Source organism: Ricinus communis, chromosome 4 (genome assembly GCF_019578655.1).
Source record: "Ricinus communis isolate WT05 ecotype wild-type chromosome 4, ASM1957865v1, whole genome shotgun sequence".
NCBI classification, from domain to species: domain Eukaryota; kingdom Viridiplantae; phylum Streptophyta; class Magnoliopsida; order Malpighiales; family Euphorbiaceae; genus Ricinus; species Ricinus communis.
This window is the reverse complement of record NC_063259.1, coordinates 6,791,071-6,863,159: the sequence shown is the minus strand read 5'-3', so window position 1 is coordinate 6,863,159 and position 72,089 is coordinate 6,791,071. Positions and strand designations below refer to the sequence as shown.

The 72,089-nt window shown below is 37.0% G+C and overlaps 1 protein-coding gene and 2 non-coding genes across 3 annotated transcripts; 1 reads left to right on the top strand and 2 right to left on the bottom strand.

Annotated features, from left to right (window-relative positions):
- Positions 1–4,612: 4,612 nt before the first annotated feature.
- LOC125369970 lies at positions 4,613–4,719 on the bottom strand. Its single transcript, XR_007215689.1, has one exon. It is a non-coding gene; the product is annotated as a small nucleolar RNA R71 (small nucleolar RNA).
- Positions 4,720–28,100: 23,381 nt separating this feature from the next.
- LOC125369954 lies at positions 28,101–28,207 on the top strand. The gene has a single exon (XR_007215678.1). It is a non-coding gene; the product is annotated as a small nucleolar RNA R71 (small nucleolar RNA).
- Positions 28,208–45,468: 17,261 nt separating this feature from the next.
- LOC125369827 lies at positions 45,469–46,954 on the bottom strand. The gene is made up of 3 exons (XM_048373099.1): positions 46,793–46,954; positions 46,312–46,549; positions 45,469–45,872 (listed from the first exon to the last, which is right to left on the bottom strand). The coding sequence occupies exons 1-3, from the start codon at positions 46,952–46,954 to the stop codon at positions 45,469–45,471; spliced, it is 804 nt and encodes a 267-aa protein (XP_048229056.1).
- Positions 46,955–72,089: the final 25,135 nt, after the last annotated feature.

Here is a 72,089-nt window from a genome sequence, read left to right as displayed (position 1 = left end):
GATTCAATTATTCTCAACACTAACTTGGATTCTCCCGTCCTCAATCTCCCGGAATTCAAAAAAGGGAGTAGCTTTCATCATTGGATTTTTCGTAATTCCCTCAATATATAGATCTAGAAAATGGGTGCTGACAGTTGCTCCCAGTTTCTCAAGATTCATGCAAATCAACTTTAAATAAATTGAGACAAAGCATAAATATCAACAACATGGGTGCTATAAAAGCCACGCTTTATAGGCTTGTGTTGGTGCAGACTTTCTATCTGGCTTTGATTTAGGGACCACGCCTGTTACATCTTGAAGACCTCCCATCAAGATAATTGTAGTTGAAGGAGCTGTATACGCTACGCTTCATAAGCTCTTGCTGGTGTAGACTTTCTATCTGGCTTTAATTTAGGGACCACGCCTATTTATCTTGAAAACCTCCCCTCAAGATAATTATAGTTTTGTAAGTTGTAGAAGCCATGCTTTGTAGGCTCGTGCTAGTGTAGACTTTCTATTTGGCTTTGATTTAGGGACCATGCTTGATGATTTATACTTGTAGAAACTTCCTTTTGGCCTCTTGATCACTTTCCACTTTAGTATGCAATTATGTTGTAATTTTTGCTTCAGGTTGATTTGGTAAATTCTCCCACGTCTTAGCGTCAAACTGAAAACTTCCTTATTTTCTTAGATAATTTCCACTTTGGGATAAAAATTATGATTTTTCCATTTTAGGATCTGCTACTTTGAGGAGTAAATTGGTCATCCACTTCGGAATCTTTTGCTTCAAGAAGTACACTTGTTCTTTATAACTTGAACTGGTTCTCCATTTCTAGGAATAGGCTTCTGATCTTCCACTTCGGGATGTATGCTGATATTCCGCTTCAGGAAGTAAGCTAATTTTCCACTTCGGGGAATGAGCTAATCATCTTCTGCATCGAGATGTAAACTTGTGAGCTTTGCTTTGGAAAGTACATTGAGTGTAGATCAATAACCCCACACTTAGCTCATTACTTGTCCTCAAGCAATCAAAAGTAAAATAAGGAAAATAAACCACTAAGGAACAATACTTAAACTGACAGACAAGCTAAAGAGCTCATGCACATATCCTTAACAAGCGTAAGTCAAAAAAAAAGAAAAGAAGCAATCAATTCAAGTATCACAACCAAGATGCCAATAATTCACACAATACTGTCTCAACGAAATTGTTTAGAACCAACTCCTCACCAGATTCACTCTAAATCACTCAAAGTGTTTAAAGGGTAGTGTCTAATCGCTCAATGCATCAACTACTGCCTTACTTACTATATGCTTGCTCTTAAATCCTACTCCTACCACTTATGGAGAGTCAACAACCATGTCAAAAGGTCTTTATAAGGGTTGTAATGGGGATTAGGTAGGCGTAGGTAAATTTGGTAAGAGTTGAACCTATGGTGTTCTGCAATGAAATATATGACATGCACACAAGTCATAAAAATCACAAGGGGTAAACGATGGATAGTAGTCCAAGGTGGGAAATAGGAATCAAGTCAAAATGTTTAGCTCACTTACTTTCTTTCTTTTCATCACCTTTCCCTCTTATTCTTCTTTTTATATATTTTTCTTCTTTATTTTTTGTTTCTTTTCTTTTCCTTTTTCATAAGGGAAGAACATTCACATAATAGAGTGAATTTCTTTTTGGATTGAAGTAAGCTGCTACAAGAATCCAAAGCTATTCCCAAGATAAAAATTTCCAATAAAAACAACTCATGTGCAAAATCATAACCCAAAGCAGAATAAAACTAAGTGGTAATGGAATATGATAAAAAATGGTGAAAGAAAGGGTTATCTACAGAATCAATAAACGAATGAAGGCTATTTGGCTAGAATGAAAAACCTAAGTACCTCTATCATACCAAAGTGTTAAACTCTCCTTGTGGCCCTCATAAGCATTACCGAGCAAGTTCTAAAAGTAAAGACAGTAATTGGCACTCTCAACAAGAAATATATACAAGCATATAAAGTGTATGCTTACAATTTAGGCTCAATTTCTCACAAATGTGCTTTTTGAGTAGGTTCCAAACAAAAATCATCAAAACAGAATTAAATAAACCAAAGCAACTTAGTGCAGAACTCAAACTAATTATCTTACATTCTTCTGCAAGACTCAACGCTATCGGTTTTACCCGATCATATGGACATAAACAGGATTTCAAAAGCAAGTCAACAGTAAGAGGATCGAAACAAAGTGAAAAATTTTCAAAATTTTACAAAAAATTGCACAAAGAATAAACAAATAATTAAGATGGAATAAATATCACCCACCCCACACTTGAAGGACACACTGTCCTCAGTGTACAAAATATAAGAAATGCAAAAGGGAAAAGAACTAATACTACCCTGTGATAAGCATCATAATACACATGTTTTCATGCCCGATTATTTACATTTTTATGCATGATTATCCCGTTTTATGCTAGAATCACTTGTCTTTTGTTTCCTTTCTCGTTTCAGGTCATTTTTGAAGGACACCATCAGTAATCGAGGGAAATATGTGTGATTACGGAGCAAAATCCATCAAAATTGGGCGAGAACAAGCACCCCGAGGGTTGAGCACGGCCTGGACTCCCGTGGTCTTTGAATTACCAAGAGGCTATCCCCAATTGTGCCATTTCGGCGACTTGGTAGCCACCACGGCCTCCACCACGCCTGTGGTGGATCAGCACCGGCTTGGGCACGGCCTGTGGTGGCTCAGCACCGGCTTGGGCACGGCCTGGAAGGAGTCAACACAACAGACTCCACAGATTCAGCACAACCTAGACTCTGGCCGTGCTGAATCATCACAGCCTGGACTCCGGCCATGCTGAATCAACTATATAGGCATTTTTGAATTCTAATTGAAAAGGGGGATGATTTTTGGACTCAATTCCAAGACACACACTTAATTAATTGTTTCCTATACCTCAATTGTAGACCTTGAGAGATCAATTTCATCAATTGAAGGAGGGATTCCACTTGTTCCAACATCGAATTGGAGATCAAGACAAACTTTGGGAGCATTCAAGAGGCAATTAGGGTTTGAGATTTCGAATTTGCAATTTTAAGGTTTCTCATTCAGCTTGAAAGAGAAGGGTGTACATGCCTTTAATTTGTTTTTCCTTATTTTGTTCCTTAATTGCTTTGACTATGAACATGAGTAGCTAGATCTTTTGAATCCATTAGGGTTCACCTTTGTTGATGGATTATGCTTAATTGTTAGTTTTTGTAATTGTCATTCTTGCAATCTCCTTGCTATTCAGTAATAAAAGTTTGATTCAGTTAATTTGAGACGTTGGATTAATTGTTCATTAGGTTATTTCTTGACATTGAGAAATGCTTGTTACAACTGGACATTGAATAGTAAGGACTGGTAGTTAACACTTAGAGATAAGGTTGATTTACTCGCCGGATTAAGAACTAATAACTCTTAATAGTTTTAAATCATACTTAATGCTAATCTGTAGTAATCTGATAGGAAGAGATTCCATTAGGTTAGTGCAGGTTTAGGAATCCAGTAAGCTCGAGAGAGGAACCGGGATTCAATTCAGGATTTAGGCACGGGTAAGCAAGATCGGCAATCCATAAAATCCATCTTTAGAATTCCATCACTTAGGCTCCCTTTTGGGTTTGTTTCTCTCTTTGCAATTGTCTTTTGATTATCCATTGTTCTTCATTTACTTATTTGCACTCATATCCATTAGCTGGTACGTTAGAACTTTCACACCCTATTTCAGACTAGATAACATAGTAAACAGTAGTAACTCTATGTTCACCCGATCTCCAGGGATACGACCTTGATACTCACTAGTGCTAGGCTGCATCGGTAGGTTCACTGCCTTAGGTGTAGGTTGCATAAAGAGCCCATCAAGTTTTTGGCGCCGTTGCCAGGGAACAAAACAGTAACGGTGAACTAGAGTGAATTGTTTTTATGTTAATTCAGTCATTATTTGTTTATTCATTTATTCTTTATTTATTTTTTATTTTTTATTTTTTTAATTTTTTTATTACTATTTATTATTTATTATTATATTGTTTTTGTTGATTGGTTGTTGTGTGGACTTTCGGTTTCAGGTAGTTTATGACCAGGAGCTCAAACTCGAATCTTATAGAGCCTCTATCTGATCCAGAACGATCCCTCAGACTCTTAAGGAAGAGGTTGCAATTAGAAGAGGAGGAGATTGAGGTTGAGGTACCTGTGGATAGACTAGACACGATAGAAAACCATGACCCCCAAGCCAATGACGATCGGAGGACGATGTACGAGTTTGCTCGACCATCTTTAGATGGGACGAAAATGAGTATAGTCAGACCTGCTGTAGCAGCCAATAATTTTGAGATAAAGGCCAATGTTATCCAGATGATCTAGCAAAGCGTGCAATTTGGAGGATTGCCCAGCGAGGATCCCAATGCATATATCTCTAACTTTTTGGAGATTTGTGACACATTCAAGATAAATGGAACAATTGATGATGCCATTCGGTTGAGATTGTTTCCATTTTCCTTGAGGGACAGAGCAAAGAGATGGCTGCAATCTCTTCCACAACAAACAATTACTACCTGGAGGGCGTTGGCCGAAAAATTTTTATATAAGTATTTTCCTCCCGCTAAAACTGCTAAACTTAGAAATGACATATCTTCTTTTGTGCAGTTTGATGATGAAAGCATGTACGATGCATGGGAGAGATTTAAAGATCTTTTGAGATGCTACCCACATCACGGATTGCCGGTGGATGCAGGGTTCGGACCTTCTACGGGTTGAACCTTGCAACGAGGCGATGGTGGATGCGCGAGATGGGTGGCTAAACAATAAGACGCCCGAGCTCGGAACTTGATAGAGGAAATGGCCATGAACAACTATCGTTGGCAATCCTTTAGGAGCCGACCAGGAAGACAGGGAGTGGTCAACCAAGTGGACTCTACACCAGCCTTGGCGAGCTCAAGTGGAGCTTCTAGCCAAGAAGATCGACCAACTCAGATGGTTCATGCGGTGACGTTGGTCTGCGAAGTTTGGTGGCCCGCATTACGGTCTGCGAATGTCTTGCGGGAGGTATGTTTGCTTCATCTTCTACTAGTTTTCCATCTAATTCGCTATGTCTTCCGATGTTGAACAGTTGATTATATGGGAATGCCCCAAGGCGATAGAATAACCCTTACAAAGAATACATACAACCCTGGATGGCGCAATCATCCCAATTTCAGTTGGAGGAACAATAATGCCCAGGGTCCGCCAGGTTTTCAAAGACTTCATCAACAGCCACAGCAACAACCAGCTGGGCCCGCACAAGCTCCTCCTCCACAAGAAAAGAAGTCAAATTTAGAGGAGCTTATGATGAAGTTTGTAGCGTCTGAGCGAGATTCAAGTGATAGTGCACTTAGGAATCAACAGGCCTCGATTCAGAACTTGGAGACTCAAATTGGCCAAATTTCTAAGATGCTTTTAGAGAGACCTCCAGGATCGCTCCCTAGCACTACAGAGTCAAACCCGAGGGAGCATTGCAAGGCTATCACCTTGCGTTCGGGTAAGAAATTGGTGGTTCTTCACCTTTAGGTGATAAGGATAATACAATCGTGCGGTGTCGAGCTAAGGAAGGACCGGACCTTGAGGTGGTAGAGAATGAGAGAATGAAGAATCACGCGGCAAAGAGATTCTGCGTATGGAGCATCACCCCCGGTTCCATATCACTGCAAGGTTGAGGTAGGATAAGGTGGACAAGCAATATGATAAGTTTCTTGACTTATTTAAGCGGTTTGAAAATTAACTTACCTTTTGTTGAGGCAATTTCACGGTCAGAAATCACACGCCAAGTTTTTAAAGGAGATTTTGAGCAACAAGAGGAAGTTGGAGGATCTTGGTCGGGGTGGTGCTTAATGAGGAGTGTTCAGTATTCTCCAGAACAAACTGCCACTCAAGCGACGAGATCCAAGGAGTTTTACTATCCCTTGTATGATTGGTGATTTATCAATTAGTGGTGCATTGGCTGATTTATGAGCTAGCATTAACTTAATGCCCACTAGTTTATTTGCCAAATTAGGGTTGCATGAACCTAAGCCTACTTGGATGAGTGTTCAGTTAGCAGATAGAACTGTTAAAATTCCTAGAGGTATTGTTGAAGATGTACTTGTAAAGGTAGATAAATTTTATCTTTCCTGTGGATTTTGTGGTAATGGATGTGGAGGGTGAGAGCACTGTGCCTCTTATCCTGGGTAGGCCTTTCCTAGCTACATCGAGGGGTCACATTATCGATGTAAGCGATGGAAAGCTTAAACAGAGTTGATGATGAGACCATTACCTTTGACCTAGCCACTTCCATGGGGCGATCCTTTGGACTATGATAATACTGTATATTCTATTGATGTGATTGATGATGTGGTTGAGTCCCATTTGCAAGAAATTTTATGTTCTGACCCTTTGCAAGTAGCAATAGCTGAGGATGAGGAGGAGTTGTCCAATGAGCAAGTGTTGGAGCAACTCACTGTTTTATTAAGCCCAGAGCGAGCTTGTCAACTGATCCCTATCTTTTTCTTGATAGGTCCGGGGTGCAGAAAGTAAAGACTTCATTCGAGGACCCACCTGGTCTTAGGAACCGGAAGGAGTTACCGAGCCACTTGGTTTATGCCTTCTGGATGAAGAGAAGCGCTTACCGGTAATCATAGCGGTACCGATCTAACTCCTCAAGAAAAAGCCATGTCACTTTGGAAGTTCTAAGGAAGTACAAGAAGGCCTTTGCTTTCAATATAGCGGATATCCCGGGCATAAATCCAAGTTTCGCTCTCATAAGATTTCATTGGAGGACAAGCCAGTTCGTTGTTCAGCCTCAAAGACGACTCAATCCGAACATGAAAGAAGTGGTAAAGAAGGAGGTAATTAAACTTCTTGATGCAGGTTTAATATATCCCATTTCTGACAGTTTATGGGTTAGTCCTGTGCAGGTTGTACCCAAGAAGGGAGGCATCACAGTGGTAAGGAATGAGAAGGATGAGCTGATCCTGACTCGAAGCAGTATGGCTTAGAGTTTGCATTGATTACCGTAGGCTTAATGATGCAACTCAGAAGGACCATTTCCCTCTTCCTTTTATTGATCCGATGATTGAACGTTTAGCAGGTCATATGTTTTATTATTTTCTTGATGGCTTTTCAGGTTACTTTCAGATTCCTATTGCACCTGAGGACCAAGAGAAGACTACCTTCACCTGCCCTTATGGGACGTTTGCTTATAGACGGATGCCATTCGGACTGTGCAATGCAAGCTACATTTCAAAGTGATGCATGATGGCTATTTTGAGGACATGATTGAGGAGTCTATGGAGGTATTTATGGATGACTTCTCTGTTTTTGGTAATTCTTTCTCTCTTTGTTTGGCAAACCTTGAGCGCATGTTAGCTAGGTGTATTGAGGCTAACTTGCTACTAAACTGGGAAAAATGCCATTTCATGGTGAGAGAGGGATTGTTTTGGGGCATAAGATCTCTCGGTGGGATGGAGGTGGATAGAGCTAAGGTAGAAGTAATATCTAAGCTACCTCCTCCTAGTTCACATTAAGGGTATTAGGAGTTTCGGGCCATGTAGGGTTTTATAGGAGATTTATTAGAGATTTCTCTAAGATTGCTAGGCCTCTCACTCAATTGTTAGTTAAAGATGTACCTTTTATTTTTGATGATGCATGCTTGGCGGCTTTTGAGTTACTTAAGAAACTTCTAACTACATTCAATCATGGTTTCTTCCCGATTGGGGGCTGCCTTTTGAACCGATGTGCGATGCTAGTGATTATGCGATTGGAGCTGTGCTTGGGCGGAGGATTGAAAAGAAGTTCCAACCCATTTACTACGCTAGCAAGACTTTGTGGGAGCCCAGGAACACTACACCACCACAGGAGAAGGAGTTATTGGGCTGTTGTATACGCCTTCGATAAGTTTAGATCATACCTCGTTCTCTCCAAAACCATTGTCTTCACGGACCACTCGGCCGTTGAGGTACTTATTCCTGAAAATAATGCGAAACCGAGATTGATTCGGTGGATTCTTTTATTGCGGAATTTGATGTCGAGATCAAGGGATAAGAAGGTAGCGGAGAATCAGCGTGGACCATTTATCGAGATTGGAAAATCCTCACTTGGATGCACTTGACGAGATGGCCATAGACGATCGATTTCCGGAAGAACATTTATATGTCACTCGGTATACCGATACTCCCTGGTTTTGATTACGCTAACTATTTGGTTGCTAGGGTTCTACCAAAGGGTATGACTTATTAGCAAAGAAGAAATTCTTCACGATTTGAAATACTATATCCGGGAAGATCCCTTTTTGTTTAAAGTATGTGCGGATCGGTGATTGGCCGTTGCGTATATGGCGAGAGACTCTCCAAATATTAAAGCAACGCCATGAGGGACCCACCTGAGGTTATCAAGCAAACCATACAGTGAGGAAGGTGCTAGAGGCAGGATTCTATTGGCCTACGCTCTTCCAAGATGCACGAAAATTTGTTCAGGTTTGTGACCCTTGCTAGCAGCGCGGTAATATCTCTTCTCGTGATGAGATGCCCCAAACCCGGTGTGCAAGTCATTGAGATTTTTGATGTTTGGAGCATCGACTTCATGGGACCCTTTCCCTCTTCGTATGGTAATAAGTACATTCACAGTTCTTTGTTGAATATTTCTCTAAGTGGCACCGAAGCTCGGGCTATAGCCAACGACGATGCCAAGGTTGTCTGCAGGTTCCTTAAGCGATTGTTTGCTAGGTTTGGCATACCTAGGGCGCTTATTAGTGATAGAGGAACACATTTCTGCAACGCCCAATTAGAGAAAGTACTTAAGTGGTACGGAGTTACTCATCGATTCTCTACTCCCTATCACCCCCAGACTAGTGGGCAGGTTGAGGTAACTAATAGGGGTATTAAACGCATTTTAGAGAGAACCGTTAGTACCAGTAGGAAGGACTAGACTCTTAAGTTGGATGATGCATTATGGGCATTTAGGACTACTTTTAGGACATCTATAGGTTTTACGCCCTATCGCCTTGTTTATGGAAAGTCATGTCATTTGCCTGTTGAGTTAAAGTATAGGGCACTTTGGGCCCTTAGAACTTGTAACTTTGATATTGATTATGCAGGGTAAGGAGGCGGCAATGGCGGTGAGTGAGCTAGATGAGTGGCGCTAGAAGCGCATTCAAAACTCCTCAACTTACAAAGCAAGGACTAAGCAATGGCATGATCAAAGGATTCGTGAGCCTAAGGAGTTTCAGGTTGGGGATCGAGTGTTGCTTTACAACTCTCGCCTTCGTCTATTTCCCGGAAAGCTGTAGACTCGTTGGTCTGGACCATTTCAGATTGGACAAGTCTTTCCATATGAAGTGGTAGAGTTGCATCATCCAGAGAAGGGAAACTTCAAAGTGAACGGCCATCGGCTAAAGCGATACCATTGTAACTCGTTGGATAGTGAGCAACGAGTTGACCTGGCTTTGTATGCACAGGAAGGGTGATCCGAAGGAGTCAAGCTTAAGACTCTGCAAATAAGCACTTCTGTACATTCGACTTGAATTATACTTTTATGTTTTTAATTAGTTGTGATTGTTTCATCATTTTCATTTGACTTTATTATAGTTGCTTAACAATAATTAAGGTTTTTAATTTTTTGGACTTATATAATCGGAGAGGACGGACTCTTCCGTTTGACCATATCTACTTGTTTTATGATCTAATTACATGCATATATGTGTTGATTACAGGTAGGGGGCAAGGCGGCTCAAGATGGCAAAGGAAAGCCTAGAAACACTCCGTTTCACCACGGTTTCCGTGGCCATCACGGGCTAGAACACCAGGCCGTGCTGAGGGGCACGGCCAGAGTCAAGCCCGTGTTGAAGGATAAAGAGTAATTTGTCACGGCTTCCGAAGGCATCACGGGATACAACACCAAGCCATGCTGGTCAGCACGGCCGTGCCATTGCCCGTGCTGAGGTGCATCACAAGAAGATTCTGAGGCTCGGCCAGTGAGTCGGCGCCCTTACCCTCACCCGTGCTGAACCCGTACCTATAAGAAGTGGAGGCTTCCAAAAATTTTACTTCCCTTTTGTTTTTCTTAGCTCAAAAGTGTTGTTCTTATACCCTTATCTCACCCTTCTCACTTTCCTCAGCGAACTCAAGTAAGTCCCTTCATTTGTTGCCTTATATATATATATATTTTTTTATTATTATTATGATTTGACTTCTATTTTATACATATACTTTTGTTAGGACATGCTAGGATATCTTGGTGGCTTTATATTGTAACTATATGACCTTGGTTAGGTTAATTTACATTAGTTGTTGTGTTTGTGGTGTAGTCTGTTAAGAAAATGATAAATGTGGGGTTTTGGTGGAAATAAAATGTGCCTACAGCATGCAAAGCATGAATAATGTTTAGACTCAAATTGCAATTGCTGGTTCATGATAAATTAGATTGGTATGTATCGGTTTATTAGTTTATACAAGTTTTTGGTTAGTCGAAGTATAATCATTATGCTGTTGATTCGGTAGATTATTTCTTTCATTAACTTGAATTCTTACAAAAAAACTAATAATTCGTTACATTAGGTGATATGACGGACCGCGATAAATCTTATAGAAAGCAACTGAAACGCGTCGCTACCAGCAAGCGATTGCGTGGTGAAGGAACATCTTCCTCCACAGCACCAGAACCAGCACCAGCACTTCCACCTCCACCACAACAGCAAATAGTCCGACCTCGGAGAGCACCTGGCCGTCATCCATTGTGGACATTCCCTAATGCAGACAATGAAAGTAGATTCCAAGTCATGAGATGGAAGCAAGTGATGGCAGGCCGTTGCATAGACTTCACATCCCTAGAGAGAGTGGGATTGGCTCAAGATGTGCACACACTGTTCGAGACTCTGCCGTATGCGAGATTCTTTGACATCATTGAGCCAACCTACCGTGAGCTTATGATCGAGTTCCTTAGTACCTTCTTCCTGCAGCAACAGATCACAAACTGGCATCAGCCTGATGCAATTTACTTCAGGCTTGGGGGAAGGGAGTTCTCGATGTCGGTCCCACAACTTGGAATGCATTTGGGATTATGGACTGAACAAGAAATCTCGAGGGAGGAGTATCAGGGATGTCTCTACATCCACCCAATTTCATATGACGCCATGTGGGACTCATTGGTATTGAGGCCAGAAACATACTACCCAAGCAGGTCTAAGGCATTTAGCCTATCGGACCATCTCCGCTACATTCATACCCTACTAGCTTACACCATTACAGGCCGAGGGGACAGTTTTGGGGCAGTCACACAGACTGATGTCATTATTCTCTGGGCTATGCAACATCGGAAGAAGCTAGACTTGGGATATTTATTAGCTCGCCAAGTCCGTTCATTTATAGTAGACGCCTAGAAGAAGATGCATTGTTGTTTCGGTCCGTATGTGACTAGGTTAGCTAAGAGACTAGATGTATTGGACGGTATCGCCGGAGCTTTCAAATATTGGTGACATGACACCACTAGGGATCGGACGGATGATCAACATGCGAGATGATCACGGCGACTAGACATCCACATGGTATTGAATATAGGCTCATGAGCACAATAGTCGGGGGAAGCTAGAGAGGCGGGCTAGAGGAGCCCAACATCCGTCGGTACGGGATTCCGGATGTTAGGATTCCTAACCCGGTAGAGTCTTTATGCCCTCATCCGGAGCCTCATCCTCTCATTCGGCGAGCCATCGAGCATGCAGATCGATTACTCACGGCCGGCCAAATCTAGATCAGTCTGTGATATCGAGTTTGTGCGGTTTCAAGAAGAAACGAAGGCACGGTTAGGCGTTTGAATAGTACACTTCAACAGTTCTGAGTGGTTTAGAAAGACAGGCCACCCAGACAGACTTCATAGTAGTGCGATTCAAAAGATGGCGGTACGGAGCACAAAATCAGCTCATTGATGATATGGAGTTCGATTTGGCAACATGCTTCATGGACCCTGATCCACCACCGCCACCTCCCTCAGCAAATTTCCCTTCCCCCCAACTTCCAGCAGATCCAACCAGTGAGGATACACCGTTAGCAGACTCCTAGCGAAAGAAAAAAAAATTTATGATATTTTCCTCTTTCCTTTTTCTTTATTTATTTATTTATTTTTATTTTACTTATTTTCTTTCGATTTATTATCTCCTTTTACTTTCTTGCTTGTAGCTTGCTTAATTTTATGTTATGACCTTGCACTTGTTTGATTATGTTAAGTAGAACACTATGCCTTTTTAATTTAAAAAAAAAAAGCATGATCTTCCATAAACATAATGTGTGAATCATATGCTTCCTCAGTCTTCATCTCTCTAACACTGTGGACAGTGTTATACTTAAATGTGGGGTAGGTACCTACTAATGTTGTGCCTATCTTAAGTTTTGTTTTAATTAAGTAGTTGATGACTTATTCTCCTTTGAATGGATTCCCTTATAGCTTTTATCGAACCTTGTTTGGAAGAAGGCAATGAATAAATCTCTTAACTACAATCCAAATTAAAATCGGTATTTTTCCTTAATTCTTCCATATTACTTTATCTTAGATATAGAATACTGTTAATATTGCTGCTTATTATTGTGATTGACTGTTTAAACTTTGGGTTGAGAATTCATGCAATTTTAAACCACTCAAATGGTGAGATTTTGAGCCAATTGGTGCATCACTATTATGCTCCCTTTTCTTTCATTAGTGAGCATTTTACAGAATCTCTGTTTCTAGAACTTGCTTTACGATGTCTTTTGAGATTACATAAATTGTCAATAATCGTGAGATGATTTGGGCACTTAGGATTTACACAATTTGGCCAAAAAGCCTAACCCTATTTTTTTTCCTTAGTGAACCAATTTTGAGCCTTAGCCTTTCCTTTCGTGACAATAATAACAGTGACACTCATTTTATCACTTCTATTCATTTGACCATTCTTTCCACCATTGTTGCTGGAAATTATGTAAGTTATGCTGCATTTTACTTTGGATCAATCTGCATTCATATATTTCACTAAGTTGCTAGATTTTTCATAGATGCTCCCTTCAATTATTGTATGTGTCAATAACCAACAACTCCTACATAAGCTGTTATAATATATATATACATAGTATATATATATATATATATAAAAGTATTAATTTAGTTCATTTCGAGCATCATCTTATTTTTAGAGCAACTTAGTGTTCATTTTGGCACAACACTTGATCCTTCGTTACTTTCTTGCATTACTTGCTTAACTTCCAGCAACTTGTAGCCTACTTTCCATATTTATACGTACCTTACCTTAACCCCATTACAACCTGGCTCAAGACCCTTTGATGATGATTATTGATTATTTCGTAGTAGTGGAGATTGAATCCATAAGCAAGCCTATGGTAAGCACTTTTTCTGTATTTTTGCGTTGAGAGCTTTGCGATCTTCTTTCACCTATATACACTTGTATGTTTTGAGTGACATCTTGTGAGGCATGGTTCTCAATTTCTCAATTTAGATGGTTTATCATTTTAACTTTAGCAACTTTATTAAGTTTGTTCTCTCTCTTAAGGATTTAGTGATTTGGGGATTTTGGGAAAAATCATTACAGAGTTTTGAAATTTATTTTGAGCTAACCTCCTGCAATGCATTTGATTGAGTTATTTGGTATCTGCTTGAGGAGTGAGTTGTAAATTGCTTGAGGACAAGCAAAAGTTTAAGTATGGGGTAATTTGATAAGCATCATAATACACATGTTTTCATGCCCGATTGTTTACATTTTTATGCATGATTATCCCGTTTTATGCTAGAATCACCTGTCTTTTGTTTCCTTTCTCGTTTCAGGTCATTTTTGAAGGACACCATCAGTAATCGAGGGAAATACGTGTGATTACGGAGCAAAATCCATCAAAATTGGGCGAGAACAAGCACCTCGAGGGTTGAGCACGGCACGGACTCGGTAGTCTTGAATTACCAAGAGGCTATCCCCAATTGTGCCATTTCAGCACGACTTCCGTAGCCACCACGGCCTCCACCACGGCCTGTGGTGGATCAGCACCAGCTTGGGCACGGCCTGTGGTGGCTCAGCACCGGCTTGGGCACGGCCTGGAAGGAGTCGACTGTGGACTCCACAGTTCGTACAACCTAGACTCGGCGTCTTTGAATCATCGACTGGACTCAAGCCATCTTGAATCAACTATATAGGCATTTTTGAATTCTAATTGAAAATGGGGACGATTTTTGGACTCAATTCCAAGACACACACTTAATTAATTGTTTCCTATACCTCAATTGTAGACCTTGAGAGATCAATTTCATCAATTGAAGGAGGGATTCCACTTGTTCCAACATCGAATTGGAGATCAAGACAAACTTTGGGAGCATTCAAGAGGCAATTAGGGTTTGAGATTTCGAATTTGCAATTTTAGGGTTTCTCATTCAGCTTGAAAGAGAAGGGTGTACATGCCTTTAATTTGTTTTTCCTTATTTTGTTCCTTAATTGCTTTGACTATGAACATGAGTAGCTAGATCTTTTGAATCCATTAGGGTTCACCTTTGTTGATGGATTATGCTTAATTGTTAGTTTTTGTAATTGTCATTCTTGCAATCTCCTTGCTATTCAGTGAATAAAAGTTTGATTCGGTTAATTTGAGACGTTGGATTAATTGTTCATTAGGTTATTTCTTGACATTGAGAAATGCTTGTTACAACTGGACATTGAATAGTAAGGACTGGTAGTTAACACTTAGAGATAAGGTTGATTTACTCGCCGGATTAAGAACTAATAACTCTTAATAGTTTTAAATCATACTTAATGCTAATCTGTAGTAATCCGATAGGAAGAGATTCCATTAGGTTAGTGCAGGTTTAGGAATCCGGTAAGCTCGAGAGAGGCAAGGGATTCAATTCAGGATTTAGGCACGGGTAAGCAAGATCGGCAATCCATAAAATCCATCTTTAGAATTCCATCACTTAGGCTCCCTTTTGGGTTTGTTTCTCTCTTTGCAATTGTCTTTTGATTATCCATTGTTCTTCATTTACTTATTTGCACTCATATCCATTAGGTTTAGTACGTTAGAACTTTCACACCCTATTTCGGACTAGATAACATAGCAAAGCGGTAGTAACTCTATGTTCACCCGATCTCAGGGATACGACCTTGATACTCACTAGTGCTAAATGCATCGGTGAGTTCAACGCCTTAGGTGTAGGTTGCATAAAGAGCCCATCACCCTGACTATGGCTCCAGAGTGAAAAGATGTGCATCATTAGGGATATCAGGGCGCTGGCTAGTCTGTGGTAGAGGAGTGGCTGCAAATAATAAAATAAGAAATTAAAATCGAAACTAAAAAAAAATTAAATAAAATATGAAAACTAAAACTAATAAAATGTTTCAAAATGAAAGGGTAAAAAAAATTAAAAATAAAATAAAATTTGGGGTGCCTCCCAAAAGCGCTTCTTTTTTATGTGATGAGTCTTCTTAGCTGGACTCATGGTGAAAAGTAAACGATGGGGATTGACGACCATCCATCCTTCTTCGAAGCAAATGGCTTCAAGTATCCGCTTAAAGGGATAATCGTCAACTTCCTCTTCCCGACTGTCAAGCAAGCTGCCAGTATGATGGGCAAAACTTGCTCCTCGTATAATTGAACGTAGTCATGATGTTTTAGGGGCTCTTCCAATTTGAAAGCTGGAGTTTCAACAATTGGAAGGATAGATGGTTGGGCAATTTCTTCAGGAGTGTCGATGGTTTTCTTCAGTCCTTGGCTTGGTTCACTTGCTAGAAGAAACTCAAGCTCCTCTAAGACTTCTTCATTGGATAACTCGTGCTCATCTTCCATCATCGAAGGGACTTGTGGAAAATCTACCAACAATTCCTCTAACTGCAACTCAGCATCATCAACTGTACATTCCTGTTGATAGTCTTTCAGAGGAATTATGTTCGCCTCTTGCTTTTCTGGTTCCATCTCCATGTTCAAGAAATCGTCCTGCACAAAAGCATCATCGTCAAACATATTAGATAAACCAGAAAAATTCTCACCTGAACGCAAAGTGATGGCACTCAAGTGTTCCTCGGATTCAGTAGCGTTTGATGGAGTTCCCAATTGCTGTTCAGCTAGTAACTTGAACATCAAGCCTACTTGATGCTCTATGTTCTTAATTGAGGCTTGTTGACTTTTGAGTACCCTCTCTATTTGTTGGAATCTATCATCAAGACTTGTAATGAACCTCATCATCAGCTCCTCCGACACTAACTCTTCACCTTGAGTTGATGGTGCAAGATTAGGCTGCTGAAATTCTGGTGGTTCTTGGCCATCTAAGCTCCATCCAAAGGGTGAATGAGTGCTCCATTCTTGATTGTAGGTGCTTCCATACGAGTCATTTGGCCAACTTCCCATATAATTCACCTGTTCATAGTTATAAGAATAATGAGCGACGTCACTATATAATTGACAATCATTGCTCAAATGTAAACCGTAACAAAATTCACAAAAAACTTGAGATGAAAGGATAGGAGTGGAGAGTTGATCGGTAGCCCTGCAAAATGATTCCACTCGAGCTTCTAAAGATGCACAAGTATCCCAATTTTTAGCACTCTCTTGGTTCCTAATCCCATTTTCCAATGCGTCATACAAAGAGTTTAAGTTTAGCATTGAACCTCCTTATCATTCACTATCTGAATCATAAACTTAAACTAAATAAATATATACAAATAAAATAAAAATAAAATAAAAAAATGACTAAATTAACAAATAGCAAATTTCACTCTAGTTTTCAAACATTCCCCGGCAACGGTGCCAAAAACTTGATAGGCTAAAGTGTGTTAGCTACAATCTAAGGCAGTGTACCTGTCGATGCAGTCTAGCACTAATGGCGAGTATCAAGGTCGTATTCCTCGGGAAAGTGAAAGCCTAGAGTTACTCCTTTGTTCTTTGTTATATTAACCTAAAATGAATGATGAATAATTTCTAAACTAACTAATAGCTACAAGCTAAGTTCTAAGGGAGATGCAAGAGTAATTGATAACTAAAATAACCAAGACAAGAAAGTAAACCCAAAGGGAACCTAAACTAGTTGGCAATCAAACACAAGATAAAGGATTGGTGAGTCTAATTATGCTACCCGTGGACGAATTCTTAACCGAATTCGGTTTCTTTCTCGAGATAACCGAATTCCTAAACCTAATAACCTAAAGTTGGAATCTCTTCCTAACGATTGATTCTTAAATTAGCATTAAGCTTTAATCCGCCTCTATTAAGCTTTGTTAATTCTTAATCCGACTAGTTAATTATCCTTATCTCTAAGCGATTATTAACCAGTTCTTGCTATTCAAAATTCCAATTGCCAAATGGACTTCTCAATCACATAAAGCAATCTAAGCACAAAATTCACAACGTCTTATGAATAATGCTTTATCTTATTAATACTGAAAGCAAAAAGAATACAAAATTAACCCAAACAATCCAACAATATAATACTAAGCCAACATAGTAAAGAAATCCCAATGGATTTATTCAATCTAGCTAATCATGTTCATTATCAAAATACACAAGAATTCAATTACAATAATGAGTAAAGGTAGAGAAAACCCGATTACACCCTTGGATGAGAGTAAACAGTCCAAATTCCTCTTGCTCGAATTGAATTGATTCTTGTTTCTCTTGCTAAATTTGAAAACCAATCAACGAACCTCGCGCCCAATCTTCGATCTTTGAAGGGAATCCAATTGAAACCTTGATCCAAGTCTCCTTTTCCCTTGGTTTCGGCTCAGAAAACCCTTAGAAAGAGAAAAATTAGGGTTTGGGACGTTCTCCCCCGCTCTCTTTCTTTCTTTTCTCTCTTTTTTATTTTAATTAATTCCCCCTGTTGCATCCAACAAGGCCGTGTTGATGACCGTGTTCCCAACACGTACTGGTGTTTATGCCCGTGTTACTCTCTATGGCGGTGCTCCCTAAGAACTTCCTTTTCTTTGATGTTTGATGTACCCAACACGGCCGTGTTGGTGACCGTGTTGGGAACACGGCCAGTGTTGAAATCAACACGGCCCTGTTCAGCTTCCTCATGCTCGTACTTAGCTTGTTTCGGCAGCTTCGGCATCCAATTATGCTCCAATTCTTCCCTTTATCATCCTTTGACTTCTTTTGGCCCTAATGCACACAAACAGATGCAGAGGGTGAGTGTTGGGACAAATTCACATCCAAATGTCCATAAAATCAATCTTAAAAACCCCATTTAGATGTGTGTATTTTACGCACATCAATCAACACTTGTTGTAGCGAGATTCTTATCCATTAAACTTTTCTTTATTTTCCTATTATAGGTTAGTGGTACATATACAAGTGTACAAATATTATATTAAGTAAAAATCTAATGAGGGTGCATGATATGTATGTTATGTACGACATGTAATGTATTTCTAATTCCTTCAGTTTGGACAAAGGCATTCTGATGCCTATCAACATTAATACTTTGAGAGTTCAATCGCTTGCTTTGCGAGCATATGGCGTGGAGCCTAATGGTCGAAGTTGTAATTGATTCATATTAAAGATCTAAAAGTCATAGTGATGATAGAAAGTGCAGATCTAGAGATAACATAAGCATGCAAAGACTGAATATTTTTGCCTAGGGCTATACTGGTACTTGTGCAATAACAGTTAGCTTTACCATAATCTCATACAGATAACAACCAAATCTCTTTTGCTTTCTTATTTTTACACCTTAACTTTTGTCTAAGCCACCTTTTTAGATTTTCAACTTAGTAGGCTAATGTTTTAACTTTTGCCTAAGCTCCTCTTTCGGGTTTTCAACTTAGCAGACTCTATTTTTGCCTAAGCCGCCCTTTCGGGTTCTTAACTTGTTAGTTTTTTCTTTATACTTTTTTTTATTATTTTCTCTCTTTTTCTTTATAGATTTGGTTGCTTGAGAAGTGTGAATTGAAGCACTCACAGTCCCTTTGTCAAGCTTATAAATGATTCTACTGATTTTCAGGACTTCTCTTGAGACAAGATTGAAAGACTCTAGCTCTGCTGATGCATTGAGCATGATGTCAAGATTTATGAGACTTGAGTATTATAACTTCTTAGGTTTTCTTGCAAGAAACACAAGAACAAAAGTCAAAGAGAAAATAATCCCACTTCTATTTAGAACTCAAATTCTGCTTTTTATTTTGTTTTTTTCTCATAGCACATAAGCAATGAAAATTGATGTGCAAGTTTCACAAAATTTCTAATCGGATTTTTCTCATTTAATAAGGGCACAAACAGGTATATTTTATGTATCATATAATACTACTCTTGTTATCAACTAGTATATTTTGATTTTCTAGTTGGATATTTTCTCCTCACTTTATTTTCTTATCTTTTGCCTGACTAGCTTGTACAAGTATTCTAGTCAACATGATTTATTTTTTATATTTTTTCTTTTTTCTCAAAGATAGTATCTAGTATAGATTGATTTGTGAACTTGTTACTCTTGAGATTTGAATTCCTTTCAGCATCTTCGAGCATAATTTTTTTATTTGATATGGAAGTTTCTAGCTTGAACTAAATTTTTTTTGGAGTCAGATGTAATTGGTCTTGCATGTTTCAAGTTTAGAGCACTAGTCTTTATTCACTTCTATCTTTGGAAGTCCTTGTTATTCTCAAGGTTGTAATTAATATAATAGATAATGAACTTGGCCTTCTTGCTTTGCCCTATGTGTTTTGAATAACTTTGCTAACCATGGATCAAGTTGTGGGAGTTGCAGGATCTATGTAAAAAGAGTTAAAAAGGTATGTTAGCATTACTATCCATAGAAGGGCACAAAGGAAAGTGCTACAATAATGTATGAGGGACCATGTAGAGGAGTTTGGGAAGTTGCATGATTATGTTGATCAAATCCTAACAACACTTATTTTGTGACAGTTGATAAGGAAAAGAAACCAAGTTATGAAGTTTTTGAAATATTATATACATGTTTTAGTGCATGTAAACTTGGATAGAAAGAGGGGTGTAATAGGTAATTGGATTTGATGGATATTTTTTAAGAGGGGCTTTCAAAGGGTAGCTGATGGGCTACTGAAGCAACCTACACCTAAGGCAGTGAACCTATCGATGCGGCCTAGCACTAGTGAGTATCAAGGACGTATCCCTGGAGATCGGGTGAACCTAGAGTTATTACTATTCGCTATGTTATCTAGTCTGAAATAAGGTATGAGAAGTCTAAATTAACTAACTAATGACTATGAATGCAAATAAATAAATGAACAGCAACTAACAATCGAAAAACAACTGCAATTAGAGAAACAAACCCAAGGGGGACCTAAGTGATGAAATTCTAAGGTTGATTTTATAAATTACCAATCTTGCTTACCCGTGCCAAAATCGAACTCGGTCCCTCTCTTGAGCTCACCGAGTTCCTAAACCTGCACTAACCTAATGGAATCTCTTCCTATCAAATTATTACAGATTAGCGTTAAGCGTGATTTAGAACTATTAAAAGTTGTTAATTCTTAATCCGGCGAGTAAATTAACCTTATCTCTAAGTGTTAACTACCAGTTCTTACTATTCAAAATCCAGTTGTAACAAGCATTTCTCAATCTCAAAAAACAACCCAAAAGACAATTAATTCAACGTCTCAAATTAACTGAATCAACTTTATTACTGAATAGCAAGGAGATTACAAGAATGGCAAATAAAAATCTAATAACTAAGCACAATCCATCAACAAAAGTGAACCCCAATGTGTTCGGCAGCCCTAGCTGCTCATAATGAAATAAAGAACAGAAAAGGAAATGGAACATGTAACCCCTCTTCTCTCGAATCAGAATGGAAATGTTGCAAGCACCAACTCTGAAAACAGCCTTAAGTATGGATCTCGTATGTCTCGATCAATCATCTAGAACCTTTAATCTTTACTTGAATCTCCCAAATCAATCCTTTGAAATGATGTTGGTCTCCCAAAATGTCAAGAATAGAGGTGTAGAAGGGGGTGGCATGACGTAGAAGTCCGGGAAGTTAGAAGCGGAACCTTGTCTCGTTTTGTGTGCAACTACTTATAGGCAGAAGTGCCATAGCCCGTGCCACGGCTCGTGCAAATATGCACGGCCCGTGCAACAGGCACAAACATCCAAAAAAATGCAATCTTCAAAAATGTCCAAGGGAGGTCGTGCAATGGGTCGTGCCATGGCTCGTGCAAAAGCCTCGAAATGCGCGCCAATAAGGAATCGAATCCGACAAACATCTAATATGCGTAAATCATCCAAATAGCTTGGTTTCTGCCTTCCCATCAAGGAGTCCGAAAACCTAAAAAACTCATAAACATACCAAAGTGCGATCAAACCGGAATAAATATGACTCAAATATACGAATAAACGACTGATAAACAGTGCATAGAATCATCTATATTAAACTACCCCACACTTAAGCATTTGCTTATCTTCAAGCAATCAACAACTCACTCCTCAAACAGATACCAAATAACTCAATCAAATACATTACAGGAGGTTAGCTCAAAACAAATCTCAAAACTCCGTAATGAATTTCCTCAAAATCCCCAAATCACTAAATCCTTGAAAAAGAGAACAAAGTTAATAAAGCTGCTAAAATTAAAATGATAAACCATCCAAACTGAGATTTGAGAACCATGCCTTACAAGATGTAACTCAAAACACACAAGTGTATATAGGTGAAAGAAGATTGCCAAGCTTTCAACGCAAAAACATAGAAAAAAGTGCTTACCATAGGCTTGCTTATAGATCCAATCTCCACTACTGTGAAATAATCAATAATCATGATCAAAGGGTCTTGAGCCAGGTTGTAATGGGGTTAAGGTAGGGTATGCAGAAATATGGAAAGTAGGCTAAAAGTTGCTGAAAAATAATGCAGGTAATGCAAGAAAATAGCCAAGGATCAAATGCTGTACCAAAAATGAACACTAAGTTGCTCCAATAATAAGATGATGCTCGAAATGAACTAAAAGGAAATTTTTTTTTTACCATTTTTTTCACTATTCCTACAACAACAGATAACACAGGATGAAGTAATACAATGCTCAATCAAAAGTAGTAAAATGATATGTACCATTTGGATTCAAGGGAGCATCTATGAAAAATCTAGCACCTTAGTGAATATATACAAAAAGAATGCAAATTGATCCAAAATGAAATGCAGCATAAACTTACATAATTTCTAGCAACAATAGTAGAAAGAATGGTAGAATGAATATAAGTGATAAAATGAGTGTTAAAGGTGAATTACGATGAAAGAAAAGGCTAAGGCTCAAAATTGGTTCACTAGGGGAAAACAGGGTTAGGCTTTTGGCCAAATTGTGTAAATCCTAAGTGCCCAAATCATTTCATGACTATCAAAAATTCATGTAATCTCAAAAGTCATCACAAAGCAAGTTCTAGAAACAAAAAATATGTACAATGCTCACTAATAAAAAACAAAAGGAGCATAAAAACCTCACCATTTGAGTGGGTTAAAATTGCATGAATTCTTAAACAAAAGTTTAAACAATCAATCATAATAATAAGCATCAATATTAACAGTGTTCTATATCCAAGATAAAGTAAAATGGAAAAATTAAGGAAAAACACCAATTTTACCTAGCTTGATTGAAATTAAGAGATTCGTTCATTGCCTTCTTCCAACAAGATTCGATAAAAGCTATAAGGGTATCCATTCAAAAGAGAAAAATCATCAACTACTCAATTAAAACAAAACTCATGATAAGGACAGTAAGAATGAACAGACTCAATCAATAAGGAAAATGAAAGCAAAATAAAAATAGCAAAATACCATCCTTACAGAGGTTCAAGATAACAAAATCGGTACCTGCACAAAACAAAGGTACCTACCCCACACTTGAGAAAAACACTGTCCTCAGTGTGAAACAGGTATAGTACCCCACATGATCCGAAATAACGTTCAATAACTAAGACGAAAACATAATTAATAGCATCCGTAACAAAAACAGAAAGAAAATAAACTGTCCAACAATATAAAGAACTAGGATCCTCAATCCTCAACACGATCAACCCGGCCACCCTAGTCCTGCTGGGTGAAATTCGGAGTAAACAAAGGATCATCAAGTTGAGGAGACATCGAGGCATCAGCATTGGTAGAAGTACTCCGGGACTGGGGCTGGAGCAGGTGGCAGTGGAGGAGAAGTAATGGACGAGTAGGGGTCACTAAAACTATCAAAGAAACCTTCAAGGTCAAAGGGTGATACTGGCACAGATGGTGGTCGAGGCGTAGGTGCATGTGAAACTAGATACTCACATCCGAGCCAACTGCTGAGAGATATCCTATAAAGAAAAATGAAAACTGTTATGGTCTTCTCTCATCTCGATGTGCAAAGCCACAAGGTCATCCCGAAGAAGCTGGGTCGCATGTGACTGTGTTTGAAGCATCTTGCACAAGGCTCTCACTGAATCCCTAGCCTCGGTATGGAAGATCTGTGTAAGATCCCACTGCTGGGTCATCCGAGCCTCCATCCTATCCAATCTAGATGCTACTTGTGTGCTTGGTGAAAAAGAAGAAGAGGCACCGGCTGCTGATCAACTAAAGAACATAGATGGGTCAGGAACATCTGTGGGCCTAAATGAGGGACGGGGTGCAGGTACAAGCTGCTCCTCAGTGATGTCAACATCATCATCATCACCCTCATCAGCACCGTCGCCACCCGTTTGGCTAGCCGAAGTGGACCTTGTCAAGTGGTACTCAAAATCGCCTGAGGTAGACTTAGTCTGAATAACCATCCGCATGTTGTACACCTGCTGTGTTCCAACAACCAGCATAGAACCCAATTCTATCATACTTTGAACAGCGGTTGGAGTCAATACCCCCATATTCGTAGCTAGCCTAGTCACATAGGGTCCAAAACTAATAACTGCCTTCCTAGCCGATCTCTGAATCCCATCCATCTGTGTAGCTATCAGAAACCCTAAATCCAAATAGGTCCTCTGCCAAATATGCCAAAGTAAAGCAACATCAAGCTTGTTGAGAGCTCCCCAACTCTCACCCCTACCAGCCAATGAGTGCGCTAATATATTGTGGAGGTATCTCTAATTGTCTGAAATACATGAAGCCTTGATCCGGCTCAAAGAGAAAGAGCGTCGGACCACCCTAATATCCTCCCAATACGAGTCTATATCCATACCCAAATGTCTAACTGTCTGACCAAACAAATCGGAGTCCACCTCCGCTCTAGTCCATATCCCTAAAGCTATACCAGAATCAGCTAGGGACATCTTGTAAGTTCTGCCAGTCACCCTGAAGGAAACTGTGTTTGGAGAAGTAAAATCCCTAACAGCTGGCTGAAGCCAAAAGGTGGTGAAGAACTCCAAAGTCAGCTCTCTGTAAGTAGGCTCTCTAATGTCAAAGAACTTATTCCATAGTACTGCCTCCAGCAAACTAGAAATCTCCTAAAAAAGCCCAACATCCCTTAGGGCCTGCCAATCGATGCACCTCCCAATTAGAAGTGTCTTTGTCCTCACCACTCGAAATCGATCAATATGCGCCTGGTTGGTGAAGATCAAGTAAGGATGCCTGCCAATTGCAGGTGTGGGGATAGGTCGAGCTCGGGCTCTTGGGTGATCGGGTGCCCGAGGGTAAACCTATCATCCATGAGGTACTGGAGCAATAGTCTGGCCTGAGGTCTGGTGACTAGAAGAACCATCCTCAACTCTAGCTTGCTTCCCAGCAGCTCTTTGCTGATCGTCGGTCATACTACCTAATAAAATGCAATGTCAGATAACAAAATAAATAGCAAAACACTGTAATCAATCATGCATGTTCAATTTACATAAAATTTGACAGAAATTCGCTCCTTACCTACAGAATCAATCTCGATTTCGTATCATTTTTCAGGAATAAGTACCTCAATGCCGAGTGGTCCGTGAAGACAATGGTCTTAAAGAGAATGAGGTACAATCTAAACTTTTCGAAGGCATAAACAACAGCCAACAACTCTTTTTCTATGGTGATGTAGTGCTCCTGGGCTCCTCTCAAAGTCTTGCTAGCATAATAAATGGGTTGGAACTTCTTTTCAATCCTTTGTCCAAGCACAGCTCCAACTGCATAATCACTAGCATCGCACATCAACTCAAAAGGCAACCCCCAATCAGGCAAAACCATGATCAGGGCTGTGGTCAGAAGTTTCTTAAGTAACTCAAAAGTAGCCAAGCATACATCATTAAAAATAAAAGGTACATCCTTAACTAACAACTGAGTAAGAGGCCTAGCAATCTTAGAGAAATCTCTAATAAATCTCCTATAAAACCCTGCATGGCCTAGAAAACTCCTAACTGCCTTAACAGAACTGGGAGGAGGTAGCTTAGATATAACCTTTATCTTAGCTCTGTCCACCTCCATCCCAGCTTGAGAGATCTTATACCCTAACGCAATCCCCTCTCTCACCATGAAATGGCATTTTTCCCAATTCAATACCAAGTTAGCCTCAATACACCTAGCTAACATACGCTCAAGATTTGCCAAACAAAGAGAGAAAAAATCACTAAAAATAGAGAAGTCATCCATAAATACCTCTATAGATTCCTCATTCATGTCCTCGAAGATAGCCATCATGCACCACTAAAATGTAGCCGGTGCATTGCACAGTCCGAATGGCATCCGTTTGTAAGCGAACATCCCATAGGGGCAGGTAAAAGTAGTCTTCTCTTGGTCCTCAGGTGCAATAGGAATCTGGAAATAACTTGAAAAACCATCAATAAAACAATAGAACATGTGACTTGCCAAATGCTCAATCATCTGATCAATGAAAGGAAGAGGGAAATGATCCTTCTGAGTTGCATCATTAAGCCTCCTGTAATCAATGCAAACTCGAAAGCCTGTTACTGTTAGAGTCGGGATCAACTCATCCTTCTCATTCCTTACCATCGTTATGCCTCCTTTCTTGGGCAAAACTTGTACAGGACTCACCCATGAACTGTCATAAAAGGGATAGATCAAACCTGGATTAAGAAGTTTAATTACCGCCTTCTTCACCACTTCTTTCATGTTGGAGTTGAGCTGTGTCTGAGGCTGAACAATCGGCTTGAAATTATCCTCTAACAAGATCTTATGAGAGCAAAAACTTGGATTTATGCCTGGGATGTCAGCTATCTTGAAGGCAGAGGCCTTCTTGTACTTCCTTAGAACTTCCAAAAGCATGGCTTGTTCTTCGGGAGTCAAATGAGCTGCTATGATCACCGGTAAGCGCTTCTTTTCATCCAAGAAGGCATAAATCAAGTGGCTCGGTAACTCCTTCAATTCTAAGAATGGTGGGTCCTCGAATGAAGTCTTTACCTTCTGCACTCCAGACCTGTCAAGAAAAAGATAAGAATCAGTTGACAAGCTCGGCTCAAAAGCCAATAAAACAGCAAATTGCTCCAACACTTGCTCATTGGACAACTCCTCCTCATCCTCAGCTTATGCTACCTGCAAAGGGTCATAACATAACATTTCCTGCAAAGGGGACTCAACCACATTATCAATCACATCAAAAAAATACATAGCATCATCATGGTCTAGTGACTGTCTCATAGAAGTGGCTAGGTCAAAGGTAATGGTCTTATCATCAACTCTAAGCTTAAGCTTCCCATCGCTTACATCGATAACAACCCTCGATGTAGCTAGGAAAGGCCTACCCAGGATAAGAGGCATAATGCTCTCACCCTCCATATCCATCACCACAAAGTGCACAGGAAAGATAAATTTATCCACCTTTACAAGTACATCCTCACAAATACCTCTAGGAATCTTAACAGTCCTATCTGCTAACTGAATGCTCATCCTAGTAGGCTTGGGTTCATGCAACCCTAACTTAGCAAACAAACTAGTGGGCATCAAATTAATACTAACTCCTAAATCGGCTAATGCACCACTAATTGGCAAATTGTCAATCACACAAGGACAGTAAAACTCCCTGGATCTCGTCGCTTGAATGGCAGCTTGTTATGGAGAATAGCTAAACACTCCTCATTAAGTACTACCTGACCAAGATCCTCCAACTTCCTCTTGTTGCTAAAAATCTCCTTTCAGAACTTGGTGTACTTTGGCATCTGCGAAATTGCCTCAACAAAAGTTAAGTTAATTTTCAGCTGCTTAAACAAGTCAAGAAACTTACTATATTGCTTGTCCACCTTATCCTGCCTCAACCTCTCAAGATATGGAACCGGGGGCTGGAGCCCAGGGCTTTTTTGCCTGTCTTCCTTCTTCCTCTCAATCTCCGCCACCTCAGGTTCTGGTCCTTCCTTAGCTAGCTCGTCCTACACAATCATATCATCCTTATCAGCTAAAGGCAAAGAACCAGACAATTGCTTACCTAATCGCAAGGTGATAGCCTTGCAATGCTCCCTCGGGTTTGACTCTATAGTGCTAGGGAGCGATCCTAAGGGTCTCTCTAAAAGCATCTTAGAAATCTGGCCAATCTAAGTCTCCAAGTTCTGAATCGAGGCCTTCTGATTCCTAAGTGCACTATCAATATGCTGGAATCTCGTCTCTGTAGATGTCACACACTTCATCATAAGCTCCTCTAAATTTGACTTCTTTTCTGGTGGAGGAGGAGCTTGTGCAGGCTCAACTGGCTGTTGCTGTGGCTGCTGATGAAGTCTTTGAAAACCTGGTGGACCCTGGGCATTATTGTTCGTCTAACTGAAGGTAGGATGATTGCGCCACCTAAGGTTGTATGTGTTGCTGTAAGGGTTGTTCTGCTACCTTGGGGCATTCCCCATATAATCAACCTGCTCAACATCAGAAGACACAACAAAAATAGATGGAAAAGTAGAAGAAGATGAAGCAAACATACCTCCCACAGTACAGTTCGCACTATAGTGCGGGCCATCACAAAACTCACAGCCAACGTTCTCTGCATGAACCGACATCTTGAGTTGGTCAATCTTCTTGGCTAGAAGCTCCACATGAGCTGCCAAGGCTGCTGTAGAATCCACTTGGCTGACCACTCCCTGTCTTCCTAGTCGGCTCCTAGAGGATTGCCATTGATAATTGTTCATGGTCATTTCCTCTATCAAGTTCTGAGCCTGCTCGGGCGTCTTACTGCTTAGTGCCCCACCTGCTGCAGCATCCACCATTTGCCTCGTCGTAAGGTTCAACCCGCTGTAGAAGGTCTGAACCTGCATCCACACTGGCAATCCGTGATGTGGGCAGCATCTCAAAAGATCCTTAAACCTCTCCCATGCATCGTACATGCTCTGATCATCAAACTACACAAAAGAAGTTATGTCATTTCTAAGTTTAGCAGTTTTAGCGGGAAGAAAATACTTATAGAGAAGTTTTTCGGCCAACGCCATCCAAGTAATAATCGTCTGCTGTGGAAGAGATTGCAACCATCTTTTTTCTCTGTCCCTTAAGGAAAATGGAAACAATCTCAGCCAAATGGCATCATCGGTTGTTCCATTTATCTTGAATGTGTCATAAATCTCCACAAAGTTGGCGATATGTGCATTGGGATCCTCGTTGGGCAATCCTTCGAACTGCATGCTTTGCTGGATCATCTGGATAACATTGGCCTTTATCTCAAAATTGTTGGCCACTACAAGAGGTCTGACTATACTAGTTTTCGTCCCATCCAAAGATAGTCGAGCAAACTCGTACATCGTCCTTTGATCGTCATCGGCTTGGGGGTTGTGGTTCTCCATCACGTTAGCTCTATGAACCTGAACTGTAACTTCAACCTCCTCCTCAATTGCTTGCAAACGTCGTCTCAATAATCTGAGAGAATGCTCCGGGTCAGATAAGGGTTCTATGGGATTAGGGTTAGAGCTCCTGGTCATAAACTACCTAAAACTGACAATCCAAACAACCAACAATCAATAAAAGCAATAAAATAAAGAATAAAGAATACATAAATAAACAAATAATGACTAAAGTAACACGAAAACAATTCACTCTAGTTCACCGTTACGGGATCCCCGGCAGTGGCGCCAAAAACTTGATAGGCTACTGATGCAACCTACACCTAAGGCAGCCTATCGATGCGGCCTAGCACTTGTGAGTATCAAGGTCGTATCCTTAGAGATCGGGTGAACCTAGAGTTACTACTGTTCACTATGTTATCTAGTCTGCAATAGGGTGTGAGAAGTCTAAATTAACTAACTAATGACTATGAATGCAAATAAATAAATGAATAGCAACTAACAATCGAAAGACAACCACAACAAGAGAAAGGAACCCAAAGGGGACCTAAGTGATGGAATTTCAAGGTTCATTTTATAAATTACTAATCTTGCTTACCCGTGCCTAAATCCTGAATCGAACTCGGTTCCTCACTCGAGCTCACCGAGTTCCTAAACCTGCACTAACCTAATGGAATCTCTTCCTATAAGATTATTACAGATTACCATTAAGCATGATTTAGAACTATTAAAAGTTGTTAATTCTTAATCTGGCGAGTAAATTAACCTTATCTCTAAGTGTTAACTACCAGTTCTTACTATTCAAATTCCAGTTGTAACAAGCATTTCTCAATGTCAAGAAACAACCCAAAAGATAACTAATTCAACGTCTCAAATTAACTGAATCAAACTTTATTACTGAATAGCAAGGAGATTACAAGAATGGCAAATAAAAATCTAATAACTAAGCACAATCCATCAAGAAAGGTGAACCCCAATGGATTCGGCAGCCCTAGCTACTCATAATGAAAGAAACAAACACAAAAGGAAATAAACAACAGAAAAGGAAATGGAACATGTAACCCCTCTTCTCTCGAATTAGAGTGGAAATGTTGCAAGCACCAACTCTGAAACCAGCCTCAAGTATGGATCTCGGATGTCTCGATCAATCATCTAGAACCTTCAATCTTTGCTTGAATCTCCCAAATCAATCCTTTGAAATGATGTGGTCTCTCAAAATGTTAAGAACAAAGGTGTAGAAGTGGGGGGTCGCGCGTGTAGAGAAGTCCAAAAGTCAGAAGCGGAACCCTGTCTCGTTTTGTGTGTGCCTACTTATAGGCAGAAGTGCCATAGCCCGTGCCATGACTCGTGCAAATATGCATGGCCCATGCCACGGCCCGTGCAACGGGCACAAACATCCAAAAAAATGCCATTCTTAAAAAATATCCAAAAGAGGTCGTGCCACGGCCCGTGCAAAAGCCTCGAAATGTGCGCTAACAAGGAATCGAATTCGAAAAACATCTAATATGCGTAAATCATCCAAATACCAAAAATTAATCAATTTCCCATCAAGGAGTCTGAAAATCTAAAAAACTCATAAACATACCGAAGTTCGATCAAACAAGAATAAATATGACTCAAATATATGAATAAACGGCTGATAAACAGTCAATAAACATGCATAGAATTATCTATATCAGCAGCTTCTTGTTGTTGTGTCAAAAGATGGAAATGAGCAAATATTTCCCATTGCATGGTCAGTGGTAGAGCTGGAGAGTAAACTCAGTTGGATCAAGTTTTTGCGAACTTTAAAAGAATATCTTGACTGATAAGATGGTGAAGGCCTAACAGTAATGACAAATATGCATAAATGTTAGCACCATTTTCTAGGTTTAGATATTGAGGGAATTACGAAAAATCCGATGATGAAAGTTACTACCTTTCTCAAATCTTAGGAATTAAGGAGGGGAGAATCCGAGTAACGATTGAGAATAATTGGACTTACAATTACTTTTCTAGTATCAATTTAGACCCAATTGATAAAAATAAATAAATTTTATAGAGTGAGATGGCAGTTCTTACAAGTTTAGGGAATAAAGTCAAAATTTTTGAAACTTTTGCCCCTTGGAGCCAATCGGCTCTATGTGCAGCCAAATCATACAGAGTCGATTGGTTCAGTGTAGACCTAATAGGCTTTGTTAGCTCTATGTAGAGCCGAGTGGCTGCTTTTTAAAATTCGATGCTATTTTACGTATATTTTCGACCTAAAATGCCAAAAATTGGTAAAACTAAGTTTCAATAAGGTATTTATGATATTGATCTGATAAGAGAAGGGATAAATATAGTTTATTTTTTAAATAATTAAATGTTTATTTATTCCTTTAGGGTTTCCTAGAATCCTACTCCTATAAATAGGATGATACATCCCAGGTCTAGGGTTAACTACATTTCTCAAAGTTTTCTTTAACTACACTAATACATCAATATTTACAAAGTGTAGTGTTAGCATCCACTTTTCAGATCCTGATATCGAGAGAATTATAGAAAATCCAATAATGAGAGTTACTGCCTTTCTCGACTCTCGAGAGATTGAGGATGGGTGAGTCTAAGTTAGGTTGAGAATAATTGAATTAAAATTACTGTTCTATCATCAATTTGGACTCAATTTTCAGAAAAAATTAACTTTGAGGGGTAAAACGGTAGTTTTTGCAAGTTCAAGGACTAAATTGCCAAATTTTTCTAAACTTCTTGCTCACAAAGCCAATCAGCTTTACATACAACCGAATTGGCTATCCATAGAGTCAAATCGGCATTACATAGAGCTAACCGGCTTAGCATAGAGCCGAATCAGCTTTGTACAGTGGTGGTTGGCTTTACATATTGCCTGTTGGCTATTTTTCGAGATTCAACGCCGTTATTCATACTTCAATGCCGTTATTCATACTTTTTTGATTTAAAACGTTGAAATTGATGAAAGAAAGTTTCTAGAAGTGATTTGTGATAATTATTGGATATCTTTAGTTATAATTATTTGAATATAAAAGATTTTATTTTATTTATTAGATATTAATCTGATAAAAGGAAAGATAATCAATAATTTTTTATTTTAAATAATTAACACTTATTTAATACATCTAGGGTTTCCTAACCTTACTGCTATAAATAGAAAAATATGCCCTAGGTCTAGGGTTAGCTACATTCATTAAGCAACTAGATCTCCATTAATTTAGATGTTCATTTAAGTAGAGAGTTTTAGGAAACAAGGAGAGAGGTCATTAAGAAAGAGCTTTGAATTAGGAAAGTTTTTTAGAAGGATATAAGATTTATCTTCTATCAGTTTTTTTTTGCTTTCTAGCCTTTATATGGTTTTATGTTTTGTAACTTAATTTAATTTATTCTTTTATGTCCTTGCCTTGTTTTCGTTCGAGTTTAGTCATGTTTTTATCTCTTATGCATGTTAAATCAGCTTTAGAGTGAGAAGATAGCAGAAAAGATGCAAAATCAATAGTTCTTAAGCATTAGAGCCAATTGAGCTCTACGCTAAGTCGACCAGCTCTGTGTAGTGCCGATTCGGCATTACACTAAGCCGAATCGGCTTTGCACTAATTTTGGCCCTATTTTTGGATTTTTATGCGATTTTGGGCAATTTTTGTATACTGTAACTTAGTTTATGCATTTTTATTTTAATTTTTGTATACTGTAGCTAGATTTAATTTTCATCCACTTTATTTTTGCTTTATTTTGGATGTATGCCAAATATCTGCCATTTGATTTGCCTAATTAAAACTAGACATATTTACATTAGGCCTTAAAATTAGACTTAGCATGAAAATTATAATCCATTAGATTAAGAAGATGGTATATTGGGCCTAAATTTAAAATCCATTTAGACTTAGTGAGTTTTGCAATACCTTAATTTGATTCATTAGGCCATATTAGATTTAAGATCACTGAATTAGCCCTTTTCATAAGTAGTCCATTAGGCTTAAAGGTTAGAAATCAAAGCATAACTTGTAATTTGGCTAGAATAAGTGGGCTTTGTACATAATTAATTAGTAAGTTAGGTTAATAACTTAGAGTATAGATTGGCTTTAATAAAAATGGGGTAGATTCAGGAGGAACTCATATGTTATAGTACTTGATCTATAATATATAACTGTTGCATTTATAGGGAATAGCTCGTTAAATAATAAAGTTAAAGACAAATATACACAAATAAGGAAGTTGGCTTTCAAATCCATCTCTGGATTTGTGACATAGGCTTCCTTATAGAATCAAGAAACATCACTCATTAGTAAAAGTGTTCTAGTTATCTCAGGTGGCGATTCCCATCTTCGCGCTAGTCTCTTTGACTAGTTAGTGTGTTCTTAATTAGCTTGAAAAACCTTGTAGTGTTGTAGTCACTAAAGACACTTGGTTGCGTGCTCGAAACAGCCGCCTATAGTGGCGACTCCACTAGTGATAAGAGAAGCTGATTCTAGTGTATGTTTATCTTTAATTATTTAATGAATGATTCTTGGATTACTACACTTTCACACATTGTGCACTTTGGTCACTATAGCTCCAATGGTGTCAGTTAGTAGTTCTTTAGTTCCACTTGAACCTTAGAATTACGACACTAGCTAACCATCACTCACAAGTGATGAGTGAGTTTCCTTCATTGCATGGACCCTTGAGTGGAGAGACTAGCCAAGAAAGAGAACTTTTTACTTGTGGGAGCCTTTTATCCTTACCCAAGACTCAGCTTATGGTAATGATAGTAGTAATCTCCCATGAGAGCCAAATTTGCTTGCTATTTGAGATGTTTCTCTTTATAAGTACTTAAGCCTAAATATTGAAAAGCATTGGCCCAAGAACATGTGGAATTAGGCCCAGGCCTAAAATATGCAGGCTTCATACTTATACTAAAAAAATTGCCTTCTTTGTTTTAAGTTTGTTTTGAGAGATTATGGCATGCGCATCAGACTTACTATTCCCTGTTGGTAGGAAGCCCAACCCTAAAATTCTAGGGAAGAAGGACTCACCATGAATCGTGTATGGGAGAAATAAGGTCAGAAGGATGCTTTGTATAATGACTTTGTGTATGTTAACCCTTTCTCTTTAACCTTTTGCATAGCACGTGCATCATGCATCCCATGCATTACATGCATCAAACTAATGCCTTATTTTTTAGCCATATAAATTTATTGATGTGCGTAAAATACACACATCTAAATGGGGTTTTTAAGATTGATTTTATGGATATTTGGATGTGAATTGGTCCCAACACTCACTCTATGTGTCTGTTTGTGTGCATTAGGTTCAAAAGAAGTCCAAGAAAGATAAAGGGAAGAATTGGAGCATAATTCGACGTCAAAGCTGTCGAAACAAGCTAAGTACGAGCATGAGGAAGGTGAACATGGCCGTGTTGGTTTCAACACTGGCCGTGTTCCCAACACGGGCACCAACACGACCGTGTTGGTGCATCAAACATCAAAAAAATAGAAGTTTTAGGGAGCACGGCCATAGAGAGTAACACGGGTATAAACATCAACCCGTGTTAGGAACATGGGCACCAACACGGCGACAGGGGGAATTAATTAAAAGAAAGAAGAGAGGAAAGAAAAAGAGAGCCGGGGGAGAACGTCCCAAACCTTAACTTTTCTCTCTCTAAGGGTTCTCTAAGCTGAAACCAAGGGAAAAAGAGACTTGGATCAAGGTTTCAATCGGATTTCCTTTAAAGATTAAAGATTGGGCGAGGTTCGTTGATTGGTTTTGAAATCGAGCAAGAGGAACAAGAATCGATTCAATTCGAGCAAGAGGAATTGGGGGTCATGCATTACTCATCCAAGGGTGTAATCGGGTTTTCTCTACCTTTACTCATTGTTGTAATTGAATTCTTGTGTATTTTGATAATGAACATGATTAGCTAGATTGATTAATTCCATTGGGATTTCTTTACTATGTTGGCTTAGTATTATTTTGTTGGATTGTTTGGGTTAGTTTTGTATTCTTCTTGCTTTCAGTATTAATAAGATAATGCATTATTCATGATACATTGTGAATTGTGGTGTTTAGATTGCTTTGTGTGATTGAGAAGTCCATTTGGCAATTGGAATTTTGAATAGCAAGAACTGGTTAATAATCGCTTAGAGATAAGGATAATTAACTAGCCGGATTAAGAATTAACAAAGCTTAATAGAGGCGGATTAAAGCTTAATGCTAATTTAAGAATCAATCGTTAGGAAGAGATTCCAACTTTAGGTTATTAGGTTTAGGAATTCGGTTATCGAGAGAGAAATCGGAATTCGGTTAAGAATTAAATCCCAGGTAGCATAATTAGACTCACTAATCCTTTATCTTTTGTTTGATTGCCAACTAGTTTAGGTTCCCTTTGGGTTTGCTTTCTTGTCTTGGTTATTTTAGTTATCAATTACTCTTGCATCTCCCTTAGAATTTAGCTTGTAGCTATTAGTTAGTTTAGAAATTATTCATCACTCAGTTTAGGTTAATATAACAAAGAACAAAGGAGTAACTCTGGGCTTTCACTTTCCCGAGGAATACGACCTTGATACTCGCTATTAGTGCTAGACTGCATCGATAGGTACACTCCCTTAGATTGTAGCTAACACAGATAGCACACATCATTTATCATCCTTAGTTTGGATAAGATAAGAAGGGTATTAAGGGAACCCATTTCACCAACAATCAAGGAAATATTAGACAAGAGCCTAAGAAGTCCGCTACTTTCAAAGATGGTCCACAAGCAAGACATTGATGCTATCAAGATTGCAATCATGAATGACCTAAGGATTGTGATTCAAGAGGATCTCTAGCAAGCTTTGGTTGATATTTTTAGGAAACAGACATCCAAAAGACTATTACTACTGCTACTACATGGAAGCACGTGGTGAGCACCTCTAGAACTTAGATGACTACATGTTAGAACAAGCTAAGAAAGAGTCTACTCTTATTGTAAAAATTGTTACGGAATCTGAGATTTTGCAAAATCTAACTAAAAGGCTTGACAAGATGCAAAATATGCTAAAAGATCAAGTTTTAGACTCAACTTTTGATTTTGATGAATTGATGCAGATTGGAGAGGACAAGTTACCTCCCAAATTTTATATGCCTGAAATGCAGAAGTTCAATGGAACTGGAGATCCAAAAGTGCACTTAAAGCAATATGCTACTGTTATGAGTACTACACATTTGGCTAAGACCCAAATCATCAAGCGGTTTGTACTCTTATTAGAGGGGCTAGCTGTGAACTTGTACCATGGATTAGGAAGACCCATCAAGTTTGATTGGAAAATTGATGTGTTGTTATTTGTGCAGCTACAATCTAAGGCAGTGTACCTATCGATCCAGTCTAGCACTAATGGCGAGTATCAAGGTCGTATTCCTCAGGAAAGTGAAACCTCAGAGTTACTTCTTTGTTCTTTGTTATATTAACCTAAGATGAATGATGAATAATTTCTAAACTAACTAATAGCTACAAGCTAAGTTCTAAGGGAGATGCAGGAATGAATGGATAAATGAAATAACCAAGACAAGAAAGCAAACCCAAAGGGAACCTAAACTAGTTGGTGATCAAACAAAAGATAAAGGATTGATGAATCCAATTATGCTACCCGTGGAAGAATTCTTAACTAAATTCGATTTCTCTCTCGAGATAACCGAATTCTTAAACCTAATAATCTAAAGTTGGAATCTCTTCCTAACGATTAATTCTTAAATTAGCATTAAGCTTTAATCCGCCTCTATTAAGCTTTGTTAATTCTTAATCCGGCTAGTTAATTATCCTTATCTCTAAGTGATTATTAACCAGTTCTTGCTATTCAAAATTCCAGTTTCCAAATAGACTTCTCAATCACACAAAGCAATCTAAACACCACAATTCACAACGTCTCATGAATAATGCTATCTTATTAATACTGAAAGCAAGAAGAATACAAAACCAACTCAAACAATCCAACAATATAATATTAAGCCAACATAGTAAAGAAATCCTAATGGATTTCATCAGTCTAGCTAAACATGTTCATGTTTAAAACAATCTAGGAAATCAATTACAATGAAAGAATAATGAAAATAAAACATGTACACCCTTTTCTCCCGAATTGGATGAATAGCTCCAAATCTGGATCTACATTTTGATTAATCTCCCAAATTGCCTCTTGAATTGCTCCACTACTATTTTGCACTCGGAACCTTGCGATTCCGGGATTCTTCCTCCCTACAATTCTCTCTCGCACTCAATCGCGGCGAACCGCCAGTGTCACTCCTTCCCCCTCTTTCTAACCCTAAAAATTCATTTTCCTTATATATTTTGTTTGACGACCATGGTCAAGGCCGTGACCGATCAAACCGTGGATCTCACCAAGTAGGTTTTCACTATGGTCGTGCCCCCATCGGTGCTGGCCACCACGGCCCGTGGTGGAGGCTATGGTGGCCTCGGAAACTGCACCCAAACCATTATTTTGAAGACCAAGTTTCGATTTGTTGGTCATGGCTAGAGTCCAGGCAGTGATGGTCAGAACGGCCTTGACTCAGGCCGTGCTCAATGTGTGCAACGCGAGCTCTTGTCCGATCTTGATGAATTCTCATCCATTTCCAGATGTGTTGATCTATAATTGCTTAAACACCAATGACAGTCCTATAAATGCTCCTGAAATGCAAAAGAAGACAAAATACGGGTGATCTGGGAATAAAAGCACAATAATTGCTAAGAATATACGCAATAATATGCAAGCAAATATGTGTAAAACTATGCACATCAAAAATGCTTTGTGATGCTTTTGTGAAGAAATATGATTATAATGCTCACCTATAAGTCTTTATAAGGGATTTGGAATAAACAAAGCAAAAACTTAATGAATCCTTTTCTGAATTCTTGACTAGATGGAGGAACAAGCAAGTATTAATGAAGAATAAGCCATCTAAAAAGGATCAAGTTCGGATGATAGTCTGAAATGTTTTCCCATATTGGATGGAAAAGTTGCAAATGATGAATTCCAAGACCTTCATGTGCTTGTATGATGATGGCTTACAAGTAGAAGAAATTGAAAATGCTAAAGCTGATTGGAGCATAGAAAACTCTGAAGCTACAGAGATTGAAATGCTACCATCTGAAGATGATGGACCTTCATAAGATTTAGCTCTTGATTTATTTTAAGACAAAACATGATTATTCTTTTTGGATCAATGATATAACTTTGATTTTTGCTTGTTTTATAATGCTTATCTTAATGGTATTTTGCATGACAATGATTACTACATGAGTATGTTTGACATTAACACTATTCGAATTGATTAATTTTATTTAGGCACAAATGATAATCCTAGGTACATTTCTATTACATATAATATAACTCTTGATGAAAAAGAAAAAAGTGAGTGAAAAATAAAGAGAGAAAAAAAGAGATAGTATTTGATATAATATGACTGAATCATACTTGTCACGACCCGACCCATGGATCCGTGATTGGCGCTAGGAATTGGGTAAGCATAAGGCCACCGAAACTATAGTAAGCCTAACCTTAATAGTATCTTAGTCATGCATACTAAATTCACAATAATTTATAATAGTAAATCCATAACTTTTACACATATTAAACTCCAATATTCAGTGTCATACCACAAGTATTAATATTCAAGATCATTTTAACACATACATAATTTAAATTCTTTTTCGAGACACCTGATGCTAGTTTAGGAGTAAGTAGATTGCAAATATAAAATAATATTTTTTACATTAAAGTCCCGTGATGAAGGAAGAAGGGCTGACAAAAAAGGGTACCTGAAATCATATCTATCACCTAGTAAAAATAATCTGAAACTATCAGTCTTGAGAGTAAGTTAAAATCATATAATCAAAATAAATATAAATACAATACAAATACAATTATATAAATATAGAATGAATTATAGAAATAAATATCCACATATCATGTCATTAATGTAGAAAATTTATAAAAACAGGACAAGAATATTAGCAGAACTCTAGACTTCAAATCTACTAGCCAATAGGCTCTCTTATTCCAATAAAACTGGCGCCTAGAGAGCAAAGGTCGACCAGGATCCTTACATCTAGTCTAGTCACTTAATCATCAATACAGTCGACGCCTAGAAGCAATGCCCGACCGAGGTCCTTTTCTCTAGCAAATTAGAATTTCATAAGCCTAAAGAGTTATGCTCAACCAGGGCACATCACATAATCATTCCTTTGATATCTGTCTCTAATTATTACTAGTGCGCACGTGGTTCTGATGCAATCCGTCAGGTGGCATGCTCTACTGTCGTCCTCATCCCAGCATATATACAGACAATACTAAAAGCAATAGCAATAATAACAATAATGATAAGGATTATAATAACAATAAAAAGAATAATGTTTTAATAATAGGAGTTATAATAGTAATAATAAGAAAATAATAATAAGAATAATAATAATAATAATTAAATTAAATAATTGACATGATGTGAAGTTGATTAATTATATGACTTTAATTCACAAATATGACATCCTCCTATATGCTGCCCATGCGTCCGGTATAGTAATTAATAATAATAATAATAATTAGTGTGTGAAACCTTGTGACTAGTGTTCTTTTATTGCATTGACTATGATTTTATTTAGAAATTTGTGATTATAGTTAATATTTTACTCATTTTGCTTGTAAACATTGTGATATAAATGGTTACTTGCATTATTTTGTTGGAACATAGTTTTTATGTGTTTTTCTACATATTTTGTCTTTGTGCAACAATGAGTGATAATATTGTTGGCTTGAATTTTAATTATGGTGGAGAGTGGGTTTACAATCCAAATTTTGCTTATTTGAATAAGGATATATATACCATATAGGATTTTGATATTGACTATTTGATTTTTGTTAGGAAATTAGAGATACCTATGTAGAGATATCAAGGTTTCACAAAGTGCATACATTTTCATACTTGAACCTGGGAAGGATCTTAGAGATGGTATGTTTTTAGTAGAGGATGATAAAGGTGTTAGGAAAACATTGAGTTATATTAATAAGTACTCTTAGATTAGGGAAATAAATATATATTTTAGTCATACAGTAGATGTTCTTGAATACTTACCTCAGTTTCTTGCTATAAAGGGACAAGTGCATGCTAATGTTGGCGGAGATAATATTAATGAGGCATATGATTTGGATAAGGATTTAATGAAACACAAGGTATAATAAGGGATAATGCAGGTATAGGTGGGGCAAAAGGGTAATTCAAGTGTAGGTGGCATAATTGTCAATGCAAATGAAGTTAGAAACAGAGTTAATGCAAGTGATTAGTAGGGTAGGGGTCTAGGTGGTGTAGAAGTCAATGCAAGTGAAGGTGGGGAAGGCTGTAATATTAATATAGGTATTCAGTGTAGCTATGTTAACAATAAAAATAATGAAAAAGCTGAGGATGGGGAAGATTGTGTGGTTGAAGATGATGAGGTTTATGACTCTAGTGGCAATGATGTAGAGTTGCCACCTAATAAGAGAGTAAGATATAAGAGGGATGAAAGCAAGCTTTTTTTTTTATTAGGTATGACTTTTGCTAATGCCAAAGAGGTTAGAGACATATTAAATAAACATGCAGCTACTAAAGGCTTTTCTTTTATACCAAACCTAATGAACCAAATAGAATTAGGTTAAAGTGCATAAAGGGAGGTTGCCCTTTATGGTGTTTGTAACACCCCCATCACATGCTAACCAATAAACATTAGCCAGGAAGCATACAAGCGTCGTAGAATATATACTACAGGTAGATAGGTCAATATGTAGGTTGTAAAGAATCCAGACACAAGGTTATTAACATATAAACATATGATTATACTTAAACATCATTTAACAAGTATTACAAACATCTTCTTATGCCTTATAAGGCATACTTCCATATATATCACATAACTGCATACAAAAATGCATCAGGAGGAGACTTCACAAAACTGGCCCAACTTGACAGAACTGCTAAAAGCTAGACTTCGCATACAACCAACGGATGCACTACTATTTACAAACCTGAAAAGAAAAATTTTGGAGAGGGGTGAGCCTCCAGCTCAGTAAATAAATAATCAACATAATCTATATCACATACACTTAATACAATTTCCACCCAATCACATAACTTTCCATGATATTCATAGTTTAGGTATAAAGTCATACCATTCTACTCAATTCATTACAACCATCATAGAAGAAATACAATTCAACAATTATGGTTAGTTCTCACGGCTTGTGGATCCCCTTTAATGTGCTGCTCCGCCTCATCCTCACATATCACACACGTAAGCTGCTTCGCCTCATCTCACATTATACACTTTTATAGCCTCTCTAGGCTTTAGCCTCCCAAGGCTTTATAAATATATATTTTTTTTTCACAGGGGAATCCACCATTCACATGCACATATGCACTTAACATCACAATTCAATCATTTCACTTATATCATATTTCAGCAATAATAATTGTTCCACTCAACACCAATCATTTCCATCTCAGTCATTCAAACATAAACAATATTAAGCAAACGCAACCATTTGCGGAACATTTGATTAAATATATGAACATAGCAAATATTAACTATTTACTTACTCAAAATATACTTATTCCTTTAGCATATAAGAACCTCCTTTCTCCACAACTTCCTTTCCAGGCCTTTGAGTACCTGTCAACACATTCATCAATTCACATTTCATGCATATTACAAATATTCATGTAAATGCGAGTCATATGCATTACAAGATCATCCCCTCTCTTATTCATAGGTCTAACTCTTCCTCTAAGACTCTCAATTACTGTTTTAATATCCTATAAACATTTCCCATCTAGTTAAATACCAATTTAACTCAAATTAACATCAATAAATTGCATAAAACTAATCTCCAACATTTCTGTTTTCTAGACAGAATTTAGTACCAAGGTATATTTATTGCTGGGAAAAATTGGCTTAATACAAAAATCTCATATTAAATAGACATATCCATTTATGCGTCTAGTTTCATCTCCAAGAAGAATTACTCAATTCCGACTTCTATAGATTTAATTATTTTCAAATTACTGAGCAAGGGTCATACAGCTAGTTGTACCCGAGCAGCAATCTGTTTGCTCAATTTAAGCAACCAAAACGGAAAAAATAGCAAAATCACAAAACTACAAAGTTATAGAGGACTCTTTAAAATTTCCATAGACACCAATTAAGCTTAATTTGGACTTATATAACCCATGTTATGCCTAAAATACAGAACATCAAGGTTGCTGGAATTTTGACAGTTTTCTATCTTAACATACTTAAACTTAAATCAAGCTTAATCTTTATGCAATCATTCAATACTCTACTAATTCATGATAATCAGACCTTTAATTAATCAATGAGAGCATCAAATGAAGTTTTTCCAATTTGTAATCAAGAACCCTAATGACAAATTAATAACACTCAAGTAACAACTTACCAATTTCAGCTTTTGGGTTGCTAATATGCTTAAATCCTTTAGCTTTAGCTTGGCTCCTTCAATAGTTGGCAAAATCCTATCTTAATCTTAAGTTTTTCTAGGTATTCCACTCCTCTCTCTTATTCCAAATTTTGTGTTTTTGGCCATGTACGAATTTTAGAGAAATGAAGAGGTAAAATGAGCTTGCTCATGGTTCCAATTTCCAATATTCCTCTCTTAATGCCACCACCTACTAAACTATTTTTATCACCCTAAATTAATTCTTACTAACCATATATAGTTACTAACTTTTAATTGTATCTTTTAAGTCCAATCTATTTACCCAACCTTCAACTATTGGTTCAATTAAGTCTTAAGGCTTAATACACATAACCCAAGTACTTAATCAACTTATCTAAATTAATAATCTAATATCATGCTTCTTATTCTCTACTTATAATTAATATATATCTGTTCTCATAAAATAAAAATATCATTGATATACCATCATATGCCCAATGATTAAATGTAAATGCACATAACATGGATGATGAGAAAATGCAAGCGTTACAGTGTTAGTGTTTAAAGATGGTAACCTTGGACTAGCTGTGGAGACACTTGTAGATGAGCATAGATGTTTTAGAACCTTTAAATCACCTGATTGCATAACAAACTTTTTAGCTGATTATTTAAAGAAAAGAATGTTTTAGAACCTTTAAATCACCTGGTTGCATAACAAACTTTTTAGCTGATTATTTAAAGAAAAGACTAACTAAAAAACTGGATATGAAATTGAAAGACTTTGTTTATTGAGGAAGAATTGTAGGTGAAAGTGAATTTGACTAAATGCAAAAGGGCCAAGCATAAGGCTTTACAATAATTGAATGGAAGCTATAAGGGTGAATTTGGATATCTTGACACATATGTTGTTGCTCTTACAAGGTCTAATCTTGGTTCTAGTATTGAGATAGAGTTGTGTAAACAAAGTTTGAGAGATGGAAAGAGATTTTTAAAAGAATGTTTATTTTCTTTGATGCATATAAGAGGGCCTGAGTAAGAGGTTATAGACTCATTACAGGACTAGATGGTTGTTTTCTTCTAAAAATTATAATTAAGAGCCAACTGCTTGCAGCTGTGGGAAGGATGCTTGTGACCAAATGGTTCCAATTACTTAAGCTATAGTAGATAAGGAAAACAAGTTGACTAGAGGTGGTTTTTGCAATGATTAGTGATAGAGCTTGAGCTTGGAGATGGTAGCAAGGTTACTTTAATGTCAAACGTGCAAAAGGATAGCAATTTCAATTTCATTTCAATTTTTGTTATTTATGTATAAATTATATGCAATAAGTTATCTAATGATATTTTCATTATTGTGACTATTTTACAGGGCTTGATTGATGTAGTCAATATTATTGTACCTTAAGCTAAGCATAGACCAGCGCTAGACATATTTATGCTAACTGGTCAAAAAATGGAAAGATAGGGAATTATATAAGAACTTATGGATTTGTGCTTGGTCTCCCTATGAAGAAGAATTTAAAGAAAATTTGGATAAGTTTGGAGCATTAAGTAAGAAAAGTGCAAAGGATTTAATGAAGTATGCTCTTCACGACTGGTGCAGAGCTTATTTTAATAGCAGATGCAAGTTCCCTTTATATTGATAACAATATCTCTAAGAGTTTCAACTCTTGGATAAGAGAAGCAAGGCATAATGAAAGTGCGGAATAAATGTCCAAAAGGGAGATGAATTGGACTTCTAAAAAATTTATGGCTTGGATGCCTTACCTGTTGATCTACTATTTATAAGATAAAATTTATAATTCTATTATGAGCTTGAAGCTCATTGCACAAATATCTAACTAAGCTTAGAGTGCTAACTATTAGATACCTACAATAATAAGCTAACTATTTCAACTGATACTCAACTGTAGTAGCTTGTACACTTTTATTAATTATATGAGTGAGAGGATGAGAGGTAAATGATGTCTGATGTTTATTTTGGAAAACAGTTAGATGTCTAAATCAATGATCTTTGAGTTTAAGAAATACAGACAACTAATTGAGCATGTATAAAAAATAAATATCTTATGACCTACATCTAGTCCTTAAGGATCGCACCTTAAGATTATCTCCATTATTTGACTCTATTAACGACTAGAGATCAAGCCTTACAAGGTTCTACTACTAAGACACCTTATATAGTCTGAGATATCTCCTCTCTTACTAACCCACAAAAGTTATTAGGCTTTTATTAACCTCTCATTTGCTTCCTTAGACACAAATAGACCTTTTATAGATTTTTAGAAAGGAGGCTGTGTCACCCTACAAAATCACAAGCTTTAATACACGATGCTTGAAAACGATATAAGAGATTCTCTTTTAAAAGCAACAAATTTAATTAAATATAATTCCTGTATGAATTAAATGTAGTTTTAATGCAAGGAAGATTGATTTTGGAAGATCAGTGCAAACACTTAAGAAAAAAAGATGAATATAATGAATGGTGTTCTTGAGAGTTTTTGAGAAGTAAATGCTATTCTTCCTTATTGATTTGGTAGGTGAAGTCTTTATCTATAGAGCAACGAAAAAAGTAGCTGTGAGAGATATTTTATGTCACGATCCGATCTGTGGGCCCGTGACCTACATTAGAGAATGGGTAGGCGTAAGGCCACCGAATCCTATAGTAAGCCTGACCATTTTCCAACTCAAACCAAATACAATCCGGACTCTATCCATTGGCACTTTTCCAACAGAACTGGCACCCAGAGAGCGAAGCTCGACCAGGAACTTTAAATCCAGTCTGGTCGCTTAAATTTCCAAGTAAGCTGGCGCCTAGAGAGCAATGCTCGACCAGGGACCTTCACTCTAGGAAACTCACTCTACTCAGCCCAGAGAGTTAAACTTGACCAGAGCAAGTACTAAGTTTGCCTTTTTAAATTTATCTTTTACTATCTGTCTTAAATTTATACCGGTGTGCACGCAGTCCTGATGCAACCCATCAAGTGGCGTGTTCTACTGCCGTCTTATCCCGAGTCAACATGCACTCAAAATAGCATTGATGTAGAAAATGATACATATATGAATAGTAATTAAATAATTAAAATATTAAATCATTTAATTAGAACTATTATGTAAAATCTTAGCATGACGCATGTAGACAAATATATGACTTTAACTCATTGTTATGACGACCTCCTAGCCTTGCTCTGATGCCTCGGCTAGAGCGAGCCGAACTGACGGATTTATCTAATCAGAGGAACAATTGAATCAGAAAAAGTAAAACATTTGATAAATAACCCTAGGCCTAAACTCCTATAATTAAATGTCTAAGAATTTTGACTTGAGTAAATTCGGCAGAACCTCCCTTAAACACGAATGTTTACCCCCCCGTAAAATGGGTCCATAACCTTCCAAAAACACTTTAAACTATAATGCAATTAATTAATGTAAGTCGAGCCACTAAAACTGCATTAATTTTTCTGATTCTGTAACATAACACCAAAACCGCATGGGGCGGCGTTCTTGAATAAGAACTCCACCTATCCCGATGTTGGAGGCGTCGCACACAACCTCAAAGGTTTTGTTGAAGTTCGATAACTGTAGCAAAGGAGCATGGCATAGGTGATCCTTAAGGGTCATGAAGGCCGCCTCATGCTTCGGCTCCCAAGTAATGGTAGTGCCCTTCTTTGTCAACTCATGTAGGGGCGCGGCTATTGAGCTAAAATCCCTCACAAACCCCCTATAAAATCTGGCCAACCCTAAGAAAAACCGCACCATGGTCGCTGTAGTAGGGGTAGGCCACTCCTTGATAGCATGGACCTTTTCCTCATCCACACGTAGCCCATCCCTAGAAACTACAAATCCTAAGAAAATAGTAATGTCCGAGCAAAACACACATTTTGACAAGTTGACGTACAATTGCTTATTCCTAAGACATTGTAGGACTTGTCTAAGATGAGAAACATGTTCATCTAAAGACTGACTATACACTAAAATGTCATCAAAATACACAACCATAAAATTCCTACATGGTTCATCAATCTCATAAAGGTACTTGGGGCATTGGTGAGTCCAAATGGAATCACAAGTCATTCATAAGGCCATACTTTGTTTTAAAAGTCGTCTTCCATTCATCACCTTCTTTTATGCGGATTTGATGGTAGTCGCTCTTAAGATTGATCTTGGAAAAGAGTATGGCTCCCATGCAACTCATCGAGCATGTCGTCTAGGCGAGGAATTGGATGACGGTACTTTACCGTTTTTAATTAATGGCCCTGCATTGCATGCACATTCTCCATGTACCCTCCTTTTCTGGCACCAAAATTACCAGTATGCCACAAGGACTTAAACCCTCTCGTATATAGCCCTTCTGTAAGAGCTCGGTGACTTGACGCTGGAGTTCCTTAGTCTTCTTCGGACTTACCCGATAGACTGCACGATTAGGCGAAGAAGCCTCAGGAATTAAATTAATCTGATGCTCGATCCCACGAAGTGGAGGAAGACCTTCGGGAATCTCATCAGGCATAACATCCACGAACTCCTATAAAAGACAAGTCACAGAAGAGGGTAAATCATCTACAGTTTTAAAAATAGACAGACACGCAGTAGGAATCAATAAGAAGCAAGGAGAACATCCCTGAATGATTTATCTCTCGAATGTGCCATGAGTAATTGTCGCTCACAACGACCCTGAATTGTAAATATAGGGTTCGTAGGCATTTGGGATCTAAATTCGGTGATTGCAGGTGCCCTAGGAAGTCATTGTGTTTTTCCTTGGTGGCACGCTGCTAGGACTGCTACTTTTGGCCTTCCCCCCAGTTTCTTCATTGGTTAAAGGGGCTTCATGGGTGGTGGGAACAACCCGCAAGGTGGTTGGACCTGAAGAGTGCTCCGCCTTGGTTGACGCTTTGAGATTAGGCGAATGGTGGGGCCCGGTAGTTGCCATGGTCTTGATTGCTTCTTTTATCTACTCCAAGGCTTTGATGCGGTCTCTTTCCACATGGTGATGGATTATTTCCTGTGGTGTCATAGGGAGAAGAGTTACCCTACGCCCCTTGTATTGGAAGGTGTATGTGTTAAGGAACCCATCATGCACGATCTTCTTGTCATATTGCCAAGGGCGACCTAGAAGGAGGTGAGTAGCATCAATAATCACAACATCACAAGTAATTGTATCAACATATGTACCAATAGAGAATGTGATGTGGCATTGCCTTGTTACCATATCACCTTTACCTTCTGAAATCCATTGGAGGCTATACGGTTGAGGATATGGCGAAGTAGGTAAGTTCAAGACCCTCACCACTTTCTCATTTAAGATGTTGCAGCAAGAACTACTATCTATTATCACACTAAAAAATGAAGTACCCACAAGGCACCTTGTGTGAAATAAATTCTCTCGTTGGTCCCCTACAGAAGCATCTTTCACTATCAAAGCACGACAAGCTACAAGGGAAATAGGCGTTCCTTCATTCAAGTTCGGGGGACCACAAGCATAAGGCTCCTCATCAGCAAGGTCATCATAAACAGTTCTCGGATCCTCATCATTGTTAATGTAGATGATTCTATGTATATTTATTGATTGTTTATCAGTCGTTTATTCGTGTATTTGAATCATATTTATTCCTGTTTGATCGCACTTTGGTATGTTTATGAGTTTTTCAGGTTTTCAGACTCATTGATGGGAAATTGATTGATTTTCGGGCAGAAACCAAGCTATATGGATGATTTACGCATATTAGATGTTTGTCGCAGTCGATTCCTTGATTAGTGCACAATTCGAGGCCTTCGCACGGGCAATTGCATGGCCATGCACATTTGCACGGCCTCCTTTACCCGTTGCACGGGCCGTGCATATTGGCACGGGCTGTGGCACGGGCTAGGGCACTTCTGCCTATAAGTAGGCCCACGTAAAATGAGACAAGGTTCCGCTTCTGATTTTTGGACTTCTCTACATGCACGACCCCTCGCTTTTACACCTCTGTTCTTGACATTTTGGGAGTCCAACGTCAGTTCAAAGGATTGAATTGGAGGATTCAAGCAAAAATTGAAGTTTCTAGACGATTGACCGAGACATTCGAGATCCATACTTAAGGCTGGTTTCAAAATTGGCACTTGCGACATTCCCACTCCAATTTGATAGAAGAGCGGTTATATGTTCCATTTTCTTTTCTGTTATTTATTTCCTTTTGTATTTTTTTCTTTCATTATGAGTAGCTAGGACTGCCGAACCCATTGGGGTTCACCTTTATTGATGGATTGTGCTTAATGATTGGATTTTATCTGCCATTTTTGTAATCTTCTTACTGTTTAGTAATTAAATTTGATTCAATTAATTTGAGACATTAAATTAATTGTCTTTTGGGTTGTTTCTTGACATTGAGAAATGCTTTTTACAATTGGAAATTAAATAGTAAGAACTGGTAGTTAACACTTAGAGATAAGGTTAATTCACTCGTCGGATTAAGAATTAACAGCTCTTAATAGTTATAAATCATGGTTAACGCTAATCTGTAACAATCTGATAAGAAGAGATTCCATTAGGTTAGTGCAGATTTAGGAACTTAGTAAGCTCGAGAGAGGAGCCGAGTTTGATTCAGGATTTAGGCACGGGTAGCAAGATTGGTAGTTTATAAAATCAACCTTAGAATTCCATCACTTAGGTCCCCTTTGGGTTTGCTTCTTTGTTACAGTTGTCTTTCGATTGTCAGTTGCTGTTGTTCCTTTATTTGCATTCATAAGCATTAGTTAATTAATTTACACTTCTCACACCTTATTTCAGACTAAATAATATAAGAACAGTAGTAACTTTAGGTTCACCCGATCTCCAGGGATACGACCTTAATACTCACTAGTGCTAGACCACATCGATAGGTTCATTGCCTTAGGTGTAGGTTGCATAAGTAGCCCATCAATTGTCCTCTTCATCGTCAAATGATTCATACCTCGTAGCTTGAGAGAACAATACCTTCCTAGGATTTGGACAATCGCGCACAATATGACCGCGCCCGCCACATTTATGGTATACTCTATCACTCGTCTTGTCTTGACGGGTGCCATATGGAGGTTGAGATGGGGCTGCAGCCAGTTTAGGAGTCTCGGTGGGGTGTATAGGCCAACCAGAGATAGGTGCTTGAGACCTAGGCTGCACATTAGCATTAGAATTAGTAGAAAACTTAGGACTAGGGTTAGAATCATACCTTTTTATTGAAGAAACCGAGAGCCAAGGATAGACCTTCTTGCGCACAAGTTTAAGGTGGACCTTTTGAGCGGCGTGTGCGAGCGCAGTTAAGTCCTTGATGGGCAACATGAAGACCATGGAGAAATTTGGTCCGAACGGTGGCCGGAGTGACACTCATGCCTACCTTGAAGTATAGGTCTTCTAGTTGTGCAAAGAACTCAAGAGGTGTTTGAGTTCCTTGTCGAGCTAAGGCTATCTTCAATCTCATCTCATTTTTATATTTCGGAGGCATATACTGTTGAGTTATGACGAAGACAAGTTGGTGCCATTGTCGAATAGGCTCACGTCCTATGCAAGCTCTATTGGCCATATCTCTATCCCACCACGATCTTGTGGCTCCTTGGAAGTGCAAAGTGGCAATCTCTACCTTTTCCTCTTCGGAATAGTGGCAATGCTGAAGCGCATGTTCCATTGCCTGCAACCAATCCAGAAAGATAGCCGCATCATATTCACCAATAAAGTTTTCAATCTTTACCTTGATATCGCATTTAAAGTTATGATTGGGTTGAACTTGGCGTATCTCCTTAAGGCCGCGGTCAGCATGATTATTATATGCATTCCCACGAACTCCATTGTGGCCTCTCCTATGCCTAGGCTGCACATTCTCATATTCATCATAGGCATTAGCATTAACATTATCATGAAACAAATGTGTAGAGATGTAAGGAGGAATCATGAAACAAACTTGGTTCTTGATAAGTTCAGCCAGCGGGGGGTGGTAATTACCTGGGTTTACCTGGCCAGCTAAGTGCATATCCTCCTCATCATATTCACCGAAAGTAAATGGAGAATAGGGTCTAAAAGGAGCTTGGGGAGCAGGCTGCGTATGGCCTCTATCAGGCCGTGTGGTAGGTCTTGCATTGTTAGTGTGGATGGAGTGACGCCCCTAGTAATGAGTATCAGGGTTAGAATGATCATACCTATGTCGCTCAAGTGATTGGTGGTCGCCTTTGGGGGTGTCCACATGGTCCGAGTAATGACCATTGTCATCGAGGTCTCTAGAGTTTGATCTTAGTTGCCACCGATCATCAATGTCATCGATATTAGGCCTCTCAATGACAGACTGCAGTTTGTTGGACTGCTTGTGGTGAACATGTTGTTAGTATGATGATGGCGCTAGTCCTTTGCTCCTATCATGCCGGGAGTGTTGAAGAACTTGTTGTCCGACACTAGCGGCTAACGGAGTGTCCAGGACTAAGGAAGGGGGCTCCCTAATAGGCCTATGTTGAGCCTCCATAAAGCGTGTTAAGTGAGCTAGTTGGCGCTCCGTAGTGGCCAACCGTTTAGCCAGAACAATGCGCTCAGCCTCAGACTTGTCAAGGCATTCCTTCGTCGCCAACAATTCAGCCGCTTGCACGTCAAGTTCCTCCTCATGCATAGACATAGCAAAAGGTTAATAATAACAAAAACAGCAGTAACTACAAGAAGTGCAAGATGCAGTGCAACACACTCAAAGTAACAAAATCTCCCAGTAACTATATGAAGTAATCCATGAGGGAGGTGAAGGCAAGAAGTGAACTTGTATGCAATAACCTATTCAAGCCAAATCAAGCATGCAATATTTTCCCATGATGATTAAATCAAAGCAAATAATCAATGCATAATAAAGTCGTTGATTGATTGTGTTGCATGAAATGGATGTATGCCAACGTCTTTGATCTTTGTGATCGTTTTTTTTGTTTTTTTTTTGTGTTGAATTTCAACTGCACTAGTGATGGTGGGAAGCAAGAAAACAAGGTAATAACACAAATTTTAGTGTATTCGTGGAATGTAACCTTGCTCAAATTTTTAACTGGACTAGTGATGGTAACAAATAAGAGAACAAGGTAACAACACAAATTTTAGTGTATTCGTGGAATGCAACCTTGCTCAAATTTTTAACGGCAGTTGTGATGGTAACAAACAAGAAAACAAGGTAACAACACAAATTTTAGTGTATTCGTGGAATGCAACCTTGCTCAAATTTTAGAAGATGATTGTAGGCTTGTTACAATAACTGCGAACTTATATTCATGCAAGATATATTATGCAGCAAAATAATCACAAGGTCAATATGCTAGATAATATGATAAAGCAAGATAGTACTATTGCACAGAAGGAAATAGGGTGACAACAAAAACATAACATTCTGGGTGTGAACTATATCCAAACTTAAGGGCTTTTCTTTTTGTTGTGGTTGGAAAGACGGGACAGTTATGAAAAAATAAAGAAATGGAAACACATGTGAGGGTTAGAAATATAATGGGAGAAATTGAAATAAGAGAATGATGAACAACACGTCGTACCCCTGGAAGCTGATACCAAATTGATGCGTGATGTGCGTAGAATACACACATCTAAATAGGGATTTTAAGGCAGAATTTATGCACATTTGGATGTGAATTGGTCCCAACACTCACCCTATGCATTTGTTTGTGTGCTTTAGGTCCAAAAGAAGTCAAAGAGTGATAAAGGGATGAATTGGCCATCAAAGTTGCCGAAATAAGTCGAGTTTACACATCCCTAATCTAAACATGGCCGTGTTGGTTTCAACACTGGCCGTGTTCCCAACACGTGCACCAACACGGCCGTGTTGGTGCATCAAACATCAAAGACACTGAAGTTTTAGGGAGCACGACCATAGAGAGTAACACGGGCATTAACACCAGCCCGTGTTGGGAACACGGCCACCAATACGGCCGCGTTTGCGTCGACAGGGGGAATTAGTTAAAAGAACGAAGAGAGGAAAGAAAAAGGAGAGCGGGGGGAGAACGTCCCAAACCCTAATATTTCTCTCTCTAAGGGTTTTCTGAGCTGAAACCAAGGGAAAAGGAGACTTGAATCAAGGTTTCAATCGGATTCCTTTCAAAGATTGAAGATTGGGCGAGGTTCGTTGATTGGTTTTCAAATCGAGCAAGAGGAACAAGAATCGATTCAATTCGAGCAAGAGGAATTGGGTTGTTTACTCTCATCCAAGGGTGTAATCAGGTTTTCTCTACCTTTACTCATTGTTGTAATTGAATTCTTGTGGGTTTTGATAATGAACATGTTTAGCTAGATTGATTAAATCCATTGGGATTTCTTTACTATGTTGGCTTGATATTATATTGTTGGATTGTTTGGGTTAGTTTTGTATTCGTCTTGCTTTCAGTATTAATAAGATAATGCATTATTCATGAGATGTTGTGAATTGTGTGTTTAGATTGCTTTGTGTGATTGAGAAGTCCATTTGGCAATTGGAATTTTGAATAGCAAGAACTGGTTAATAATCACTTAGAGATAAGGAACTAACTAGCCGTATTAAGAATTAACAAAGCTTAATAAAGGCGGATTAAAGCTTAATGCTAATTTAAGAATCAATTGTTAGGAAGAGATTCCAACTTTAGGTTATGAAATTTAGGAATTCGGTTATCTCGAGAGAGAAACTGAATTTGGTTAAGAATTCATCCACGGGTAGCATAATTAGACTCACCAATCCTTTATCATTTGTTTGATTACCAACTAGTTTAGGTTACCATTGGTTTTGCTTTCTTGTCTTGGTTATTTTATTTATCAATTACTCCTGCATCTCCCTTAGAACTTAGCTTATAGCTATTAGTTAGTTTAGAAAGTATTCATCACTCATTTTAGGTTAATATAACAAAGAACAAAGGAGTAACTCTAGGCTTTCACTTTCTCGAGGAATACGACCTTGATACTGCCATTAGTTCTAGACTGCATCGATAGGTACACTGCCTTAGATTGTAGCTGCATAGATAGCACACATCAATGCGTTAGCCCCTTGGAAGGCTTGCTTGAGTCGGATCTAGGTAGAACGTGTGCCGAGGCTTCCCTTGTTGACGCCTAAGGCAACCTTGATAAGTGGAGACGGAGGTCACGTCCTCAGCCTTAGAAAGGAGGCAACTCAATACTCAAATATATTATGAGTAACAAATACAAATAAGGACGAATGAAGGCCAATGTGACGTCGATAGAAGGATTGTCCATGGCTCCACTTAATGAAGAATGAAATGGGGACAATCCCGCTTTCTCAATTCGGGAAATGAAGAATATAGTGCCGTAGAAGAAGTGGACATGAGTTCCACTTAATTTGTAGATGGAAAGTGGGGACAATCCCACTTTCACAATTTGGATGAAAAAATCCAAAGATGACGTCGGTAGGGAGGTGGTCACAATTCCTTTGATGATGGGGCACCAATCACGTAACAATGAAATTGGGGACCGAAATTATGAAAATGAAGCCCGATCCCCACTTTCTCAATTCGGTAAATTAAAGAACAACAACATTGAAATGGATAATGGGACAAAAGTAATTAATGAAGATGGACTTAATTCCAAACAAGAATGTAGATTAAAAGGGGTGATAGTATTTAGTATTAGGATCAGCACAAATAAGAGAGGTAGGGAGGCAGCGTCGAAGACAAGGGAGGAGTCCAAAGCTCTCTCAAATTCCTAGTTTAAAATTCAATGTGCCTCTAAAACAAAACCAATATCCATGTATATGGGAACCCTAAGCCTAGATTTCTAATAAAGGAAAATAATGTAAATAAATACAAACAAATAAAAAATAAAAACAAATAGCAATATAAACCCAAAGATCAAAGTTTAAGTTTAGGAAGTCTCTTCACACCAAGTAGACAACGATAAAATCTTGAAGGTGGGTGTGGAAATTGAGGATGCTCCAATCCTTGCAAAGGCCTTGGCAACAATGCTCCAAGTGGCTTGAGCAATAGCTTTGGCACGAGCCCTCGTGATAGGTCCGTTTAAGCGAATGCTCAACATGTCTTCCTCTTAAGCCTCCGTCAATGTCAATGGTGGAACTGCATCATCGGCTGCCCCTACTTTCTCTCTCCACCGCAAACTTCCAACTCCGACCACCATTTGCGTCGCCGCTGCTCCTAAAAGGAAGCCCACTCTCCGGTTAGCCGATCGCCACCACAAGGAGCTGCTGGCGCCGCCGGACACGCCATGAATGGCACCGGACAGCTGCTGCCTCCTTCTTCTTCTCCCTCTTCCCCAATTCTCCTTCCTTCCTTTCTTTCTTTCTTTTGCTTTCTTTCCTTATCCACATTTAGTCCTTCAACTTTTTCTTCTTCACTATTTAGTCCCTCAACTTTTAATTACTAACAATTTTCTCCCTGCAAAATTTCTGATTAACCTCCAACTTTTCAATTAAGCCCCTAAGTATTTAATTTGGGCCAAATTAAAATTATTGAAAATATAGAATTACTTATTTACCCTTGCTTTTAAAAGTAAAATTACCAAAATGCCCTTATCAGCATATTTAATTATAAAAATACTAACCATACAAATTTTTATTTAAAACTCCAAATTAAAACAATTATATTTTTAATCCTTATTCTAAAATTAATTATCAATTTAATACTAACACTTAATTAACTTAATTAATCAATTTACTAACTATTTTCCAATTAAAATCAACACTTTTAGCTAATTAAAATTTGCTATTCCCCAATAAATTATTCTATAAAAATATTATTTACCAATTCTTTCATAATTTTCAAATATAGAATTTAATTCATATATTCATATGGAAAAAAAATTAAGTGACCAAAATATAATTTATTTTTAAAAGAATTTACTTAATTAATGTCTTGAAAATCAAACTAATTAGATATAGAAATATAACTCTCTTATTTTTATCTAGTATTGAAATTCTATTTAAAATCATCCCAATTAAATTAATTAATAATAAAGTAATACTAATTTAATAAAACTCGTTATTAATTATTACTAATAATATTATTATTAAAAGAAAAATTTTGAGTATTACATTTTATGAAGAGTTTAAATATATATAAACAAAAATTTCAATTTTTGCTTTAAAACAGTTTACAGCTGTTGATTTAGACACGTGACGAACTTTATACCTTTCTGTCAACAATCAGCAGAAAGTTGTCAAAAAGTTTGTCACTATGACAATCAACTAAAGTTGGTGGTGTAAGGTTGCTTTTACTTCACCCAATCTAAACTAGTTGTTTAGAAACATGTAAATGTGTGGAAAGTTATGTGTCATACTAGATGATTGATAGATACCTTAAAAATAAAAAAAAAATAGATATTTGATTCAAAACATATATCTCAAAAATGTGATATCAAGGAAATAAGAGTTTTTGCTTTCTAAATCACTTTGAGTAATCAAGATTCATCTTTTCATGATTTAAAATCAGAAATAGATTTGGAATTTTACAGTGTGTAAAAACTTTTATTTTGGAAAAGTAACTTGATCCATTAAATAAGATATCTAAGATGCACAAATTCCTTAATGGAGATTATTGTTGTATAGACTTCTGTTTGGGGCATCTCACTGTTATTTTGATTAAGGTAGATGTCTGATGGAGCTCTTATACTTTGCCAGTAGTATGATATGATCTGATTTGTTCCTGCACTATCAAATATCTATGTACACAATATAGAGATATGCAAAGTTTTATTATCATCAAAATTTAGATCATTAGCTTCTTAGGGCTAACACGTAAGTCTATAATTTCGATGTTGGAGGACGTTAGCCTTTAAGCAATGAATATAACACCAAAGAATATGTGCAAATCTCAAAAGTGAATAAATGGTTGGAGCCCAACCTATATGGATTTCTATCAAGATAATAAGGATAATGCAGCCAGCTGTTTTGTGATATTCAATGGAGATGTAGGCTTCAAAATTAGTGAGGGCTGAACAAGCATATAGATTTTGACAAAAATTGTGCACTCCTAAAGAATGGGACCTAACTGGAATCTCATGTTCTTATGCATTTTGTGCATTGTACCACCTCAAGCTAGGCCCACTCTAATACATTGCTTATTGGCATAGTAAGGAAGTATTTAAGAGAATATATGAGGTACCAATGAAACTTGTCCCTAGGAAGAGATTTATGAGATGCCAAGATTACCAATCAATTGAGCCTCCTCCTATGCCTAAAAATGGCTATTCCCTAGGAAGAGAAGGATTAAAGCATCTAATTAGACCAATCTTTTTCAAAAGGAAAATTGTCAAAGAAGGGGAGGCCATAAAGCTATGGAATCTATGGACAAGATGGACATAATAGAGCTAGTGTTTTAATAAAAACCAAGAGGTGTTTCAATTTCATTAAATTGCTATTTGATGTTTACTGCCATTTGTTTACAATCACAAGGAGGTACTTAGTCATAGACTAGCACTATGCATTCCAGCATTCCTACTCCTTCCCAAGATCAAACTCCTCAAGAAACAAGAGAAACATGTTCAAATAGTGTTGAAAGGAGTAGAGGAGGCAATTGTGCTCGAGCTCCAAGCAATACTACCTATAGTTTGGTTTGCCATATGGATAAGGTGACTGGTAAAACCACATTAAATATAATGACCATTTATCAAAAGCTTCATATTTTTAGATTAATTATATATGGTTTTTAGATTTAGTCTTTCTTTTAATATGGATTGCAACTTGGTTTAAGAATAGCGAGATAGAAAGAGGAACTCCTAGGCTAGTGATCAACTACAAACCCTTGAACAAAGCTCTTAAGTGGATTAGGTATCCTATTCCAAATAAGAAAGATCTTTTACAAAAACTGCATTCTGCATTCATCTTTTCAAAGTTTGACATGAAATTAGGATTTTGGCAAATCCAGATTGATCCAAAAGATCGTTACAAAACGGCATTTACAGTCCCATTCGGTCAATATGAGTGGAATGTGATGCCTTTTGGATTAAAAAATGCCCCTTCTGAATTTCAGAAAATCATGAATGCCATTTTTAATCCATTTTCAAAGTTCTGCATTGTCTACATAGATGATGTTTTAATCTTTTCAAATTCCATTGAACAGCATTTTAAACATCTAGAAACGTTTTTCTATGTTGTTAAGAAAAATGGTTTAGTGGTTTCAAAGTCTAAGATATCTCTTTTCAAACGAAATTAGATTTCTTGGTCATTACATCTCTCGGGGTACAATTACTCCAATTGAGAGATCCCTTGCATTCACTTCAAAGTTTCCAGATAAAATTTTGGAAAAAACCCAACTTCAAAGATTTCTTGGTAGTTTAAATTATGTCATGGATTTTTATCCTAATTTAAACTGCCTCATAAAGCCCCATGATAGGCTGAAAAAACCCTCCTCCTTGGTGTGATCAGTATACAAAGATAGTCCAAAGCATAAAAAAACAAGTTTTAGAAATTCCTTGCCCGCATCTGATCCTTCCGCATTTAAGATTGTAGAAACGGATGCATCGGAATTAGGATATGGTGGGATTCTAAAGCAAGTTCAAAATTCCAAAGAATGTATTGTCCGGTTTATACGGGCGATACTCAAAAGAATTACTCTACTATCAAAAAGGAAATCCTTTCGATAGTTCTCTGTATTTCTAAATTTCAAAGTGATCTTTTAAATCAAAAATTTCTTTTAAGGATTGATTGCAAGTCTGCAAAAGAAGTTTTACAAAAAGATGTTCAAAATATGGCTTCAAAACAGATTTTCGCCCGTTGGCAAGCTATCTTATCTGTTTTTGATTTTGAGATTGAATTTATTCGAGGAGAATCAAATTCTATTCCTGACTTTCTAACCAGAGAGTTCTTACAAAAACAGGAGTGATACAAAATGCCAAGAAAATCGAGGTCTAAAGAAGAAAAGTCGACGGCTAGTTCAAAGCCGGCCCAATTTCAAAGCCCAGTGAAGGAAGTTCTCCCTTCAACTTCAAAGCCCATCAAGACTTGGACTGAGATAATCCAAGAAGAAATTGATCAGCCGGATCCAGTACAAAAACAAATGGATCCCTTCAAAGCCGATCAAGCCAAACAAATTCAGGAATGGCTTGCTCGTGAAGACCCCGAATTCATTCAAAGGGTGGAAGAATACAAAGACAAATGGTTCAATCCTATCCGAACCATCTACAAAGCAAATTATTCCAAAGCCGGAAGCGACTCCAAAGTCATCCTCTTCCCTCTACAAAGGGTAAAGGTATACTATCTATCCCTTTTCAAAATCGAGATAGAGATTTTCCCTCCAAATCTATCTCAAAACTCAAATAGCTTTTCAAAGCCAAACTCTCAGGAGATTGTTTTGACACAATCAAAACGTTTTAAATCAAATGAGTATTTGGAAAACCTATTTTCAAAATGTTTTAACCATTGAGGAAGGATTCGCATGAAAGCCCCTCAAAATTGGTTTCAAAGATTTTTCCTCCAGTTGGTTTTTTAAACCCTGGAATATTTCAAAGCCTCGGGGCTTATTACCGGTCAATCCTTGAGGTTACTGGTTCAGCCAAATTCAAACATTTCAAAAAGACAAAGCCCATAAAGACCCTGCATATTCAACATGCACAATCCAAAGAATCCTTCACCCGTCCGATTGGGGTATGGATTTACACTCCGCCGTTCCTTCCCTACTTCTCTAAAAAGAACCTATCCTTCAAATCTTAACACCTCTTTCTCCTATTGGGATTACCGAAGCTCAGTTCAATACCTTTCTTATCCAAAACGAAGGAAGAAGCCACTCCGGCTATTCTACTTGACACCAATATCCAAACCTCCAAAATCCCTTACTGGTTTAAATAGTGGTGGAATTACTACGGTAATGCCCCTGAGACTCTTATTCCCGAAGTCTTACCCCTGTTCAACCTCTTCAAAGCAAATTACAAACCAAATTCCATGGAAAAGCGTTTTCCCCCGCTTCTCCTTTTCTGTTCAAATTTCTTTTTACCCTGGGTATGTGTATGGTACTTTCACTTCAATCTGCTTCCAGATGGTGAGATTACACTTATCCGTCGATTCAAAGTAAAATGGTGGGACAAATTCAACCACCAAGACAAACTGTCCCTAAAAGCCGTTCAAAACTTCTTGACCAAACATAGCTTCTTGCCTCCTCCTAAAGAATAAACAACGTTCTTGGCATAGAAGTCTTTTCTCCTTCCAAAGCTTGCCGCAGCCCAAACCGAAGAAGATTTCCTACAACTTATAAAACAGTTGTCTGAGACAGCTTCTTCTAAAGGCAAATCCAAAGCCTCATCATCATCCTCTTCCAGCGCTAGTACTGCTGCATTCGATTTGGATGATCCAGCGGGAGACGATTGTTATGGGATACTCAAAATCTCATAAATATTATCTCCTCCTTTAAAAGCCCATGGGTTAAAAACCAGAAAATGGTAGCCCAAGGTTATTTTTGTTGGGCCAAAAAGCCCACACTAAAGCCCAGTAAAAGAAAAAGAAAAGAAAAAGAAAAAAGAAAAAGAAAAGAAAAGAAAAGACAAAAGACAAAAGAAAAAAAAAAAGAAAAGTAAAAAAGCATAAGATTCCTTCAAAGCATGGCCGACAACTTTCTCAAAAGACGGTTGGCATTATCAAAAGACTCCAAAGCATGTGAAGCATCTCCACAAGACTCCAAAGACAAGTGGAATCATTTCTACTCCACCAAGCAAAGCATCCAAAGCCCGTGACAAGTATCCAAAGCTCCAAGACCTCTATATATAGAGGGAGTCCTCCTCCTTCATCCCTCGAATTCAGAATTCGGAACTTAGAAGAGAAAAGAAAGAAAGCTCTTCCGAGTCTAATTCTCACGGGAAGATATTAGAGTGAAAAGAGTGAGTAAGAGAGAGAGAGAAACCTTGTAACTCCTCTTGTAAGTCTATATTTTCTTCTGTTTCAAAGTTTTACAAAGTTGTATGTTTATTTAAAGCTTTCAAAGATTGTTTATATGTTTATGTTCAAAGTCTGTTATTATTATTAATAAAGCAATTCAAAGTTTATCTTCTCGAATAAATTCAATCTCAAAATCAAAAACAGATAAGATAGCTTGCCAACGGGCGAAAATCTGTTTTGAAGCCATATTTTGAACATCTTTTTGTAAAACTTCTTTTGCAGACTTGCAATCAATCCTTAAAAGAAATTTTTGATTTAAAAGATCGCTTTGAAATTTAGAAATACAGAGAACTATCGAAAGGATTTCCTTTTTGATAGTAGAGTAATTCTTTTGAGTATCGTTCCAGTGAGCAGAAGTAAACTAGACAATACATTCTTTGGAATTTTGAACTTGCTTTAGAATCCCACCATATCCTAATTCTGATGCATCCGTTTCTACAATCTTAAATGCAGAAGGATCAGCTAGATGCAGGCAAGGAATTTCTAAAACTTGTTTTTTTATGCTTTGGACTATCTTTGTATGCTGATCACACCAAGGAGGAGGGTTTTTTCTTAGCCTATCATGCAGGGGCTTTGCGAGACAGTTTAAATTAGGATAAAAATCCATGACATAATTTAAACTACCAAGAAATCTTTGAAGCTGGGTTTTTTCCAAAATTTTATCTGGAAACTTTGAAGTGAATGCAAGGGATCTCTCAATTGGAGTAATTGTACCCCGAGAGATGTAATGACCAAGAAATCTAATTTTCGTTTGAAAAAGAGATATCTTAGACTTTGAAACCACTAAACCATTTTTCTTAACAACATAGAAAAACGTTTCTAGGTGTTTAAAATGATGTTCAATGGAATTTGAAAAGATTAAAACATCATCTATGTAGACAATGCAGAACTTCGAAAAAATGGATTAAAAATGTCATTCATGATTTTCTGAAATTCAGAAGGGGCATTTTTCAATCCAAAAGGCATCACATTCCACTCATATTGACCGAATGGGACAGTAAATGCCGTTTTGTAACGATCTTTTGGATCAATCTGGATTTGCCAAAATCCTGATTTCATGTCAAACTTTGAAAAGATGAATGCAGAATGCAGTTTTTGTAAAAGATCTTTCTTATTTGGAATAGGATACCTAATCCACTTAAGAGCTTTGTTCAAGGGTTTGTAGTTGATCACTAGCCTAGGAGTTCCTCTTTCTATCTCGCTATTCTTATTGACATAGAAAGCTGCACAAGACCAAGGTGATCTAGACTTTGAAATTAAACCTTTAGACTCAAGATCTTTAATCTCTAATCTGCAATGGCTTTCTAAAGACTCATTCATCCGAATGGGTCCGGCTTTAGTAGGGATTTGCTTATCCGAAAATCATTTCATATGGCAAATCTACCATATGTTGCTTCGATTCCAAAAGCATTTGGAAGATCGAACAGAGTTCATTCTCAATCTTCATTTGAAAATCGGAAATTTTTCTTTGAATAAAATCATTTTGCGATTGATTTAGGATTCTCTTCAAACCCACATCTTGTTGAAGATGAGAAAGATGGGTTTGTTTACCTTTGATCAAAGCATTGATTTCAAAATTGTAAATGGAATGTGCTTTGATAAGATTCAAATTTCTCTTTTTTGGTTTTTCTAGAAAAGGAAAAACAATCTTTGAATCTTTAGCTTTGAAAATGATTCCAGTTGTCACTTTGAAGGGAGTTATCAAATTGATAAACGGAGTCCCTAAGATAACGATTTCTTTGAAGATCCTTTGTAAGAATAAAAACATTTTTAAAGCCATGTTATTATTAAGAATTGCGGCTTCAGTTTTTCCAGCAATCTTAATCTTTGAAGAATTGGCTGAAGTCAGCCTTTCTTTGGTTTCTTGATGAAACCTTTTAGGAACCAGTTCGCAGTTGATACAATTGAGGTCTGCTCCTGTATCAAACAACGCGATGGTTTCTATCTGGAAATCACCAGGGAAAACAAGCTTTATTTGAATCAAATATTTTCTTGAAGTAATTTCCTTTAAAACATTGATAAAGTTTTCAGGAACATTTTCAGAAACTTCAAGGTTTTGAAAATCATTTTCCTCATCAGAATCAGAATCACTATTCTGTTTGAGGATCAGGCTTTAAAGCAAAACAGAATCATTTTGTTGTTTTTCTTTCAACTCTTTGAGTTCTGTTTTGATGGTTTTAATCTCCTTCCGGGTTCTGAGCGATGGGAAGAGGGTTTTTCAACTTCTTTCCTTTGTTCAAAATCATAGTAAGATCATAAGTATTCTTACTAGAAGAAGGAACCAGAGATTCAGTTTTTAAAATCTCTTTTAAAACCTGCTTTTGAATAAGAGGATCACTAATATGCTTTACAGCCTCAAGAAGAGCTTCTTGTTGCCTAGTGAGCATATTAATGTTCTTTGAAGAGCTCTCTGAATCTCGAACAATCAGTTGAGGTTTTGATTTCATCAATTTGAAATTCTTCCTCACTGTTTGAGAACTCTGATTCAGATGAATCAACTAGAAGAGCAGAAATCTTTTGCAAAACTTCTTCTTCTATTTGAAGCTCAAGAAGTCTTTTGGAAAACTTACAATACTTCGAAGTATGGCCTTTCTTACCACATTTAAAGCATGTAATTTTTGAAAAATCTTTTTTAGAATCTTTCTTTGGAAATTTAGAATGAAATTTGGAAGAAGATGGTTTTTTATAGAAATTCTCCTTGCTTTTAGAAGGCTTTCTATATTTGGAAAATCGCTTCTTTTTGAAAGACTTTGAATAAGAATCAACTTTGCATTTCCCTTTGCAACTAGACACGGGCTCTATTGGGTTGTACTCAGTTCTGAAACTACCTAGTTCCCCGCCTAGTCTTTTTCATCTCCCATTTGAAACATCTTTGAAGCTTAAGGTCATGACAAATCTTTAAACCTTCTTTCTGGGTTAGACTAACTAACTCACCATAAGTGTAGAAATCATAAGGGATTTGACCGCTATGGGCTTCTCTTATGGTATTCCTAACTCTTTCACCTAAAATCTTAGGTAAACCGGCTAAGAACTTTTCTTTCCAGAAAGGTTGGCTAGAATCTTCCCAAAGCGTGAATCTGGTTAGGAAAGTGTCTTTGTAACTTTGGAAATTGCTAAGCTTCTTACAGGTAAGGTTGCTAAGGAGCTCGGCATTTTTGTCTTTGAGCAGAGAAGGGTCTCCTATGAAATGAAGGGAAATAGTGAGGATTAGAGTTGACACTGCATCCTCAATCGGATTTCCTATTTCATCTAGAATGGGAGTTCCTTCTTCTGTGGTTTGGATAGCACCTAGGATTTGGAGTTGCTGTGCTTGAGTGAGATGATAATCCCACCATCCTTTTAATTGGCCAGAAAATCCAGCTATCAGGAGCTCAGCAATGGCTCTATCGGAGGTACCACTTTGGGTTTTATAGGCATTGGCTGCCATGGTCATCTGTTGCAAGAGACCAAGGATGTTGTACTCAGACATTCCATCTATATTCCATTCATAGACGGAGGAGGCATTGAATCTAGACTGGGTTAGGATGTTGTTCCTATTTTCAATTCCTAGATCTGGAGCAGTACTCCTAGGAGTATTCCAGGTCAATCTAGGGGCTTGGATTCCCAATCTGTTGATATTGAAGGGTTTTGGAATGGGGCTTTCAAGCTCTGAATCGTTAGACTCATCGCTTTGGGCTTGTCCTATAGCACTGATATTCCTACTGCTTTGAGGAGTATCTGGCACTAGATTTTTGGACGACTCAGAGGTTGCTAATCTACTTAGCTGTTCTCTGACTGCTTTGGCAAACTCAGTTTGCTTTTGGAAATGGTCTTGGCTTGGCTTTGTATGCTGATATGGCTTAAAAACTGGGTTTTTAAGCTTCTCTGACTGGTTCGACTCTTTTGGTTGACCAGTACTAGGGATTGGAGATGTCACCACTACAGGGGGCTTTTGAATATGGTTTTCTATTCTAACCAGTTGCTTTCCTATAGTGTTTAGACAGGTGTTCGAATAATTGTTCTGTTGAACAATATTCTTGACATTCTTTTCAAGGTCTTCGCCTACCAATTTGTAAGGTGTAGCCTCTATCTCACTCTCTCCATAAGGAATGGTTATCTTCCTAAGGGGAGGATGTTCAGACTGGATAGTTAGGTTTTCTCCTACCTTCCACTCTGGGGCTTTGTTCCTTACTGTGACAGGACTAATGGACTTATCCTTAAAGGGATAAAGGATACCATTTTCTTTGCAGTAAATTTGAAACCAATCAAAAAATTTGATTTGGGCTTTGTTTTGAATGCAAAATTGATAGTATTTTTCCTGAATACTATCTTTTTCTTTTGAAAAATTCTTAAAAAACCAAAGTTTCTTAAGATGGTTTTTCTTTGAATAGAAATCTTCATGCAAGAGTTTTTTATCAATCTCAAACTCTTTTGAAATCATGTTGATCTCGCTTCAAGGTTTTGGGTAATGGTACGATGGTGATGGTGAAGATGGGGTAGAGGTTATCTCTATATCTTCGTCATCATTCTTTGGATCGATGTAGAATGCAGGGATGTTGCTTTGGTAATCAACATTCTGGAGTGTTTTTGGAATATCAGATGTTGAAAATCTGGGTTGAGTTTGAGATGGAATTGGTTCTTTGTAAGGAGCATAGATAACAGAAGGAATTTTGGATACCCTTCCAATATCTATGGTCGAGGTTGTAGAACCATCATCAGAAAATCTAGAGGAAGTTGACTTTCTGTTGAATGTGATCTTTACCTTTCCATCTGGATATTGGGCTATGTGTTTAAGGTTTGTGTTTGGTTCTGTTTGCTTTGGAGAAGTAGGTTGGGTTGCACCTTCAAGGATCCATTCTTCTGGAAGTGTAATGTCTTTCCATTGAATGGTTTTTGGAATAGTTGCATTGGATTTGGATAGATCTGTTTGTAGGAACAGTGTTTCTCCTTTTGGTGAGTGAAGCTTGTGTTTGGAACCAAAGGCAGAAATCATTGCTTTGTAATGAATTTTGAAAATTAATGCTATCGGAATAGATCCTTCAAGCATTTTGTAATTGTGAGTTTTGATTTGAAGAACGATGCTCTTTAAAACATTTTTATCATTTAAAGAAATCGTGATATTTGGAAAACAATTGAAAGAAATAGGTCCTTTATTGAGGCTCGACTCAACAAGAGTACCTAACAGGAATCATAGAAATTTGTAAACCTAGCATCCCTAAGGACGGCTAATATGGAAGTATCTAGACCTTCTCTGGTAAGGGGCTTAATACCTACCTGGACTAGACCTATGTGGATATACTTATAATCCTTTTCCATATGCTTTTGGAGGGTCTTTGGATTTAAGAGATAAATCTCTTCAAAAGGTTTTGAAATTTGGATATCTCTTTCTTCAGTCTTGATTGTAAAATCAGTCTTGAAGAGAGGGAACTTTGAAAACTCATAAATTTGTTTCTTTTGGACTTTGGGTATTTCCCAATCGTCAATATGCTTTGAAAAATCTTCAATAGTGATTTCTTCACTATTTACTAGACCTTTGTACCTCGATGATTCAGAGGCAGAAGAATTTGAGAAAGGAGAAGATCTACAGAATAAAGGTTCTAAATTCATTTTAACCTAAACCAAAATAACTTTCTAGACAAGCCCGGACCACAGCTCTCAGCTTTACTGCCCTGTCCGTCGGGACTTACTACTGCGCATAAAATGAACGGAACTTGCCTATAGGAAACCTGATGCAGTCTAAAATGAATGTAAAATCTTTATAATGTAGATATGCTTCTAATCCCGGAACCCAAGAGGCTACACCTTGAGCAGCACATTAAAGGAGATCCACAAGCCGTGAGAACTAACCATAATTGCTGAATTGTATTTTTTTTTATGAGGGTTGTAATGAATTGAGTAGAATGGTATGAATTTATGCCTAAATTATGAATCATGGTAAGTTATGTGATTGGGTGGAAATTGTATCAAGTGTATGTGATATAGATTATGTTGATTATTTATTTACTGAACTGGAGGCTCACCCCTCTCCAAGATTTTTCTTTTCAGGTTTGTAAATAGTAGTGCATCCGTTGGTTGTATCCGAAATCTAGCTTTTAGCAGTTCTTTCAGGTTGGGCCAGTTTTGTGGAGTCTCCTCTTGATGTATTTTGTATGCAGTTATGTGATGTATATGGAAGTGTGCCTTGTAAGGCATAAGAAGATGTTTTGAATACTTGTTAAATAATGTTTAAGTATAATCATATGTTTATATGTTAATAACCTTGTGTCTTGATTCTTAACAATCTGCATATTGACCTATCTATATGTAGTATATAGTCTACGACCCTTGTATGTTACCTGGCTAATGTCTGTTGGTTAGCATATAACGCGGGTGTGATAATGCCACTTTTACGGGGTCGTTTTTTCATATTAAATTATTAGCACTATTATGGGCTTATTTTCTCAAACTCATAAATATACACGTTTTATGGAGTTATTTTCTTATATTGAAAAATATACAACTTTTACGGGATTGTTTTCTCATATTATAAAGTTAAACCATTTAAGGGGTTGTTTTCTCATATTAACTAATATACCAAAATTACGGGGTTATTTTCTCCGATTGATAAATATCCCCGTATTACGGGGTTGTTTTCTAATATTTATAAATACACCCCTCTTACGGGGTTATTTTCACATATTAAAAAACTTACCCCTTCTACGGGGCTGTTTTCTTAGACTGGCAATTACACTACTTTTATGGGGTTGTTTTCTCAAATTCATAAATATACACCTTTTACGGAGTTATTTCTTAATATTGATAAATATACCACTTTTACAAGGTCATTTTATTATATTTAATTATTAGCACTATTATGGGGTTGTTTTCTCAAATTGATAAATATACACATTTTATGGGGTTATTTTCTTATATTGACAAATCTACCCCTTTTACTGGATTATTTTCTCATATTATAAAATTAACCCATTTAAGGGGTTGTTTTCTCATACTTACAAATATACCATTATTACAGGGTTATTTTCTCAGATTCATAAATATGCCTGTATTACGGGGTTGTTTTCCTATATTAAAAAGTTTACCTCTTCTCCAAGGCTATTTTCTTAGACTAGCAATTATACTACTTTTACGGGGTTGTTTTCTAAGTTCATAAATATACATGTTTTATGGAGTTATTTTCTTAATATTGATTGATATACTACTTTTACGGGGTCGTTTTCTCATATTAAATTATTAGCACTATTATGGGCTTGTTTTCTCAAATTCATAAATATACAAGATTTATGGGATTATTTCCTTATATTGAGAAATATACCCCCTTTACGGGGTTGTTTTCTCTTATCATAAAATTAACCCATTTAAGGGGTTGTTCTCTCATATTAAAAAATATGCCATAATTACGGGGTTATTTTTTCAGATTCATAAACATCACTGTATTACTTGGTTGTTTTCTAATATTTATAAATATAGCCCTCTTATAGGATTATTTTCTCATATTAAAAAATTTACCCCTTCTACGGAGCTATTTTCTTAGATTGGCAATTACACTGCGTTTACGGGGTTGTCTTTTCAGATCCATAAATATACACCTTTTACGGAGTTATTTTCTTAATATTGATAAAAATATCACTTTTACGAGGTCAGTTTTTCATATTATATTATTAGCACTACTATGGGGTTATTTTCTCAAATTCATAAATATACATGTTTTACGAAGTTATTTTTTTATATTGATAAATATACTCCTTTTACAGGGTTGTTTTCTTATATTATAAAATTAATCTATTTGAGGTGTTGTTTTCTCATACTCACAAATATACCAATATTACAGGGTTATTTTGTCCGATTGATAAATATCTACATATTACGAGGTTTATTTTCTAATATTTATAAATATACCACTCTTACGGAATTTTCACATATTAGAAAATTTACCCCTTCTACGGGGTTGTTTTCTTATACTAGCAATTACACCATTTTTACGGAGTTGTTTTCTCATATTCATACATGTACATGTTTTACGGGGTTATTCTCTTATATTGATAAATATACTACTTTTATGGGGTCGTTTTCACATATTAAATTATTAGCACAATTATGGGGTTTTTTTCTTTAATTCATAAATATACACATTTTACGGGGTTATTTTCTTATATTGACAAATATACTCCTTTTACAGGATTGATTTCTCATATTATAAAACTAACCCATTTAAGGGGTTGTTTTCTCATATTAAAAGATATACCAAAATTTCGCGGTTATTTTCTCCAATTGATAAATATCCCTGTTTTACGAGGTTATTTTCTAATATTTATAAATACACTCCTCTTACTAGGTTGTTTTCTCATATTAAAAAATTTACTCTTTCTACGAAGCTGTTTTCTTAGACTAGCAATTACACTACTTTTACGGGGTTGTTTACCAGGGTCATAAATATACACGTTTTGCAGAGTTATTTTCTTAATATTGATAAATATACCACTTTTACGCGATCATTTTCTCATATTACATTATTCGCAATATTATGGGTTTTTTTCTCAAATTTATAAATATATATGTTTTACGGAGTTATTTTCTCATATTGACAAATATACCCCTTTTACGGGGTTGTTTTCTCATATTATAAAATTAACCAATTTAAGGGGTTGTTTTCTCATACTCACAATTATACCATAATTACAGGGTTATTTTCTCAGATTCATAAATATTCCCGTATTACGGGGTTGTTATCTCATATTAAAAAATTTATCCCTTCTACTATGTTGTTTTCTTAGACTGGCAATTACAATACTTTTACGGGGTTATTTTTCATATTCATAAATATACACATTTTATGGAGTTATTTTCTTAATATTGATAAATATACCACTTATACGGGGTTGTTTTCTCATATTAAATTATTAGCACTATTATGGGGTTGCTTTCTCAAATTTATAAATATACACGTTTCACGGGGTTATTTTTTTATATTGACAAATACACACCTTTTACGGGGTTGTTTTCTCATAATATAAAATTAACCATTTAAAGGGTTGTTTTCTCATACTCACAAATATACGACAGTTACGGGGTTATTTTCTTAGATTCATAAATATCACCATATTACGGCGTTGTTGTCTAATATTTATAAATATACCCCTCTTGTGGGATTATTTTCTCATATTAAAATATTTACCCTCTCTACGAGGCTGTTTTATTAGACCGACAATTACACTATTTTTACGGAGTTGTTTTCTCAGATTCATAAATACACTTTTTACGGGGTTATTTTCTTACATTAATAAATATACCACTTTTACGGGGTCGTTTTCTCACATTAAATTATTAGCACTACTATGGGGTTGTTTTCTCAAATTTATAAATATACACGTTTTACGATGTTATTTTCTTATATTGACAAATATACCTCTTTTACTTGTTTGATTTCTCATATTATAAAATTAACCCATTAAGGGGTTGTTTTCTCGTACTCACAAATATACCACAGTTACGATGTTATTTTCTCCGATTGATAAATATCCCCGTATTATGGGGTTATTTTCTAATATTTATAAATATACCCCTCTTACAAGGTTGTTTTCTTCGACTGATAAATATCCCTGTTATATTGCGACGTTGTTTTTTAATATGTAGAAATATACCCCTCTTACAGGGTTTTTTTCTCATGTTAGAAAATTTACCCCTTCTACGAGACTATTTTCTTAGACTCACAATTACACTACTTTTATGGGGCTGTTTTCTCATATTCATAAGTATACACATTTTACAGGGTTATTTTCTTGTATTGATAAATATACCACTTTTACGGTGTCATTTTCTCATATTTAATTTTTAGCAATATTATGGGATTGTTTTCTCAAATTTATAAATATACACATTTTACGGGGTTATTTTCTTATATTGACCAATATACCCCTTTTACGGGGTTGTTTTCTTTTATTATAAAATTAACCCATTTAAGAGGTTGTTTTCTCATACTCACAAATATGCCATAATTATGGAGTTATTTTCTCAGATTCATAAATATCACCGTATTACGCTGTTGTTTTGTAATGTTTATAAATACATCCCCCTTACGGGGTTATTTTCTCATATTAAAAAATTTACCCCTTCTATGGGTTGTTTTCTTAGACTTGCAATCACACTATCTTTATGAGGTTATTTTCTCATATCCATAAATATATATGGTTTACGGGATTTTTTTATATTGATAACTATACTACTTTGACGGGGTCATTTTCTCATATTAAATTATTAACACTATTGTGGGTTGTTTTCTCAAATTCATAAATATACACGTTTTACGGGGTTATTTTCTTATATTGACAAATATACTCCTTTTACAGGATTATTTTCTTATATTATAAAATTAACACTTTTAAGAGGTTGTTTTCTCATACTCACAAATATACCAAAATTACGGGGTTATTTTCCCTGATTGATAAATATCCCAGTATTACGGGATTATTTTCTAACATTTATGAATATACCCTTCTTATGGGGTTGTTTTCTCATATTAAAAAATTTACACCTTCTACGGGCCTGTTTTCTTAGACTGGCAATCACACTACCTTTACGGGGTTATTTTCTCAGATTCATAAATATACACGTTTGACGGGGTTATTTTTTTATATTGATAAATATACCACTTTGATGGGGTTGTTTTCTCAAATTCATAAATACACGTTTTACGGGATTATTTTCTTATATAGACAAATATACTCCTTTTACGGGGTTATTTTCTCATATTATAAAATTAACACATTTAATGTAACGCCTGCATTTTCTCATCATCCATGTTATGTGCATTTACATTTAATCATTGGGCATATGATGGTATATCAATGATATTTTTATTTTATGAGAACATATATATATATTAATTATAAGTAGAGAATAAGAAGCATGATATTAGATTATTAATTTAGATAAGTTGATTAAGTACTTGGGTTATGTGTATTAAGCCTTAAGACTTAATTGAACCAATAGTTGAAGGTTGGGTAAATAGATTGGACTTAAAAGATACAATTAAAAGTTAGTATCTATATATGGTTAGTAAGAATTAATTTAGGGTGATAAAAATAGTTTAGTAGGTGGTGGCATTAAGAGAGGAATATTGGAAATTGGAACCATGAGTAAGCTCATTTTACCTCTTCATTTCTCTAAAATTCGTACATGGCCAAAAACACAAAATTTGGAATAAGAGAGAGGAGTGGAATACCTAGAAAAATTTAAGATTAAGATAGGATTTTGCCAACTATTGAAGGAGCCAAGCTAAAGCTAAAGGATTTAAGCATATTAGCAACCCAAAAGCTGAAATTGGTAAGTTGTTACTTGAGTGTTATTAATTTGTCATTAGGGTTCTTGATTACAAATTGGAAAACTTCATTTGATGCTCTCATTGATTAATTAAAGGTCTGATTATCATGAATTAGTAGAGTATTGAATGATTGCATAAAGATTAAGCTTGATTTAAGTTTAAGTATGTTAAGATAGAAAACTGTCAAAATTCGAGCAACCTTGATGTTCTGTATTTTAGGCATAACATGGGTTATATAAGTCCAAATTAAGCTTAATTGGTGTCTATGGAAAGTTTAAAGAGTCCTCTATAACTTTGTAGTTTTGTGATTTTACTATTTTTGCCGTTTTGGTTGCTTAAATTGAGCAAACAGATTGCTGCTCGGGTACAACTAGCTGTATGACCCTTGCTCAGTAATTTGAAAATAATTAAATCTATAGAAGTCGGAATTGAGTAATTCTTCTTGGACATAAAACTAGACGCATAAATGGATATGTCTATTTAATATGAGATTTTGTATTAAGCCAATTTTCCCAGCAATAAATATACCTTGGTACTAAATTCTGTCTAGAAAACAGAAATGTTGGAGATTAGTTTTATGCAATTTATTGATGTTAATTTGAGTTAAATTGGTATTTAACTAGATGGGAAATGTTTATAGGATATTAAAACAGTAATTGAGAGTCTTAGAGGAAGAGTTAGACCTATGAATTAGAGAGGGGATGATCTTGTAATGCATTAGAACTCGCATTTACATGAATATTTGTAATATGCATGAAATGTGAATTGATGAATGTGTTGACAGGTACTCAAAGGCCTGGAAAGGAAGTTGTGGAGAAAGGAGGTTGTTATATGCTAAAGGAATAAGTATATTTTGAGTAAGTAAATAGTTAATATTTGCTATGTTCATATATTTAATCAAATGTTCCGCAAATGGTTGCGTTTGCTTAATATTGTTTATG

What these genes read in the sequence shown, in the direction of transcription:
- LOC125369827 (XM_048373099.1), bottom strand. Translation starts at nt 46,954, where the DNA reads ATGGCAACTACCGGGCCCCACCATTCGCCTAATCTCAAAGCGTCAACC. An exon ending in AAAGTAGCAGTCCTAGCAGC is followed by an intron (nt 46,550 to 46,792) that starts GTGCCACCAAGG and finishes TGTCTTTTATAG; the next exon opens with GAGTTCGTGGATGTTATGCC. An exon ending in TTTGGTGCCAGAAAAGGAGG is followed by an intron (nt 45,873 to 46,311) that starts GTACATGGAGAA and finishes CTATTTTCTTAG; the next exon opens with GATTTGTAGTTTCTAGGGAT.